The 72,089-nt window shown below is 40.8% G+C and overlaps 1 protein-coding gene and 2 long non-coding RNA genes across 5 annotated transcripts; 2 read left to right on the top strand and 1 right to left on the bottom strand.

Annotated features, from left to right (window-relative positions):
* The first annotated feature begins 1,079 nt into the window (after positions 1–1,079).
* Positions 1,080–19,260, top strand: LOC137200250 (uncharacterized). The gene is made up of 3 exons (XR_010931932.1): positions 1,080–1,281; positions 11,775–11,930; positions 17,085–19,260. It is a non-coding gene; the product is annotated as an uncharacterized lncRNA (long non-coding RNA).
* A 6,217-nt stretch (positions 19,261–25,477) lies between these two features.
* zfp36l1a (zinc finger protein 36, C3H type-like 1a) lies at positions 25,478–30,071 on the top strand. Its single transcript, XM_067613639.1, has 2 exons — positions 25,478–25,998; positions 27,207–30,071. The coding sequence occupies exons 1-2, from the start codon at positions 25,948–25,950 to the stop codon at positions 28,269–28,271; spliced, it is 1,116 nt and encodes a 371-aa protein (XP_067469740.1). The 5' UTR covers positions 25,478–25,947; the 3' UTR covers positions 28,272–30,071.
* A 2,568-nt stretch (positions 30,072–32,639) lies between these two features.
* LOC137199381 (uncharacterized) lies at positions 32,640–56,772 on the bottom strand. 3 transcript variants are annotated; one of them, XR_010931777.1, is made up of 4 exons: positions 54,321–56,772; positions 54,007–54,075; positions 51,656–51,803; positions 32,640–35,241 (listed from the first exon to the last, which is right to left on the bottom strand). It is a non-coding gene; the product is annotated as an uncharacterized lncRNA (long non-coding RNA). The 3 variants fall into 3 exon arrangements; XR_010931778.1 differs by lacking the exon at positions 32,640–35,241 and adding an exon at positions 49,929–50,868; XR_010931776.1 differs by lacking the exon at positions 32,640–35,241 and having other exon boundaries at positions 51,362–51,803.
* Positions 56,773–72,089: the final 15,317 nt, after the last annotated feature.

Here is a 72,089-nt window from a genome sequence, read left to right on the forward strand (position 1 = left end):
ACACACACACACACACACAAGCACACACACCTACAGCCAAGCCAAACACACTCAGTCTTCCGACCAGACTTGAGGAGTGACAAAACACAACGGCCTTCCATCAGCAGCCCTTGGTCTCACTCCCCCCTCCCCAGTTTGACCTCTGACCCTGATGACAACAGACTGTCATCACTGTCACTCCTGCTAGGTAAACACACAGTCCTACTAAAACTAGCAGAAAGACAGAATGGTGTTCTTACGCTGTGTGTGTGTGTGTGTCTTTGTGTTAATGTATGCTCACTTTTATGAGTTGCGAGTGAGTTTTGTGTGTCTGTGTGGGCTCTGTCCTCTTTAAACATTTGGTTTGTTTTTGGTTTGTCCTTAACCCTGCTTTTTATTAAATTGTCATGGGCTCTGGCTTTATCTTCTCTGCCCTTTAAATAACTAATTCCTAAATCCAACCCACCTGCAGCCATGACCAACGCTCAGCTTGAGCCAGCGCTCTTCGATTTTTCTGCTGAACGTTCAGAAAAAACTAAGGTTTTGAGTACACAACTGTTGCCAAAAAGAGAAATATTTACCCAGTGTGACGCAAGCAGTGCCCTACTATTGAACCACTCTCAGCTATATTTAGAAGTTCCTCACCACCAGACCAAAGTGCTGCACTCATCAAGATAACATGAAAGACATAAAAATGAGTCTTCTTAAGTACATACCCCCCCCCCACAGCCCAATTTAAGTTAACCCTCTCAGCAGATTCTCAGTCACAGCCAAGTCAGCCACACTGATGACAAAAAAAGAAAGACTACTTCACAATAACTACACTAACATCACATGCTCTTGCCTCTTTACCTCATAACCTCACCTTATCATTAAAGACCCTGGACAAATGTTACATGTGGGCTACAAATACAAACACAAACGCTGCTCTCCTACTTGCACACTCCCATCAGTCACTTTCCACAAATCATACACAAATGTTTATGGGTTTTTCCACAAATTAAACAAATAAAGAGGGGGGTGTGGTTGGGTCAGGGGAGTAAGAGGGGGTGGTGGGGGTGGAGGGGGTTGAGCAAGGCTCTTGGACGGTGTGCGAGTCAGAGTTTGGAGCCAGCTGAGTGCTCCTCCTCTCCCAGGAGAACCGCCACGCCACGGCCAGCTGGAAACCATTGACAGGAGTTTGGGGTTGGTGAGCAAGAGAGAGGAGAGGGGCTTGGCAGAGGAGATCACGGGGCCTGCCTGTCTTTATGAATCTGCTTTCGGCACCAAAGTCAGAGCAGGAACCGAGGAGGAGAAGAACAAGTATGTGTCATATGTCTGTGTCATATATTTTCATGATGGGAGTGAGAAAGAAAGAGTGTGCTGTTTAAAAATCATGAATCATCAGCTGAGTTTTCCCAAAAGAGGCCTAAAGAATAACTAAAAGAGAAAAAACAACATTTTTCAAAGTGAGATGTATTGGTCATTCATGAAAATCTAATATTTACACGGCTTTATGGGTTCCTGTCATGTGAAAACCAGAAATCTGCTTAAGTGTTTATGACATTTTTCATGAAACTTCTTAAGCACAAAAACAACTTCTGCAGATGTGTAGGATGAAGACATTATACTGATGTGAGTCAACCAGCATCATCACTTCAGCACTTGACAATGGCGAAATGTTTGAGCAAATCAAGCCTGTGTTGATTATGGCCATTTTTGAGAAAAAAAAAAAAAGGAAGTGGTTTTGAAACTTTCTTAATACTCAATTCTTGATGGCTGTAAGACGTGCGTGGGTGTACCCTGGTGTTTTGAGTTTATCTCTGACATTTTTAAGGATGGAATCAAGAACCACTCGTTCTTGCATTTTGTCTCAATGTCTGTAGAAGAGGTGTGGGAAAATAAAGTAAGCCATGAGAAAGGACATAAAAAAAAGAATGACACAGTCAGACCACCAGTCATTAAAAATCCCAACTATGTGGACACAAAACATGACACAAACATCCTCCATCTGTGCTACCTCAGACTAACAACACAACAGGACAGAACACAGCAGCATGCAGCTTTATCCAGTCAACTCTGTGATTACAACATAAACAGAAGAAAACAACACATCATCAGGCCTTTGCCTGACAATTTTCACTCCCAAGATGTTCAAGAAAACAAAAACAGTCCTAATAGTAGATGTTTACTTGACATAAACACAATCGCCAAACAAGAAAGACAATTAAATTCCATTTAAAGGGACAGAAGTTCCTCTGCAAGAATCACCCTTTATATCCTAAAAAGTATAGACATGAATAAGTAAACCATGGTGAAACTTTTACTATACTGAATCCTAAATTCAAGCATGCAGTATTTCATCTTCTCCTTAATCTCTGTTTCTCTGGACTCTCTGTGTGCACATGTGGATTGTCTATTTTTAGTGGTTTACCTGCACCTGAGCTATGTGGACAGCTGGTTTCCATTTCTATTGGCCAAAAGGAAAAGAAGAGCACCCTACTAAAAGTTAAACTCTGAACTGTGTTTTTTAAATATAAACAGCAGAGCAAGTTTGGAATTTGTGGGCGATATGGGTTAATGTAGCATAATCATGGTGTGTACCTTTAAAGATAGACTAAAGACTGAACACAGTTTTGTTTTGCATACATTACATGTTTATAACCCTAAAATATCTCTAAAACAGGGCAAGTTTGTGGCATAGGCCAGATAGGCGGTCGCCTAGGGCACCAAATAAGGGAGGGGGTGCCAAATGAATGGAAAGTGGGTTTTTTGGGGGGCCACCAAACACTCATTGAATGGCACCTTGACCCCCACTTGCCATTTTGTCTGTCTTTGTCTCTTTGTCTGGGCTGGAGATTGATTTTAGTGTGAATTCATATCTGGACTGGAGGTGGCACTTTTTTGGGGGGGGGGCTCCAGTGTAAATCTGTTGGGGCTTCAATCTAAACTCTCGCCTAGGGCACCAACATAGTCAGGGCCTTCCCTGCTCAGTCAGTGGCAGTTCAGTCATATGAAGCAATAATTTGACATTTAGAAGAGAAGTTGGTTTCAACTCACATGTCTGTACAGTAAATATGAATCTGGATCCAGCAGATAGTTATCTTAGCACAAAGGGTGGAAGCCTTACCGAAATCTTCCCACCACCAATTTAACATTTTTACACTTTGTTTTTTGTGCAAATAAAACAAACAAGATGTTAATTAGTGAGCTTTACCATCATACCTTCATCAGAGCAAGGCTAAATGTTTCCCCCTGTTTCCAGTCTTTGTGCTAAGCTAAGCTAACTATCTCCTGGGTCCAGTCCCCTATTTCATTTGATGTGACGGATAGTGGTATCAATCTTCTGATCTAACTCTTGGCAAGAAAGGGAAGCAGTATATTACAAAAAATGTTAAACTATTTCTATAAATGACAATGTAATGAAGTAAATGTTAGCAGTGTTTTATGTTGCAGTCACTAACTGGGCCTTTGTCTAACTACAAATTCCATGTGTATGGCAGCTGTGCATACTATAAGTATAAATTATGTGATACATAAACTGTCTTTGGTAAAGCTCGACATGCTTGACATTTCTCCTTAAGCTGGTGGCTGAAAGTCAAAGATTGCATCATTATTTGAAACTGATTTCATATTTTCTTGGCAGAATTATAACTGCATCTCTAACTGAGACCAACCTATTTTAAAATATGTCTGTTCAGTAAACGCACATTGTTTGTTTCCTTTCAGTCTTGGTTTTGTTCAAGAAGATATTTAATTTAGCTCTCAACACACGCTAATCCCAAAGAACAGCACATGGAGTGAACAAATGATTACAAGAATATGATCACAGTGTTTCGGTTTCCTACAGTCATGCCCCTGGGACAGTGGTCACAGCTTGGTGGGAGTCTACTCATGTTTTAATTCCAGTTGGCTTCCACCCTCTTCGATGATTAGAAAGTTGTCCAATACAGATGTTTTTTTTAGGAGGCACACAAAATGGATTCTCTGACTGACTATTTTGGTTTGCAAATAACTGCAGAGTGAGACACAAAAATAAAAATCATCTCTTCATGTCATGCTACAATGTAGGTGCACGTGTACAGTTGCATGTGCACCTGAAACTGGATATAGTTTTACTTCTGTGAGTGGAAAAATACTCAACAGCAATGGCAACAAAAGGAAGTGCATGAGGAAGCTTGTCATAGGTTTTTTTTTAGAGTTATTGCCCGAGAACTCAACCTGCTTAATCACTAATGTTCGTTCAGAGCAGTGGCGCCCGTTTTGTAACAGTAGACTTTCGCTACACTCACCTTCATGACATCATTGCTTATTACGAAAGTTCAGGGGAAATTTGCTGCTGTTTGCTAGGGATCATAGATGCCCTGAGTGACCTCCTCCGTGTAAGCAGATGATGAAGCTGGGAAGTTTCCTCTTGGCCTATTCTCTTGGACACAAAGACCTGCTCCACCAGCAGCTTTATTTGACTTTCAGTGGGATAAAGACGACCAACACACCTCAGCAGAGAGGAAAACATCTGGGCCAGAGTTTCAGCGCTGTCAGGGGTCCTGCCTTCCTTCCAAAAATGCCCTCATTCCTTTCTTCTAATCATTGAAATCGCTGACTGATGTGAGAGAATAGCAGCAGAGGGTGAGGAAAGAGGAGAGAGCAAGAACAACACAGAAATAGGAATAAACGGGAGGGTGCAAAGTGTTTTTCTGGCATCTCTGTAGTGTAATACGTCAGTAAGCACAGGTCTGACCAGGAGATAATGACATGAGGTCTTATAAAAGGCAGATGTTGATGTAATATCACAAATATGCTCTGTTATGCCATGTGTCTCCATGTGTTTATGCTTCATAATTAAAACATTTACACACTGTGAGAGTTGTGCTTCTAATTCAGCATTATACCTTCCAAAAATTATTCATCTAGCACTTGTTGAGTGCATGACAAAAACATTTTAACACTCAGAGTTTTGCTTATCTCAGACTGTTGGTAATGTTTTTGAAAAGGCCAACATGAGTTACGTTTTTTTCCTCACAGTCAAGTATTCTGAGATTAATTAATTTGCTGAGGTAAGGAAACCATATTCTAGGTGTTATTTTTATCACCACAAGCACATCATCAAATCTGATCACACCAGATGAAAAATACTGTTTCAGTTTGATGCTGGTTTGGCAGAATTACCTACGCACCATTTGAAAAAAATAGCAGCTTCTTTAGTATAAACGATATCATAATTCCTCTTGAAGGATATGAGGTTATTTAAGTCCTCAGCAAAATCACAGGCTGGGTTGTTTTTAATGTAGTGATAAATTAACTTTTTTCTCCAATCTGTTTTGACAAGAAAAACAATGCACTTTTTATGAGACTAATATTCACTTTCCTGTGTAGTCCCTGAACTCAGTCCATTGTCTCGAGTCTATCTCTAGATGTTGTGACACGGTTTCCTTTGCTGAGGCAATTCAGCCCTTTTAAACTTGAGCGAGTGGCGAGCTGCGTCCACAGGCGTGCAGCCTGTCGCTAGAACCTGAAGTGCAGCACGTATGGAGGAAACTGCTCCAGTTGGAGAAATCGGATCCATCTATGGGGAATATCCCAAAATAAACCCCTCTGTTCTCCCATATCAGGCCTTGTATAAATAAGATAGCACTGCAGGCACACTGCACCATGGGAATTAGCCAATCCAGTCCTGTAAACATCAGCCAATGACTTCTGGCAGGCTGGCCGGCTCTCAGGAGGGGAGGTTCTGCACTGGAATTCATAAATAAATCACTTTTCTGGGAGGATTATGTGTCCACAGTCCCCGTCCTCCCCACCCCCCCCCACCCCCAAAATAAACAGGGCCAAGCAGAAATAGCGGAGTTTAAGCACCACTACAGGAAATTATCTAGGCTTGTTTCTATAATTTGTGGACATTATTTTCATAGCATTTGCATTTTAGTAAAAACCCAAAACTTTTTTCAGACCATGTTACACAATCCCCTCCACTCCACTCCTCTCTTTGATGTGTGACTGTAACATAAACATTAAATAAAGGAGCCTCTGTAACATCTTGATGAATTATGTTTTGTTAAGAGCCACACTCACTTTCTCCAATTCTTCAAATAGTTTCAAACACAAAACTGAGGTCAAGTAGCATTTAGCTGTATTGCCTCTTTTCCTTATCCAGCAGTTGTTTTCGGGGAATGTTTACACCACTGACAGGCTCCCAGAGGAAGTAATGCGGTGCTATTTAAACCTACTTAGCCTGGTCCTGCCCTGGCCTTTGCATAATCACCTCCCTAGAAAAACACAAGGGCCAAGTGACAGACACTGACGGGGTGAGAAGGATGACAGAATGGTGTGATGGAAATATTTAGAATTCAGCTGTAATTTCACCCTTTTTGATAATATACAGGATGTGTATAGAGAATAAGAATCAACAACCTCTCTGGGTATGAGGTAGATACTGATTTGGTGAAAAGACGTGGGCGTAGGTTGAAACTGGGCCACCTTTCGTTGAAAGTTTTTTTTTCTACATATTACTAATGTTTCCACAGTCTTTCCAATAACTATATTTCAACCAGTCCAGCATCCCTTGGAATTACATCTGTATCGTATGATTTCCTACCACACGATTTATGTCCGATACCAATGTTTAGTGCCAATGCGGAGATTAGCCTGTCCTATATGTAGCATGCAGGAGACGGGAATAGACATATGTGCCTTTTTATTAACCATAACCATAATATTTCCCCACCATAACAGAGTGTTTTAGTTGCCTAAACCATAGTTTATTTGTCATAACCACAATCTTACCTAACCGTACCACAGTTGCCTCACACAAATATGGTAGTAGGTGCCAATTCTAAAAATATTGGTATTGGAATCCCAGATTGAACACAATCATCAAATATCAACTTTTTTTCACTGGCAATAAAGTTAATTTATGACCTGCTTCACATTTGAATATAATCACTAAAATGCTCAACCAGTTATTTATAACCAAGACGTCAAAAAACAGACATTTCAACAAAAATTAGCCCGGTTTTAACTTTGCCACCAAGTCTTCTTCTGATCTGTGAATCACCAAATTACGCTTATTGGGCAGGTGAGCATGGTAAAACCAATGGTTTGTTTGGTTTCAAGTACTGGGTTGTTTTAGTGGTCGGAATATTGTCTTATAGATAATATAGGAAACACAAGATATCATTACAGCCGCCATTGCCATGACATCTTGCATAACAACAAGCTCTCTGACCCAAATAACTTGGATTTTAATGAGGACACATGGACATCACGGAAATTATCTTGAAGCATATAAAATAAAAGTTCTTAAGTAAATGACAGGCAACAGTGGGGGAATTTTCCGAATGGAGGAGGTCGTTGTTTGTGTTCTTTCATGCTACTAACTTATTCTTATGTGGGCAATGAATGGGTTAAACAGCTGAGCGGATAGACGCTTCATGCCCTCAAATGTACACAGAGACATCAAAGAGTGGAGCGCTCCTCGCCTCCTCTGCATGTTCCATACAGTCTGCAGCGACAACTTTTACTCATACAGTACGAGGCACAGAAAAGCCTGGTGGGCGGGCAAATGGCAGCAAAAAGAGACACAAAAAAGCAAACCCTGAACATCCTGTTCGATGGTGTCTGCACACAGGTGCTTCAACTCCACAACACACCCAAAACACGACCTGACACATGTGTTTTATGAGACAGTAATGAGTCAGGAAATGAAATACATCTTAACATCAAGTTCAAATTTTAGGTTATTTTAGCTCTGATAAAGAATGACCACAGGTTTTGTGGTCCCATGATAAGTGGGTCTGGGGAAAGTAAGGGGGCTTCCTCTTTCCACATCAATAAGATAACACAGGAAGTGACATAACTTCCTTCAGCACTCCATGCAGCAGTGGCACGAGGCTGATTGCGTGCGCTGCTTGTTATGTTCACAGAAACTGCACACAAACGCTTGGCTGACGTGAACCAGTTCAAATCTGCAAGTGATCTCTAATCCTCATTTTTATCAGCCATTTATCATCATCTATCCTAATGTTCTTTCCTGATGTTTGGCTGGTGATTTCTTTGTGCTGGTGTTAATTCTTGGCCCTTGTAGTGAAATTTGTCCGCTGAACTGAGTAAGAATATAAACCAGATTGTGTGAAAGCAGTCATGTCAAAGCTTTTAGTCATAACCCGCTGATTCCTGATAAGAAAACGCCCTGCAGTCACCTCTGTTAACCTTAACTATGGGACTAACCCATTTTGGAAAAATTTAGCTTCTTGAGTTGAGAAAGTTAGTTAATATTTCTACAGTTTAACACAAGGACAAGCACAGAGTGAATCCTAACATTAATAGTAACTTGATAATGTGCTTCATCATTATTCATTTTGATAGCACTGCTGTGATGTTTCACAGTGACTTTTATTATGATCATGCCAGAACATAAATTCATATGAATATAGCCTGAGGAGATTTACAACAGTGACTCAGGGAGGCAAACAACAGACATATAAAGCGATCTCTTTAGAGTCAGATGTCGAGAAGCACATCAGGTAGACAAGTGTGACCGTGGCCAGAGAGTACACATTGTGCAACATTGTTTGTAAACTGAACCCTGAACTAGCGTCTGCTGGGTTCACAGCGTGAGTCACAGCCTGTGGTCGGTGTCGCCAGGATTTAGCAGCTCAGTAAACAAGGCTACAGATTGCCAAACTGGAGAAAGTGCCCTGGAAAGTACCCAAGAAGCTGCGCTGTACAGAAAATCATCTTCAGCCTCAATCAATTGATAAGTGGGGACACTCTCAGCTAGGACTTAATCTCTATATACCGAGGAAGAAACTAGAGATCAAAAGTCAAGACAAAAGCTCTCGCGCAGGCAAAGGGTGTTTTTGACTTGATGTGTCAGAGAGAGAACGTGAAAGTGAAGCAGAAAGTGAGAGGCATTTATAGATTCCGAAAATACAGCCCTATTTTCACTAAAAAGATCCATTTTGTGAATCTGTCTTACATCACTATGCAACAAAACGACCATTAATTCAGCATGACCCTTCACCATCTGAGGGGGTTTTTTAGAAACCATCCAGCCCAGACATGGTCTCACCTTTTGTTCTGTGGGCGATGGAGTAATGACTCATAGTAGACACGGCACTTTCCCAAAATCAGGGTTGGCAAGGGTCAGCGTGCCCCTCTGGTTCTGATAATGGACCAGTCGGGCCACATGAAGACAGAGTCGACACACTGTCAAAGTCAAAAGTCCAGAATTTGAACCCGTTACACTTTGGACTTGGCTGGAACTCAGAGAGGCTACAGGCCACTCGCTGCCGTTCTGATAAACAACTCCTGAGCACAGAAATAGGCCAACTGAGAGTGAGCTGAGCTGAATGCAATACAGCTTATACAGAAAAAGTTCCATTAGTATGAAATGGTGTAGTACATATCGGCAAAATAAATGCTCCGTTTGTTCAACTGAAGTATGTTTAACTGGAAACTTGTAGGCCTGACAGACGAAGCTAGTGTTGTTTCCTCACTGAGCATATTTCAACAACGTAGTGCATTCAAAAAATTAAGTTACTCCACAATGTCATATGGGATACTACATTTGCTTGACTTTGAGGGTATGTTTGATGGATATTATTGTCCCACAAAGCAATGCACAAAGTAAACAGAGATGCTCACAGCTCCAGAAAATCAACAAATTGTAAATAGTAGCAAAACAGCTCCAGTAACATATGAGAGATCAAAATATAAAGTATCTTTGGAAAATCATTTTGTTTTTCTATTTGCAAAGTTTAATTTGAGTTGGCATCTCATGTTCAAAGTTTAATTCATGTTTGTTAGTGCCAACTGTCCCATAAGGCTTTACATTAGCTCCAGGAATAAGGTACGGTGATATAAATGATCATTCAGTGAAACTGCCCCTGCATTCAACCTGTAAAAGGTTGTGATGTCACAGTTCTAACCTCGGTAACAAAAAAAATATTGAGCAGAGTATGAGAAGGTATATCCGCTTTATTTGTTTATCTTGGAGAGGGTCCGTATGTCAAACTTTGGTTATAAAAGACCTTCAGTTTTTGAGCTTACATGTTGCATAATCCTTGATTCATTTTTGTTTATTAGATTTGCCACACAGCAAACCCATGGCCAGGTATTCCAGCAACGAGTAAGTGGAAACATTGAACAGAAAGTAGGAGGTCTGGGGTAGCTGCTTACTTTTATCCAAAGCAGGTTAATCCAGACTCGGTTGGCACACATCTTGTATCACTTCCTGTATATTTGATTTCTGTTATACTAACTACAGAAATAGTATGCTGAATTAAAATGTTCTGCATACAGTTGGTATTTATTATGGAACTGGGGCACAGCGCTCATTTTTGTTCAGTTTTCTTGCCAAGAACATGCCGTGAAGACTCACCGAAGGTGGTCTACCGGGGAGAGAAATAACATTTTCACCTGAATACTTGAAGTAAAAGTGACCACAGTGCACCTCATTACCATGGGATTTTTTTATTGCTCATCATTTCACCCGCATCTTTTAGATTGTGGGCATTAAAAACTTTTAAGGGCATTTTTGCCCCGAGCTCATGTTGATTTTGGAGCCTATTTTGTATGCACAACCACACATTACATCAAGGCCCGAGCACAGGAAGTGGGCAGAAAGGGGAGTTCTGTTAGAGACAAAACAGACACCAAGATTTCTAATGTTTTCTGCCTGGGTGCATCCTCTATCGTGCTTCAGCAACAACTCTTTCCACCAATATGAAGGGCAGATATTTTTAAAAACAAAAACAGGTGAGGAGGCCTCTGCACTGAAGAAAGCCAGTTACTCCAAGAAAGCTGTAACTTACTTTCCAACTTGTGCCTTATGCAACTGACAAGGTAATTTATTTTAACTCACATAGGAAAGAAAGAGATCTGTGTAGTGGCTGCAAAGTTCATTAGCCAGTGACACTGTTTCTTGGAAGTCTCAAGGGTACTTTCTGTGTCAGAGGCGTGAGGGGTTGACGTGAAAGTCAGTACTCCAACTTCGAGGAGGTCACCTCTTTAGTAGCCATGAATCACCCAAAAATCAACAAGCCAACCCGTTCCCACTAGAGCCTTTTTCCACCAAACTACCGAGGGTCATATAAAGTACGTGGCACTGTCAATGTATGCTGCATAAGGGAGTGCAGGCTAAGAGATAGGTCATAAAAATATCTCACCGCAGTATATGAACCTTTACACCGACTTTTTATAAATTTTATACCTTACTGACTTCAGGAAACGTCTATGCAGTATTTCACCTCAGATTTACTTTTTTATCGTACTCATACTGTTCAGAAGGCGTTTTATGACTAAAACTATCATGTTATCATGAGAATTTCATCTCTTTTCATGATTCATCAAACAAGGTGCGACAAGTTTGTGAATTTGACCTACAATTGGTGTTGACACATTCCAGGACTGAGAGTGAACACACTTGTCACGAGACAAAACATAGCAGAACCTTGCATGTAGTGGAAGGAAGATGTACCGTACGACATCAGACTAAACATAAACACGCCGGGAGTTTACATTCAGAGCTGAGGGACTGTAACAGCACTGGCATGGTTGGCAGCGGCATTAACACAGCCGCAGATGTGCAAAGTACAACCACCGCACTGTAAGTTGATAGTCAGTAAAAAGACGCAGCTGTTCCTCATTTGCGATAATACCCTGAAAATCAGAAAATTACAAGTCCTAATATTATTTCATTACTTTTCTTTACGTCTTTGCTCTTTATATCCCTGTTCCATATATACACAAGGGATTTAATAGACAGTACATAGAGTGTCTAAAAATCTTCTGCTTTGTCATTCTTTACTGCATAGGTGCGGGCCAAGTCCCAGGAGCAGCAGGAAAGCAGGAAGCTCCACCCTGGCCCCCCTACATCCTCCTTTAACCTGGCTCAGACTGCAGCCTGGCCGAGTCAAGGCCACAGCCTGATCCACTCCTCTCCTTTTGACTATTATCATGCATGCACAAAGGTACCTTTGCACAAACACACTGACTTTTTACACAGGAGCCTTTACAGACACTTTTCTTTTACAGAACTTTGAAGTCCGTGATACATGGGATGAAAATAAATTAACATCACGAAAACCTGATCTCTAGCAATGTCTTCTTATTCCCTGCCGTTCCCCCTCCTTTCTCTCCTTCTAACTTCTTCCAAAAACCCTGTACTCCCACTCCTTCCCTCCCCTCCCTATCCCTCGTCCTCCCCCCTGTCTTCCATCCTCCTATACTCCCCCCCCCCCTCCGCCCCAACACCCCCTCATCTTGTGGGCCCTCTCACTGACAGCTGGCTCTGATTATGGCTGTGAAAAATGGGGCAGTCACGCCAGCAATCCCCCCCTCCCCAGCATTCCTACAGCATGACTCCGCACTTTCTCTCTACTGGTGCTAGGCCTGTGTCTGCCTCCCTCCTTCTCCATCCCCCTGCTTCTCTCTGTCTTTCTTCAGCTGTCTCTCTTTCTTTCTTTCTCTTTTGTTGTTTTGCTGTTTAGCTGATGTACAAGATACAAGTAGAGAAGGAGGTGAAGTTTATGCAAGCAGCTGATTGTTTTAGGGTGTTTGTGTCCAGCGGTACTAGACATTTGAAACGGAGCTCAAGCAAGGGGTGTATGGGAAGAAAAAACCTGAATGGGAGATTATGTTTTAGTTAGTCATATGACAGAGACAGATGGATTAGATATTGAGGTAGCAGTCCACGGCTTCTTCACATATGGAGCGCAATTTAACAGCACAGCAAGCCCGCACAAGAGCAAACACACTCCATCACTGCCTCGTGCTATGACATTTATGGTGCATTACATGACTATGTAATGATTACAGCATGTTCGAGAGCACATTGTTTTGGCAGATTTTTCCATACATACTTATTTATTTGTCTAATCTGAGAAAGAGAAAAACCGCTTTGTTGGCATAAGCATAAACAGTGCATGCTGGTTGGGTTTTGTTACATGATTTGGCTCCGTCTGAGCAAAATCAGACCATAAAAGTTGCCGTTCTAGCACATCTATCCACACCTGTGCTAGTTTGCCAAACTTTCCACCTTGGTTGTGTCCAGCCTCTCCTGCCTGATACACTGGAAAATAGGAGACTTGCCCAGAATTCATAAAAAGAATCTCACAGCCATAAAACTTAAAATAGTTGGCTGGGAATTTATTTTCTTCATCAAGAAAAATGATCAGGGGATTAATACACAGGATTTCACATTCTGAACAATGAACCCAAATGCTACAGTTGAATAACAGAGTACACAATATCAACTAATGAAACATTTTACTACGCCCACAATACCTTTGCCAGCAGGATATGGAGATGTGGCTACATGACAGATTTCTCTGTGGTTGTGCAAGATACTTCATGACTAAAATTGTTATGTCTTTTAGTGAGGTGTTTATTTGTTCAAACATGTGATATAAAGGCAGAAATTAAATTCAGATGAAATTTTAGATTAAGTTCTATTTGTACTGTAATTGTAAGATTAAATATGAGCTTCTTAATTTTAGCCAAGCATTAGATTAAAGCTAGGTGTTGCTCAAAGATGATAATGTTTCCAAAAAGACTGAATGAACAAAATGCAGGAGTCTGGAAACTGGTTATGTTTAGGAAACAAAAGATTTTTGGTTAAGATCAGTGAAAGATTAAATGTTAATTAACATGTTATGCTTCAAGTCACTGAAGACCTTTTTCTGTATTAAACCAAGACCATGATCTTTCCTTAAGCTTAACCAAGTGCCTAAACATAACCATTAAAGTTAATAATTCTATGGCTTCTGCTAGCGGATATTATCCTGCCAGATATAATATTTTGGTGAGAAAAAAAAACAAACTAGGTAGGTCGTCTCTGAACATTTCACTCATACGTTCAGTATCAACATTTTTGCAACTTGCCAAATACATTAATTAACCGCATGTTCTCATTATGTTGAAAGAACATGAAATCCAGCCGGAATTACATCTCTAGCAAAACGTGTTTGCTGTTGCAGTTTAGTCGTACATGAATGTAATTTCTAGAAGATTGGTGAGCTAGCAGTAATTTTTCTATACCCTCTACTGTATGGCTTGCATTTGAAATACCTTGATCAAGTTTCACTGACTAATAAGTAGTGGAGGGTTTATTTGCTAACAAGACTACAGCCATGCTAGTGGCTCTATGAGGCTGTTCTTCAGGCTGTATTCAGCTAAATGCTAACCTCTGTATGCTAACATGCAATTGCAATGCTAACATGCATGTTTAACAGGTGTAACCTCCACCGTCTTAGTTTAGTGTATTAGCATGCTAATATTTTCTGATTAGCACTAAACACAAAGTACAGCTGAGACTAATGGGAATGGCAGCAAGTATTTTATCATAACCAAAGTATTAGACAAATTAAACAATTATTTCAATAGTTGTCCAGACATTTCACTCATAATCAATGTCAACCTCAGGATGGCGCTAGATGAAAAGTCAGGTGATCACCAAAATCATTAGGATTCATCATCTGAGAACATAAAAGAACAAAAAAGATCAAATAATTGTAATGTCCTTGAGCTAGCAGTAATTTTCCTACACCCTCCACTGTATCTCCTGCATCTGAAATACCATGATAATCTCTGTTTCGCTGTCTAATAGGGAGTGGAGAGGGCTGTTACAGCATGATCTGAGTGCTCCAGAGGCCAGCAGATGCCTTGTGTCAGGTTGCATAAACAAGATGGAACACTTTCATCCATCATGTTGCTGAACTGGGAGCTTTAGGCCCTCTTATCCGGCTCAAGGCATCTTGTTGAAGCAAAGACATTTTCAGGGCGCCGACCTTGATATTACCTCGACAGGGATAAATCATGACTGAATACTGAGCTCTACAAATACCCACTCTATGCCTCTCTCTCTCTCTCTGACCTCAGGAACAGGTTTCAACATCATTATTTCACAACTCGTCATCCTCTAATTGTGTCAAAGTATTCAACCCATACTTATACTGAAAATTCTTACAATAGCGCAGAGTTTTTAACTCACATGACAGCAATGTGATTGAAGCTGTTGATTCATGGGCTTGTCAAATAGAACAGACTCATATCCTGTGTGTGGGGACCGTCAGACAAAAACATAACAGCCTCTGGCTCGAAGCGATTAAGGCACTTATTCAACATCAGACAGAAGACGTAATCATAAAAAGTCAAGTTTTTTTAGTTTCACCCCCGGGAGTTATATTAGTCTGATCTCACAGTTCCTAATGTAAGCCCCCAATGTGCAAAATTTACGTCAATACTGATGTCATTGTTAAATATGAGAGTTTGTAGGTTTCAGCATGTTTATGGGGAGATCGTGACAGTTTTCGGTGGTATTTCATTTGTGCATCTATCTCATGTGGTGAGTCATGCAGTGAAAAAGTTACCCACAGTGGAAGCTCCATTACTGTACTCAAAGTCGCACCTACACATCAGCGCCTCTTCTGCACAGCTGCACACTTGTCTGCATCCTTTACCTGTAAACTCTGTTCCATGCTGCCTCTCCTTTGTCTACATAGTCTACCTAGTAGACTTTACAGACTACATCACTGCTTGATTGTTTATAATTTTAGCCAATGTGGACGATCAAAGCAGGTCAAGGTGAACTCCCAAGGTACCTGGAAACAGCTGTGCAGGCCAAGTCCGAGTCAAGTAAATGATTGAGGTCGCCATATTAAACATATTAATAGGTTTCCCCCATAGGGATGTTGCTCATGTGGAACTAATTTTACCCTCCTCTTCATAATATCTTTGATTTTACTGGATTGCGCCGACTGCGTGTTGGTGTTGTCAGAAGATCTGAATGAATCTCTTACCAAGAAATTGACCGGATCCTTCTCAAAGCGTACGTGTGAACACAAGCCAGCATAAAAACAAACACTCAAAATGACTTTTTTTAAAAAAAGTTTTAATAGCAGCAGCTTAAAACAGCATAATTTGAATCAAAGCTCTTTTTGTGACTCACTTATTACAAACCCATGGCTGCAAAGTCTGAAGTGATTTTTATTGACCTTGGATCAAACTACTGTAGCTGGTGCAACACGGTTCTTAGTCAAACAGTAAAAAGACTGTCGTTTGATGCTTGTATACGCCTGGTAAAGTACTTATTTTGATAACGCAAGTTAAAAATGAAGATTGGAGTTTTAGGGTGTAGTGGGTTCATGTACAGTTCCCACAAACAGCATTTGGACTGTTCTGTCCTCTGAAAGTTGAGTTGGAGGGCTTTAACGGAGTAAACACTGTTAACAGACAGTTGGAAGGTTTCAATGAGAAGAAAGGGGGTTTGTTTGGGTGTACTTTGGCAGCGGTTTTGGCGTAGTGGCACTGGTAATGGTATGAAGGTGGGGGCTGGAGGCATGGGATTTTTGGTAAATGTGCCATTATTTACGAGTAGGGTGGGCTGAGGGGGACAATAAACTTTCATTTCTGGGAAAGCCATTCGATTTTATTGGACTTTGTAGAACCTATAAGAGTACAAGGCAAGAAAAAAAGGGCAAACCAGAGAGTATTTAACAAGCACAAAAAGTGTTTCCATATTCAGCTGTCACACAACACAGCAATAATGCGAGTACTCCCCTGGGTCGACAGAGTCACATGGGCTGCCATTTGGTCCTTATGTGACACTAATAGTGCTTACTGGAAACATACACTAGCAGTGCTGTATATGTTTCTGAGGGCATGCTAATAACATTAACCACTCGCAAAAGCTAAAAACCGAACTCAATGCATAATTCATGCCAGTCCAGTTAAAGCTTCGTAACGCAAACAGGAAAAACTTGCTGACACACATGTTGCTGGTCAAATTACAATAAACATGCTGCTTTGACAAGTCACTTACACTCATATTCAGCTTTCAGAACTCCTTGTTCTTTGATCAAGAGAAAAGCTACGCCAATGGGGTGAAGTAATCCCACTTGTTCCCAAAAAGTGGCTTTTGTTAGAACAATTCTTCTAGAAATGAGTGTCAGTACCTTGAAATGAGACATAATCCTGCAGTAGCGAGAACAAAATGACATTTGGTTTTCATAACACTTGAAACAAGTAGCTTTGTGTTAGAAACAAGTAGACCAAGCAAATTTTAGGGCTCAAAAGTGGACTAATTGTCTTGTTATTTAACAGTGCACATGTGTCTGGACCCGTAGGTACTTCCACATTTTGGCACACCAGGCCATTGGACCCCTGTGTAGTATATGGCTGTGGGACAATCTCCATTGTCCTGTTGGATACAAGTGGCTGGAGCCCAGGAACTGCTCTGGACTGGATGTTACGCCCTGGCAGCAGAAAATTATAACATTGGCCAGGAAAGTCAACCAAATGGGCTGATTCTTCTCATTCAGTCCAAAGGACTCCACACAGCTGCACTTTCTTTCACTGCCAGGGAAGAAGACAGTCTGAAAGAGGGAGAGGAGAAAGAGAGGCAAAGTGGGGGACAGTTGGGGGCAGTTGGGCTGGACCAGACTCAAAGACCCAGAGGGTTATTTTCTTTAAAAGAAAAGGAGAAGAAGAAAAAAGAAGCAGCTTAGGCTCATCTTGGACATCAAACTCTATTTTGGGCTGTAAGCAATCATACAAAATCCCTCAGAGTTTTTTTCTTTGAGTGATTGAGAACGCTTTTGTAAAATTACAATCAAAGAGGTAAGATGGTGATGTATTCCGGCCCCTTTGTGAACATAAAATGCTGTTTGAGCCTTTGTCTATATTCCTCCAAGGAAATCTTTCTTCCATAGGCTCCTTGATCTTTATCCACATAGCTTGAGTTTTGCTCATTTCCTAGTCATTTTCCATTAGAAGACGGATATACTTCACAAGCTCATGTGACTCTCTGGGAGTCACGGCAGGTCACGGAGAAGAAAAAAGCAGACATTATGAGGACTTTTCATCTCAGGAGGACCGTCAAAGGTGCAGTTTAACAGATGAATAATCTACTGAAGCTCAGACACCTGTAACTCTACAGATAACAAACTTTTTAGCAGCAGAGAGTTACACCCACATACAGCTTTTTTTTTTTTGAAGTACACTTCCCATTGTCTCCTCATAAACAGCAAGCTACAGCGGCCCCGAGGGCTCGCAAAACACATGAGAACTGATGAAACGCAGACAAAAGACAAAAACGTTGATTGATTGACTGGCTAATTGAATTAGATGGAAGTCGGTTTGCAGTGTGGGCACAAAATTGAACATACACAGTAAAAACAGACAAATATATAATCCACTCATTGCAGACACCCAGTGCCAGTGACAACCTATACAATGGCATACCATACAGGCAGGAGGAAAAAAATAAACAGTACACAACAGCACCAACCTGCAGTACTTAAATACGTGAATTTAATATAAGAAACTGATGTTAGCATAAATGCAAAATATATGCGGCATAAGAAAACATGCAGCCAAATATAGAAAATACAAGCAAGTAAAGCAGTGCAGGTGCAGGTTGCACAGAACAAAACAGAACTAAGTTACAAAACAAAAAAAGTTTCTAGGCTGTTTGTGGGTTGTGGCTGTTTTTGGCTCATAGAGTAAGTTCACTGACTCAGACGGATACAGGTTATGTTAACATGTATCTCACTTAAACTTGTTAATTGTGTGTATTTTGTCAGTTTATTTGACTTCATGTTTGAGAGGACGTATCATGCACATTGCCAGGTTTATATTTATATTATGTAGCTCTACTGGAATATCTCTGCATGATTCACAATTCAAGTATCTCATTATTTAACTTATACTGGCTCTGCATACAGCCCCTCAGTTCAGCCTCTGTCTGAAACAGGCCGATTTAGCTTCTGTCTCTTTAAGGCCCGCTTCCCGATGAGCCCACTTTGTTCTGATTGGCTTAAAGTTGCCTGAGGCTATGTAAACAAACAGTAGTAGTCAGATTTCACTTCTTTTTCTTGTTCTTTACTCAAAATATACACTTCTCCAATACATCCATACATTATTGACAATGCCAACAACCCATTGAATAACCTTAAGGCTACAGAACAGACGATTTGTGGACATGCATAAACAATCTGACATCAGTGTGATGGGCAAGTAGAGGTTACTTTGCAAACAAAGTGTGGCTTTTGACTTTCAGACAGCATTTTTACATGCGTTCACCACAAGTTTTGGACGTTTAATTATATTTAACATAGACATCCAACATTATAAGAGTATATAAATGACAGAAAAACACAAAAAGCATGATATGTCCCCTTTAAGTTAGCAAGACTTGGTATATAGCAAATATCTGCAATAATACATGAATCATGCAATGAGAATGTTAAAACTGAAATAAACTTCAAAACTTTGACATAAATAATCATTTGTGTCTCTCAATTTGCCTGTGTTTTATTCCTTTGCAACGTTTTTGTTGTCAAATTGGTGAAAATGTTCTCTTCATTTGCTTGTGTTTTATGTAATTGCCTCTGTTTTCTTAAGTTGCTCTCTGGGCCACCGTAATAAGCACAACCAGAGGATTATCTACATGGAGAGCAATGATGGAAAAAAGTCTTGCAGTGGTGTGTTCATCAAGTACCCTGGGGAGCTGTAATTTGCAGTACTCCACCGGCAATAAAGACCCAAATAGGCCCCAAAAAGGTTTAAATTAGAGCTGCAATTTTTCACAATAAATCATTACGCCTACAACAAGAGGGAATTTGACATCACCATATGGCCCAGGTCGACTGAGGACGCCTCACAAACAACAGCTTGACATCATCTAATCAAAAACACGCTACCATCAATTCACACATCATCAAAAGCTAATTTCCAAAATGTCATTTACGATGGACGAGCTGTTGTCAAACACAAAATGCGACCATGCCAGAAGTGCGTCCTCGTCAAAAGCATCTGGAGGAGTATCAATAACTGTAGAGAAGTCGTGTCCAATTCAATAAATCTGCAGGGATGAAGTGTGAGAAAAGTGGGAAGGGTCATCACACGGGCGGTTGGCTTTGTGTATTGTCCAGAGCTGGACACATGGACTGTGTAATTCTAGTCCAGGACTGACCACACAGGGCTGGTTGTGAGGTCTGGGAGAGCTAGAGAATGGAGACAGATGGGACAGGGCAGGATTTTTTTTGGTGAGAGAATGCTTTCCACTGTTCCTATGCTATACAAAGCCCATTGATTTTTGCCTGTGTTGAGTGAGGAGCTGAGGAATATCTCATTTCAGCGTCCGCCGCATGGTCATGACACCTGGACCAGGGTCAGGTCTGTCCGGTCCCCAGCGGAGGCACGCTGAGCCCGAGGGGAACTGGACACAACCAGATTCCTCTCTGCGTCACTAACCCTTTCTTCCCTAAGTGTGTCTGCACATATCATCTGCCGTCAAGTGTGCGGCACCGTGTATCATATAGCTGTGGTGATCATCTCATTTCTATAGCTTGATGACTTTGACCTGTGCTTCTTCCTTCGCAACCCCTAATGTGTGAGTGGAAAACCAAAACTCTCTCTTCCCATGAGTCCTCTGGACAGTCAGAAAGATTGCTCCTCAGGAAACACGGGTCAGGAAGTTAGAGGAGGAAGCTGGCCTTTCGTTCTAAATACAACTCTCCTCAAGAGACCGGCGTGTCAGCAGAGAATTGGACTGTAAATCTCCTTTAAATGCTGACCCCTCACTCGCTTGTTTTGTAGCTATTTTTGTGAGCCCACATTTAACCAAAACATCATTATTCCTCTTCTATTCCTCTGCAAATTGACACTGACAAGGCCAAAGACATTCATTTCCAAGATGGTGTTTGTTTTGAACTCTGGTCATGATTGTAATGCTGTGATGTGTTGAGGCTATCCAAATGAGCCAAGGCTCGCATTGATGCTGCATCCCACCCAGTATGAAATGGAGGGCAGTGGAAGTGAGTGGATGAGCATGTTGGAGCGATTCATGGGAACAACATCAGCAAGAGCAGTTGGCGGTTCACCACTAACAATGCTGTGGCTACTCTTATGGACAATTAATCGCTGCTAGTTCTTATTTTCCTCCCTCTTTCTCTCTCCCTGACTCTCTTCCTCTGAGGCGAGGTTCACCCTGCAGCAAAAACATGGCAAGATGACCACAGTCCTCCCTTATGAATTTGGCAAACACACCGAGAAACATGAAAGGAGGCGATCATGGTGTCCTGGCTGTCAGAGCCTATACAGACAAGAACTGGATCACACAAATTGGGATGTGGGGAAGAAAATGTATACAGAAAGTAAACCCATGCATGCAGTGTCACAGCGAATCCAGGCCGAAATATGACAACATATTCAAGAAATCAAACTCTTTTTGAGCTCGAATTTCTATCTTCTAGCCTGCTGATTGCTCAACAATCAGCAGGGCCCTGTCCTGTCAGTATTTCGAAAGATGCACTCTGCCGGGATTCACATGCTGGGAATCAGCAGACCCTTGTCCTGTCAGTATTTCGAAAGATGTGGTCTGCCAAGATTCACATGCTAAGAAGAAAATAAGAAGTTATAGAAATGTGTAATAATTTATGACTTCTTTTTTTTAAAAAAAAAAAGTTGAATCACAGTTTTCTGGAATATATCATGCTTCCATGTAATTGACGTGAATAATTGCTTTGCCGCAAAACACGCAAAAGGAATTTCAAGAGAAGAGGTGATGTTCCGCTCACACTTACTTGTAATGACACCCCTCAATGCTGAGAATTGAAAATGCAAGTGGTTGTCTGTGTGTGGGAAACTTCTTTCTCCCAAAATATATACTTTAACATATTTATTTACATATTTTACATATCAGAGATCTCTGGAAATGAAAAACAGCTGATTGATTAGTAATAACCAACAACCATATTAATCACTAGAATATATATTATGTTCCACAAGGCGGTAACATTACAACTTATTTCTCCTTTAATGACGTAGTTTAATGAGTCTGTGGTTGCCCTAAGTGGGATGTGGTACAGCACAGTTAGAGATTACTGCGCTACTGGTGTGTGAGCATTTGTGTTTGGAGCTGATAAGACCCTTTGCTTCATGCAAGGCCAGTAAGTTAGTATGTCAGGGGAAAGGCTCATTACACAATACACAGGCTTGTGCTGAGTCCTAATTCACCTCAAGGCCACACACTGAAAGAGCTGTGTTCGACTGTGCTGACCTCCTTGTCTAATGTTAGAAATTCTCACACACTCTTACAGTCTAAATTTATGCTTTAGGCAAACACTGAGACACTTGAAACACAGTGAAACTGTAAAGGAAAGGGAGTAAATAGGAAATGCTGAAACAAAAGAACATAGAAAAGGAAGAAACCTGCCCTCTGTTGGCAGTAAGGAGGAACTATAGTAAACTGTTGCTGCTACAGTCACCACAGACATGATTTCTTTCAACTCCTGTTCAGATAGATAAAAAATGTAACATCCTGTCATCCCACTTAAGCATTATCAGTGACCTCGAGCCTCACCACCCCCGCCCCCCCATCCTCCCTTCTTAGGAGGGGTCATCAAAGATGACAGCGCAGGAGGCAGAAATCAAACCATCCAGCACAGGCTGTGAGGAGTGACTGACTGCAGCCTCTACTGAGACTGATAAGGCCTTACGCGGCAAAGGAGGACAGCCTTGACCTCTAGAAGCACAAATCCTCAGAAATCAGCGCTTCCATAGGGAAAACTCGACTCCGTCAAGAGTGAGTGGAAAATACTGCCTGAGGAGTTGAGATCTGTTAAAGTCCCTTCACTACAGAAGTCAATGGGCTGATTAGACAGAAAAATATTCCACCAGCACACTTTTACACGTTGTGATGGGAAGGTGGTGATACATATGTATTTTTCTTACAATAAATCTTCAGTCTAATCTCACCCATGGGTAAAAAACTGTGTATCCCATTATGTAAGTAGTCCAACTAACACCATCAAATCCCATGAAGCAACCTAGACTTTTTGGAAAGAAAAACAAGTTCTTGTTTTGTTTACTAAATGGAGAAACAGCTTCACATTTGCTAAATATAGCTTAAATATGACAAAAGTAAGAAAAATTGAGGAAGTAAGAATACTGAATAGCCTCTTTAGGTTAATTTTACATTGCAATAGGGCTTCAACTAACAATCTTTTTCACTAATTTATATTATTTTTTATTATTAATTGATCTGTTATTCATTTGATCTATAAAATGTCAAAAAAAATGTGAAAAATGCCCATCACAAGTTCTGAAATAATATTTTTAAAAAGTATTTGATTGAATATTTTTTTCCTTTTATTATATAAAACACAGAAAAGCAGTAAATCCTCATGTCTGAGAAGCTCAAACTGGAGAAAATTTACTATTTTTGCTTGACTAAACAATTGTAATGGTTAATCAATAATCAAAATTGTTGCCTAATTTCCTGTCAAAGTGATTAATGGTGTCAGCTCAACAGTGACACACATATTAATTTTGGCACTAAAAGGATAGTGGGATTTGCATAGAGGCGACAGATGTATAAATGCATTTAACGTCACTAACAAGCAAAAGGAAATGTGAAAAAGTGTGTGTGAACATTTCTGCAAGAGTGCGTCAAAGTTGCGTCTGTAGTCGTTCTTTCTGCATCTTTAAAACAGGAACACATCTGACATTATCCCCTGAGAGGAGAGAGCAGTCTGGGTTTTTTTGTGTGTTTTTTTTTTTCATTTTTGGCAGGAAACAGGTGCCTCCTCCTAAACCTGGAAGACAAACTGAGTAGCAAAATATCAAGCAAGCACGATACATCTGAGAGTATTAAAGTAAACAACCACAGTGTATGAGGCCTCCGAAGGCCGAGGTCCGGTGAAGAAGACATTTCCATCGAAGTCAGTGGCTTGTTGTTGTGTGTTTGAGCCCCGCTGACCTTGAAGAGTTCACAACTAAATCTGTGCTAAGTTATCCACAGCGAAATTCCCTGCTCCGACATCACAGCCCCTGTGCATTATTAGTCATTAGTACAGTACTTAAATAAACCTTGGCTCTGATTCAGCTTATTGTGTGACAAATTAAGAGTCCTTTAGGTCATACCACACCAACTAGAGGTTTTTGTAATAAGAAAATTAAAAAAAAACAACTGCTGTGATTCCCCTCCGACTTCCCCGCTGCAGTTATTCACTCAGAGGGAGGCAATCGATCGGATCCACTTAATCAATCAGTGACAAGGCCTTTGAACTGCAGACGTGATTTCCAGCAAGTCTGTCATCCCACCCTGTCGTCTGTGAAAGCACTCCAGGGGGAGATTACTCCACACAACCCCAGCTCGTAAAACTCTTTTTTTATGTTAAGACACACACACACACCCTCGTTCTTCGCTGACTGGCTGAGTCCAGAATAACTCTGTGAAGTTATATCTACTTTTATTTGCTTAATGCGCGGTGAAGATAACATTATAGCTCTCAAAAGGTCAGCTCATTAAAATAGATGAAGAAATGAGAAGTCATACTGTATGCAGATTAGTCTTTTCTATCTAACTTTTTTTTTTTTTTTCAACTAAATTCAACATTTCAGTGCAAAAACAACTTCCCCAGCCTCCTCCACGGCTGCTAGCAAAGAGACAAAGCTCTCCACCCCCAAGAAGAGGAAGGGGAAAGGGAATGTTTTGCCTCTCTTTTCCCCACCCCTCTTCCCTCACCTCCCTGGGGCAGTGCTGTGTAGTAATAAACGTCCCCCATAAATCTCCCCCCTCACGCCATCCCCTCCTCCAACTCCAACCTTTTTTTTTGTGTGTGTGTATATGTGTGTGTGTGTGTTAACAGCTTCTTTTCTTCTCCCCCAGCCCTGCCTTTTCTTTTCCCTCTTCTCTTCTATTGCAACCCAACCCTGACATTGACTCTGCACATGGCCGATGGCTGCTCTGTCATGGATTCAGAGAGGGCGATAAAGGAGGGAGGGAGGGAGGGAGGGAGGGAGAGAGAGAGAGGAAGAAGATGGGCCACAATAGATTTGTATAGGTTTCACTCTCTGCAGCCTGGCTCTTTTATATGTGGCTGCAAGCGTCATTGTGACTGACTGTGGTTGAACCTGGTGAGATCACTCATGTATCAGGTTATCTGCCACCTGATGGAATGACACATACAACTGTATACATATTCAGCTTGGGAGAGCGGCAGTTTATAGAGAGAGAGAGACAGACAGACAGAGAGAGAGAGAGAGAGAGAGAGAAAAAAAAAAAAAGAATTCAATGAGGAAATTACTGTGTGGTGGTAAAGAGTTAAAAGCTCCGGCTGCTTGAATTCACCGGAAAGTCCCACAAGTGACGTTACAGTCCAGCAATTAAGAGTAAATTAATTACAGAGTAGTGGATGGTAGCTGAAACCCTGAGGATAGTACAGCGCCTCCCAGTAAACAACTCCAGACTGTTTAAGCACCAAACTTACATAAGAAAAAGTAGAAAATAAAGTTGTAGCTACTGTCAGTCACTGGGCTTTAAAATGATCTGATAGTAATCTGGTTTTATTTATAATATATTTATACTATTTACATGTAAATTCAAAGTAAGACAGTAGAAGCTGTAAAAAAGTTAATCAACTATCATGTACAGTGTCCTGAGTGTATTAACTAACTTTAATAAGTCACTTTTTAAGTACACTCCAAGGTCTCTATACTCTCAATGTTAAACTATCAAATTGGCTCACTATAAAACAGATAAAGACTGAGTTATTTTTACTGTATATCGCTAAGAATAAAGAGTCTACAACTGTTTAGTATTTGTGCTGCGTGCAGCAGTGTAGTGGTTCAAACAAACTGACAAACCAATGCAAGTTTGTCCCTTCACCCGCAGAAGAGGAAGGAAAAAAAAAAAAAAAAAAAAAAAAAAAAGTTAAAGTTAACGCCCAGCGCCGGAGGCTCCTCCTGCAGAGGATTATAAAGCAAATGTCGGGGCTGGTTCAGGGCAGAGGGGGAGTTCTGCAGGGTCAAAAATACACAGGAGCTGCAAATCAGAAAACTCAGCAGACCTGCGCAACTTTCCAACAAGCACAGTTTGGGGTTCTTTTTTTTTTTTTTTTTTTTTTTTTTTACTTTTTTTTTTTTTTTTTTTTATACTACTTTTGATTTGATTGTGTGGTCGCTGCTGCTGCTGCTGCAAAGATGACCACAGCCGTGGTGTCGCCTTTCTTCGACTTCGAAGTAATGAACAAGGTAGCTTCAAAAACTTACTTTTTTTTTTTTCCTTCCTCTTTTTGCTTTTCTAACTAATGTACGAAGTGTTGTTAGCCTGTTAGCCGCTGGTGCTGTGGAGGAATGAGGAGCTGCATGCCCGCGGCCCTCCGCCGTGACGCGCTGTGTTGTTTTGCTGTGTTGGTTTGTGTTTTTTCGCTTCGCTGTGAACCGACTGTTTGTTTATATTTTTTTGTTGTTGTTGCCTGTTATTTCCTGTCAAAGCGTCGTCGCGGACTCTTATTTTATTGAGTGTCTCTGTAAAAAAAAAAAAGTGTGCTCAAAGTGTATCTGGCGGTAACTTAACAGTTGTTGAAATGGTAAAAGTTAAACTCATTTTGATATTCAAACATGTGCCACATCAGCTCGGTTATAAATACGTGTTTTGCTTGCCGGTTACGTTGCAGTTTCGTGTTGGGGACGTTAGCAAATGGTTATTTCTTCATTCTTTAAAATGAGGAGCAGTTTTGCGCCACTTTTAATACTCCTCACAAAGCAGCCACATGCTCGCTAATCATTGACCAGATTTGTCCGGCTTTAACCTACTCTTGCTCCTGTAAAAAAAAAGCTGTTTCTGTGTTAACTCTTTCAGTCGTTAATATTTGTGGGCATATAACTTTTTCTTTTTTTTTTTTAAAGCCACTGCGCTGTTGTCGTTTGCATTACATTTTCAAGTTTCACCGTCAGATTTCTGATTTAAAGCTGCACTTTCTCCTTCTTGTATGATCTTTATTCTCTGTTAGATTTATGTAAATCGGTGATTAACACAAGTCTCCGCTCGTTTTTTTTTTTTTTTGTTTTTTTTTTTGAAAGTGTATTGAAAAAGCAGATCAGTGTTCCCTTGTAATTCAGCAGGATGCCACTTTCATTATCTTTCAAATGATGCAGCCTCTTTGTAGCCACTAGCAGCCCACTGGCCTCTCTCATGTGCTCCTGCTCCATTTACTAAACAGGCACACATTCCTAACCAGGGCAACTTGCCAAACCAGCTGCTGTTCTATAGGCCTGTATCCGCTCATGTTGTCAGAGCCAAAAAGGACACAGTCATGCAAGAGGAGGCTGTGGATTTTTTTCCCCCTCTCCAGCCCACCAGATCTTTTAGAAATCAGGACCACACTGACTGTCGCTCTTCTGTAGAATAAGTCCTAATAACATCTATTTTTTTTGTGTGTGTGTGTGTGTCTCTTCAGAACAACAAACTGCTCAGCTACAACAACAACCTGGGTGCCCCCCATCCCATGTCTGTCCCTTGCACTGGCACCAATGTGCCCATCTCCAGCCCCACCGGAGCCCTGCTGGACAGGAAGGCGGTGGGATCTCCCTCAGTGGGAGGCGTGTACCAGCGGCGGCACTCTGTCAGCAGCACAAAGTTCAGCCAGAACCAGTTTCTGAACAGCCTGAAGGCAGCGGACCACTCCTCACTCATCTCAGGGGTTGGCAATGCCAGCAACAACAAGGAGAACCGCCTGCGAGACCGCTCCTTCTCTGAGACGGGCGAGAGGCTCCTCAACAAGTGCCTGGGCCCTGCCAGTCCCACCAGCGGCAGCCAAGTGAACTCCAGCCGTTACAAGACGGAGCTTTGCAGGCCCTTCGAGGAGAACGGTTCCTGCAAGTATGGCGACAAATGCCAGTTTGCTCACGGAATCCACGAACTGCGCAGCCTGAGCCGCCATCCCAAATACAAAACTGAGCTGTGCCGCACCTTCCACACCATCGGGTTCTGTCCTTACGGGCCTCGCTGCCATTTCATCCACAATGCTGAGGAGCGCCGTGGACCTCCCCAGCAGTCCTCCCCTCTCAACTCCTCCAACAAGATGGACAGGCCCCGACTGCAGCACAGCTACAGCTTCGCAGGCTTCTCCAGCTCAGCCGGGCTGAGAGACAGCCCCACCTCTGTCACCCCTCCACCCATGTTCTTCCCTGATGAGGTCCCGGACTGGCCCAGCAGTAACCCCTTCACCTACTCCAGCCAGGAGCTGGCCAACCTGTTTGGGCCCAGCCTCGGTGCCGGTCCTGTAGGCACAGAGCCCAACACCCCTGCACCTCCCTCTCCAACAAGCACGCCTTACTATTTCAGACCCATGTTGGAGTCCCCTCAGATGTTCGAGTCTCCAGCCAGCCCTCCAGACTCTCTGTCAGACCAAGAGGGCTACCAGAGCAGCTCTGGAGGCAGCCTGAGTGGCTCCGAGTCCCCCACGCTGGACACCACCCGCCGCCTTCCCATCTTCAGCCGCCTCTCCATCTCTGACGATTAGACTGCAGGCATCCACCAGAGACTTTAAAGTTTGATGACACAAAGAGAACACGGCACTCCCCTCTACCTCTGACCCGTTCCTTAGCTTCCATGTCTTCCCTTACACAAGACACCTTTTTGTTAATTGCTTGTTAGCATTGTAAGGATGTAGTCAATTAAGGGAACTATCGAATCAGATGATCATTTCATCCCTGTTAATCCGCACAGCAAGTTTTATAAAAGTTCCCCCCGCCATGTGTCATAGTGCCAAAAAGGAGAGGAAATTGAACAATGAAAATCATGAGAACAAGAATTGACTGTTTCGCCAGGTGCCACTTGTTTTTTCTTTCTTCTTCATTTGTTCTTGAATGTGTAGCAGCACAAGTGGCCTTGGAAAGGGGAGTGCATTGCACTAGCCCCCAACCCCCCCCCCACCCCACTCTCCCCCCTCCTTTCCTCTCTCCTCACCCCCTTGATGATACCACTTCCCCTGAGCTAGCTAGAGGGTGCTCACTAATGTAACTGTAGATCTACCGCAGCCGTTTTTACAGACTGAGTTGAGAGAAAAGGAAAAAAAAAAAAAATACAGACCCTGAAATGATATGAAATAGTTTTTAAAAAAAAAAAAGAGGAAAAAAAAAGTGCCTGGGGCGGTTTCTGCATGTGTTTAGGGTGAATGGACTACTGTGTTTTTTTCGGTTCTTTCTCATTTACCCCCCCCCCCCCCCCTTGCCCCCCCCCCTCCCCTCTTCACCCTCCCCCCGTCACGGTTCTTCTCAAGCCCTGTCTTATGTAATTGTGGACTGGGTGAGTCTGCAGGAAGGACTTTGAACTGGAAGTTGGTTGTGTTCTCCCTCCTGAGTGTTTCTCCTCCTGTTGCTGGTCACTGGCTCTTTTTTTTTTTTTTTTTTTGTTTGGGAAGGAAGTCTTGATATCAAACTGATCATTAAACCTGTAAGACTTTGTCCCGCCTCTCAACGCTACCCTCCCCCGCCTCCTCTTAATCCTCACCGATCTGGGGAATTCCAGCATTCCCATGGTGCAGTTGAACATCCTGCGACTTGACAAGATCGGATCTCCAAGCTATTTTACTTTACTTCTCCCCCCACTTTAGTACCTGCTCCATGGAGCGTTCCGTACTCATTACATCCCTTTTTTTTTTTTTTTTTGCTTTCTTTATTTGATAATTATTTTTTATTAATGTTATTATTACGGTTATTATTATTGTTTGAAAACTTTCCAGACAGAAGGTTTTGCTTGTCACTGCTTATTTAACTTATCAGAACATATTTATTGGTGATCATATGCATTTTTTGTTAATTTTGTTTTGTATTTATCTGGATAATGAACAATAGAATATATTTTCTTTTATGTTAAATTATGATCTTCCATATTAATCTAAAGATTGTGAAGACATTTTTTTGTCAGTTTTCCTTTTTTCACAGTTTAATATATTGTACTTCAATGACTTGTTCTGCAACTACACTTTGTCAAAATGAAACTTAATTTAAAGCAAAAAAAAATGCAAAAAAAGATGTTTTGCGTTTTGATTATTTATTGTACTTTTTTTTTCTTACTCCCACTTATTGGACTGCAATTCCATCAAAACTAGATTTGCTTGTATTCATTCCTGATGTTTTTTCCCCCCTCCACACCTTTTTTACAATAATCTGACAGTAACAGTAGCTAACTGTTATCACGTTGATTCAACTCCTTTTTTTTTTTGGTTTGATTTCTATTTTGTCCCAATTATAAAGAGGAGTATTTTCACAGTACTTGGGTTGACGGTAGAAGTAAAGGGGTGCTTTTTTTTTTTTTTAAAGACCTCTCACATCACTGGTTTAGGAGAAGTTAGAAGACTGGTAATTTTGAGATGTCTTCATCAGTAATGTTCTTATACCCAGTCTGTTCTTACAAGCAATAGCTGTGACCAAATGGGTTGAGGAAAGTTTATTTTTCTGCTCCTTTTTTCTTTTCTTTTTTTTTTTTTAAATTTTTGATTTGGATGCTTGACGCACTTGCTTGGCCCCCCCTCTTGACCATCGGAAGTGCCTCGTTGAATACATTCCAGGTAGCTAAGGCTTCTCCGCCTTTTATATTTGATAATGGAGGACAATGAATTTTTTTTTTTTTTTTTTTAAAGTCACTTGTTCTGTGTTGCCTTCACGTTGTTGGTAAGAGGTGAGCAGATTTTGACACAAAGAAAGTAAAACTGTTGAATGTATTTTTTCAGCCATGTTTTTTTTTTTTTTTTTTTTCACTACAGTAATTTCTGTGAGTTTATATGAAAACCTGTTTTTTCCCTCTTTTTTGTAAGTATTGATTGCAGTTAAGTCAATAAACCCCGTATTTTTGGAAAAGTTAAAATGTGTAATGAGTCGTTTTCAAGGGTTCTTACGGGAAGTCGGGTAGATGTAGACACCCCTACGCTTTACGCAGTTACAGTCTGGTAAACGACATTTGTGATGAATGATACTGAAAGGTGTGTTAAATGTTAAGCTGGAAACCACATATAAAAAAAAAAAATCTTTACATGCAGATTAAGTTTCAAAAGCCTATTATATGTATTCTATCACGTTACATAGTCCAACCTTGAATTGAGCTTCTCATATGACCTTATTAGTCTAGCATTAGAGATTTCCCATAAGGTATAAGGGAAGTGCATTGTTTTGGAAGACCATTGTGTCAAATATTTCTTTACTGTATACATAAATGGGGACAAAATATGTTATCAAACATAAGTAGAATCAATTAAGTAGGAAATAAGCAATACAAGAGGCCTACTGGCTGTGTTTCTCTGTGCACAATGCAGAAGTAAAGGGTGTTTCACTGTGGTGGAAGTTGATTGGTGAGCTGCACAGAGAGCAGTCAGGGGTATTGACCTGGGGATGATCAAACTTTGAGCAGGTTTTGTTACGCAAAGACACCACACTCCTGGTTTCAGCAGAAATATTGATCAGTAGGGGACCGTAACTGTAAGGTTTCCAAGAATTTAAAAAAAAAAAAAAATTGATTTGTTGAGGTTATAACCTCATCAGTTATCCTGAGGTTACATGTAAGGTGATCGATAAGGTAGTTACTTCTGGTAAGCGTGGGACAAACATCTGAGTCACAGATTGTTATAGTGATAGGATTATCAAGATATCTAGCTCAGCGCCGCATGTGGTCAATTTTTTTTTATATATTTTCACATATAAATCTAGATAACAATCTCTAACCTTACAAAGACAAACTGAATGGTGTTTGATTTCAGTAAAAACATGCTGCAGCTTCCCCTTCAATACACTCCACTCAACAACATCCACACTGTTTCTGCCTTCCCTCGGTTTCTGGACACTTCCGTCTGTCCATGTTTATGTTCTCTCAGATTGCAAAAAGGAGCCGGAACAGGAACTCCCTTCACTCCATACAATGGTGGGTGCTGACCCGTCACAGCTGACCCGTGGAGGCCTCCTTGTTGCTTTATTCCAGAGAACCGGGCCGGGTAGATTGTCTTGTTCCTTTTGCTCCCTCCCCACCAGCCCCTATCCCATCACTGAACAAGCTGCCTGCCTGCTGAGAACCTGATTTCACTTCACGGCCCAGTGTAACTTCACCTACCTCTCCGCATTCCAGTAAATTAAACCCAGGAAACAGCCTTCAAAACATTGCTTTTTCTTGATACACACAGGTGCTCGTGTTGAGTTGATTACTCACTACTTCATATTGTTTCATTTTGTTGGCGCGCATTCATTTATAGGCAGAGAAAGTAAAAAAAAAAAAAAAAAAATCCCACAGCAACTTGCACAGACAACATGTGGACAAGAAGCTGAACACTAATGATTGAGTGATTCATGACATGCTGCAAATAAAATCCTCATTACATTTCAAAGCAATGATCGAACTTGGCAACAGAAACCATACAGCAAGAGTATGTTTTTATATGTGGATTACATAAATGTTCTTTTTAAGGAATCACTTTAATAGAATATGCAACTTTTTTTTAATGCTAAAGTAATTATTAATAGAACAACATAATAAAACAAGCTTTTATGGTTCATATTCCACATTACAAAACATCATAGATGGACGTCAGCATCCTCTCTCAACCAGACATGCTCTAAAAGTTAAATTTAGCTCAACCCTAATGTTCTGTTAATGGTTCTGGAGACCACAGACCCTCTTTAACAGCAAAAAAACATACTCCACATTGTTTTATCACCTTGATACTTTATGACCTTCTTAGTTTTTTATAATTATTGCTTATAAAGATGATTTCGAACTGATGACATGTCTCAAAACTCCATTACTTCTTGTTGGCGCTCACAGGCTCCAGCTGTTAAATATATTTAGTTATATTCAATGGATTTTTATATGCTTTACATCTGTGAGTGGTGTTGACAGTACTTTTTACGCAGCGCTAGCCCTCCCAAATCCCCGAAAAGTTTATTTGGATTTTTGTTATTTTTGTTTTATATGTTCATAAGAGGTTTAACAGGGAGTTCGGCCTTTCTGGGGTCTAACTGGCCATCACTGTATAGGATAAACTACTGTACATTTCTATGTTTGTGGATGACTTTTTGGCAAACGAATGAAATGTATGTTTGTTCATGCATAGGTCACATAAAATGAAACATGAAATATTTCTTTATTAGGTGTAATATCAAAGATTTATGCTTATTTTCATTTTTTGTCCCCCTCATCACGTGTAAACTCAGTTTGTGGCAAAGGGAAGGGTTCCTACTTCAAAACTTTACTACATATTGGGTTTTAATAAGGGCAGAAAAAAAAAGGAAAAATAGTTAAAAGAAAGGTTTCCATATTAGGTGAAAATGACTCGTGTGCACCATCCATGGTTTTTTTTGCTGTGCTCTTTTAGAAGAGCTAAAGTGTTTGCAGAGTCTGAGGGATATGAAAGAGGGCTGCTTCCTGTTTGTGCGGTTTGTGTATAGAGACACCTTGAGACGAAGTACCAGGAAGTGGGTTTGTGACTCTTCAGCAGAAGAAAGGTGGCGGAGGGAGGGGGTCGCCTGCTCTTTGATATGTGTCAAAAAAAAGAAAAAAAAACTTCCATTACTTACTCACATTTGACAGCAAATTACTTTCCAACATGGAAACTGTACTGTGACACAGATCAAGTTTGTGGTTCATTCATTGCTTGCTGCACGACACGATAACGCAGGTGTGTAGTTTTACTCTCAGTGCTCAATCTCCATTCAACTTTAACCCACAGGGTTGAGCAACCAAATGTCGCAGCATGTACACTTTGTAATTGTGGTATCAGAGGCAGGTTTACTTTTTGTTTGAGAAAGAGGTGAGCAAACAGAGCTGGTTGTGCTAACTGTGCTATTTCCCTTATCTACGCTCACAGCTGAGAGCGGGGTGGCTGCAAAACTGCGTGCATGCATGTGTTCATGTGTCTGTGTCGCTCTAGTGTGACAGGTGATGTGCGATGGATAATTAATCACCAAACAAGGGCTGAGGTCAACATTTGAGTGATGAGGTTAGGTTAGGGGCGTATTCAGAGGCTGCTTTGTCTGTAGAAAACAGAGAGACACGATTGACCTCCTTCAGACACACATACCAGAGCTCAAACCTGCATTAAAAACAGCACTTTTAACATCAGTGAAGGGATTATATGTTCCTCTATGGAGTGAAAAACATCAACCCAGGGTGAGATCATAAGCACACATGGAACAAAAGCATTCAGCGGTCAAGCTTAAAGCGAGACCTTTTATATCTTTTGGAAATTTGATACTGGAAACAAAGTTTTTACGCAACAACTGGAACAAATCTTTGTTTTGATTTTTGTAGACTATAGAGAAACTACAAAAAACTTTTCTGTCTGCACAATCTTTATTGTTTGTTCCAGATCAGACAAACAGTTGTGTGTGTGGTAATAATAATTTCTGTGATGACTCATCTTATGATGTGACAAACAAACCACAATAATGTGAAATTTCTAGTCACATTACACAAACACGATCACTATGAAGATACTGCATGTCTTGCTACAACACACTTTAATGACATATTTGTCTGGCTCAGTGATCAAACCTTTGACCTCACTGTTAGATGACAGACCTCTAAACCCCCCTTGCTTACGTACAGCGAAAGTGTACCTTTATCATCTCTGTCTGTACTCACTTTTATCTCTACTACTCGGTGGTTGATTTGTCTGTGGCCACATGAAGGGGGGGATTGTGGGGAGTTAGACTCTTGTTTTTCCCAAATATTGAAATTCTTAACTTAATTATGGTGATGTGTTTCATAATTTGTGTTAACAAGGGGCCTTCTCATCCCATCTCTAATCCCTTCCTGACTATTATCAGCCTGTGGTGTGTATAATTCACTGTTTGGGAAGTTTACCTTCTGAATACAAAACAATGCAGATTACTGAGTGTATGCTTAGAACTGAAGTTAGTAACAGAGAAAGTTGGATGCTCAAATTTACTAAACAATCTGACCACTTTCATGTACTTTTAGATATGTTTGCCTCCAAAACAGAATGGAATTAAAGATGGCATTTAAATATATTGAATTGCAATTTATAGACCGTGATGTACAATAACTTTCTAATGTCAACAACATTAGCAACGCCCCATTTTCAACCTCACAGTTTCCTCTGTATGGTGTTTCCAGGTAAACACATATTTCACAAAATGTCTTATCTGGTTATCATGCTTTAACTGTAACTCAACTTACTTGTAACTTGTTCTAATTTCAGGAGGGCCGACACTTTACTTCCTTTCTCTTCTGCAAGCAGCAAATGGTAGACTTTATCTTTGTAGGTTCATGGCTATATATGTCACAGTGAGACTGATTGCAGATCAACAAAGACAACAGTCACAACCACTCCCTGATCCTGTGGGTTTAACCCAGGCACTCCGCAGCCCTATTATCTAGGCCACTGAGACTATGACACACTGCTTACCGAGAAATGACCATTAGCCCTGCCAGGATCCAGTGTCACATGTGCTTTTCTTCCCCCTGGCTAAGTGGCAACCCTTGACCTGTAAAAGAAAGGAAGAGAAAACACATATGTGTCGAGCAGAAGAGCGGAGAGGTGAGGAGGCTTCAGAGGAGAGCACTGGAGATGGCCGTCTGACAGGTTGTGGAAACACACCCTTCCACTCCTTAGTGTGACAGAAAAACAAACACAGAGCCACTAAACTCTCGCCGAGCCCCACGCTAATGGACAAGCGATGACTTTTTCCTAATGAGACGTGCTGGCCTGGTGGAAACGGGAGATGAGCGCTGGCCAATGGCACAGCCTGTCCCAAACCTGACACTGTTGTGCTTTGGGTTTCTGGACCACTGGGCCGAGTGAGTCACTCCTTCAACTCTCCTGAGTGCTGAGCCACTTAACCCTTCCTGTCTCATGACTCCCAACATCATGGCCCGATGGGAGGAAAGTGGCTTCCATTAGCAGCAACACCTGCTCTGCTTTTACCTTACTTGTGCTTTAATTGAGGAGAATTCTGCTAATTTGGGTGTTATTTTATCATCGGTTGTGATAACACAGTACTCACCTCATTGCTGAGATTTGACAAAACAATAGCTGACCAGCAAAACATCAAACTGTTTATAAAAAAGCCTGCGGTTGAGCCAGATGATCTAAACCAGTGGTTCCAAACCTTTTTTGCAACTACTTCATACAAAGCAATGCTGACTTGCAACCCCTTGTCACGGCATGCATGTCTATCAGTTGTGTGATCAAAGACTGATTTTCTCAGATTTTTAGAGGCCCGAAGAGCTATACAGTATTTCGAAAGTCAAACAATCATTCCCCACTGAACCACTGATCTAAACCACTTTATTGGGAGGTAAAGCCAAAGGTAAGTGCTGCTGAGATTATGGTAACAGTCCTTCATTGCACAGGAAAATGATGCGTGCACAACTACAGTAAGTACAGAAGGTCAAAGTTCAATCGGAAAAACCCTCTGTTATCTGTGATAAATGTTTACAGGACAGTTTGGGTGATAATTTTTCACCATCCGCCTTTGTTGTCTCTTCCAAATAAGTTTGAAGGTGTGTTTAAAACCCGTATGATCGTTTGACTGCTCATGTTTCTGGCCTCATGTGACTTCTTTTTAGTAGTGCTGCTGTGTTACCACATCTCAGCTCTTAACTTGGTGAGTGGAATATCATTATTTTCCATGTTATTCTTTGACAAAACATAAGGTGCAATTGCAGTAAATGGAGGAGAGAGTCTGCACAGCTTCCTACTCTTTGCATCTGTCCTTTTTGTCTGTGTGTGATGCACGGAATTAGCTTAACGTCACTGAACCATGCTAAAGCTAAAAACAGCACGTTTCCTCACACATCTTTCTCAGTTTTGTTTTGCAGCATCTGTTTCCTCTGGTTGTGGCGCATTAGAAAACAACCTCATTTTCACTACTCAAACACAGTTTTCAGTTTCTCACTGGTTCAATACCGATTTATATGACCTCAGTGCACACACAGATACACACACTCCCAGAAATAAACATACTCCTACACCTTAACCCGCCTACAGATACGCATTGGACCATGACAGACCTGTAGAGATGACTAACCAGCCCCTCTGAGTCACTCAGGCCCTTTAGAGGTAAAAGCAGACAAGATGACATCAGTGATACTTTAACAGGAAGTCCTTGCTCTGTCTTGTACCGAGGCCAAGTCTGCGCCATGCACAGATGATCATCTGGGATAATACACAACACTGTCACATGATGTTGAAAATAAAATTACGAAATGGTGAAAACATGATAAGATAGAAGCTACATCACGGCCACAAAAGTTTAAAAAAAGGGGGTGATGCTGGGAGCTTGAAAGACAGAAAGACAAAGAGAGCTGAGAGATAAAGAGACAGAGAGGATGGCTGGACTTAAGTCATGCCGCCTGCAAATATAACCATGGCTGTATCATTTTTTTGTTTGAGTTGTAAACAAGCCCCAGATATCTGGCCTTGGGAGGTTAGTGAATAGTTAATGAACTCTGTATCTCTGTCTCTCTCTCTTTCTGTGTGTGTGTGTGTGTGTAAGTGTGTATATGTGTGTGTGTGTGTGTGTGTGTGTGTGTGAGTATTTCACAATGATCTGCTGGCTGGAGCTCTGAGAGACGAAGATAAGAACTGACTGTGAGAAACCGCAGATCTCACACCCACTCACTAGGAAAGAACACACAGACACACACACACAGACATACACACAGAATGCACACACAGGAACATGCACGTACACACACACACACACACACACACACACACACACACACACAAGGCGTACATGCATGCATGCTCCAGCTCACGTGTAAGTCTGAACATACAAAGGAAAGGCGCATTTAACAGTTGACATTGGGTTCCCTCAGGGACGTATGTGGGGCTCCTCATGATTGTGGAATTTAGCTGTAAAAACACAACAGAGATTGTTTGGAAGTGTCTGACTGCTCAGATTTCTCAAGGCAAGTCTTCCATCGAGATAAGGCTCGGTCTGAAACCTGTCAAGCTCGCTCCTGTCCTACACTCACCCTCGAGCCTCACCTGCTAACCTGCTACGACATGCTAAACTGCTCTCACACAGGTAGGCAGGAAAAAAGGATTAGAGCGCAACTTCACACAAAGGCCTTGAGTAATGGTGGTGTCAGGATATTACTAAATCAACAATCACAAACTGAGTGTGCCCACAGTATACAGTATCTTGCCGAGACTTTTTGTAAACTTTATCAGAGGGTGACAGACTGTTGACTCAGATGCAGATTATTCCTATTAGATCTGAGTTGCGAATTGGGTCCAGAGCTGTAGATTTGAGAGTCGAAACACAGACTTGAATCACACTTCAGCCACAAAAGAGACAACTAGACTTAACAGTTTTGACACTTGACTAAAAAAAACTTGACACTTATGCTCAATTCAGTACGCTCAGGGGTTTCACTACAGTTTCACTTGGTTGCTGTCAGTCCGGTTGCCTGATGAAGACATATAATGACACTGAAATAAAATACAAAGTTTCAATTTCATGTCCATCTGTTAACTCATTTCTTGGTTTCTGTCAAATAAATGTCAAAAAGATACATTTTGAGTATCTGTGCAGGTTGTCAAAATCCCTCTCATTTCTCTTCCTGTAAGACATTGTTATGACGCATCTAGATCTCGGGTCCCTATGCATAAATTTATCGAATGAAATGTGATTCGGGGCAACTAACAAACCCCATTCATCACATAAAATTATCTTTGACCATTACTCTGTGTACAAGTTATGTAGTCTTGCTTTAGATCAAGTCCTGTCCAACTTATTTATAGAGCACATTTAAAAACAACAGGAGAAGTGCTTTGCAAAGAAAGTTAAATAAACATAAAAATAGAAGTTAAAGCAAATTTATCATGATATTAAAAATGAAGGTGAATCATCGACTTAAAAAGACATCATGAGACATGCCTCGAGTATTTAATCACTAAGCCGACCTTAAGGACTTAGTGTCAGCTACAGTATGTAAAAAACATTTTTAAAACGACTGAGAAAGGAAAATGTTCAAATCCATTTTTAATGCTCATTTTATTGGTCTGTCTTTATTTCTGAAAGACTATTTGGAATTTGCTTGTCTTGAGCTTGCTCCAAAAGACTTAAAAACAGCTCTGCTTGTCGCTGCTCAAACCCAAGAAAAAACCTAAGTCACCTATACACAATAGCTCTATGCAGGGAAACAATAAACTTGTTCTCAGAGGGGAACTCATCTGGGTTTTCCACTCCGCGTTTCAGGCATCATTGTTATCAGAAACACGGAATAACAGGCGAGAGAGGGAACATGATGTGTGAGAGCAGGCTGAGGCCCAGAGGAAGGCCCAGCACAATGCGAGGCAACGGAGATCTCTATAAATCACAGGCCTAACCGATTCCCCACCTGTGTCCGCTGTCTTCCCAGAAACCCAGAGTCACACAAACAGCTGCCCCGGCTTTGGAAAACCTTCAAGACCACAGACACAAAATCACATGTGCAATCAAGAGTTTGGGATATCAAACGCCAGCAATGTGTAGAACAAACTATCCCTTTAAGGCAGAAATTGTTGTTTTGGCGTAGGGTTTTGGTATGACGTTCTACAGTGGCGCACACACAGCTGTTTAAATTCATGCTTTGCACACACGTGATCAAACAACATAGCCATTAATTTGATTAGAAGGCCCTCAACAGTTTCCAGTTTTCAGTCTTAAAAGCGCATTGTGGTCTCTGCCAAACCAAAAGCCTGAAATAAATTAACGTCATGATATTAACAGTAAGACAGTGCCATCCGGATTTATGGTATTTCCCAGTAAAAGGTCGTCAGTGTTTCTGGAGGTGACGCATCAAATGTCTGTGTGTGCGTGTGTGTGAGTATATGTACAAGTCTGCCGCGTATGTAAACACATCCGAATGTGTATGAGCATACAAACACATACGAATGTGTATGAGCATGTGTGCTGAAGGGGGAGGGTTGTTTACTTGGGCAGCCTCTCAGAGAGTGTCTCCTGGCCAGCTCCCACTTCCTGCCCCTGCGCCTGGAGCAGCAGCCTGTCTAGTCAGCCACCTCGGGCTGACAGGGAGACCACATGCTAAAAGACTTATTGGCCTACTTTAGAAGACCTATGGGTTTAAAGGGGACTGTAGGCCTGCTTTGGGTGCGGCTGGAACTGTTTTGAAGGGAGATTGGGGGGTCTAGGGGGTGTCTGATTTTTTTAATAAAGCACTCAGCCTCCCTCCCCTCTCTCCCTGCTTTCCTCTGAGTGCTTACAGCTGCAGGGATGGAGAAGGGGGGCATAGCGGAACAGAGTGAACAGGCTCCGCATAGAGAGGGCCCTTCATGAAGTCACATCTGGACCTTTCCCAGAGAACTCAATGGAGCGGAGAGGCTAATGAAAGTCTTAAGTTATGTAATTGAGCTCTTCCATGTGCACCAGACGGTAATGTTGGCTTGATCCGCAGCACAGGATGTTAGCAAAATCCTATGGACATTTATGTCCCTCACAAAAGGCCTGACGAACTCAGCCACTCTAATGTTGCTACTGTCATGTCTGTAGCAGCTTGCTAACCCCAGAACCTGGACATACTAGAGCTGCAGGCCCATACATGGAATCACAGCAGTGAGAGACTTGGCCTGTGAGGCATAACAAACAGGGTTTGGCATTTACTGCTACTAACAGGCCTACTTAGGTTGATTGGCCCATGTTGCTTTGCTGCAGTTAGGCTTCCACTGTCCGGCAGCAGTGGAAAATCACAAGAGAATTATGAACATTAAGTACAGCGGATGATTAAATGTGGCGTACAATGATTCTTTTTGAACCTTGTTCAAAGTGTAAATGATTGTAATGTAATTTTGAGCCTTGCAGTTTATGACAAACACATGTCTGCTGGTGTATTGTTTTGCTTAACAGTGACTTAGCGGAGAGGCTGTAAAACAAGCTGCCTGGCTGGTTATGAGTGGGAGAAGGAAAGAAAGACCTGCAATGTAGGGTAACGTGGTGAGAGGTGGAGTGATGAATGGTACATATACAGTACGCGCATCTGTGCTTGCTTTTCTGGTGTGTGTGTGGATGCAAACAAGCACGTAGTCGTGTGTATGTGTGTGTGTGTGTGTGTGTCCATATGTACAGGACAACTGTGGGATGGGTGTATGTTGTAACCACAATCAGATTGAATAAGGTCTCCAGTATCAGCCCCCAGCTTTGATTTACCTTCCACGGCCGAAGGGAGAAGAAAGGGAAGCAGCCGAGGCAGAGGAGACGCTCCTGAAATGAACACCTTGGTAAAACCTGCCGGTGTATAAAGTGTCAGCATTGGGGCCTCTCCGTGGCGCGGTGCCAAGCCTAGAGCCACTATCACCTTCACCACCATCACCACCACACCACTGTGCCTTCCATTAATAAAAGAGAAGAATAACAGTGACGGAGGGGAAGATAGGCCAGGGCAACGATACATTACCTGCCAATTAGACGCAGGGCGGCGGCAGCGAGGGGAAATGCAGACCATATGGGAGGCTATGTGAGAGGCCACCTGACCCAAGGGGCCCACAACTCTCACATCAACACTCCTCGCCAGACTGGACCTGTTTGAAGTCTTACATAATGCCCCGAATACCACCCTCTTCTCCATCTCTCTCCCCGGTCTTTCCAGCCACCCCTTCCTCCTCCCCCTCCTCCTCCTCCTCCTCTCTTGCCCTCCACTTTCCACTTTGAGACCACAACCACAAAGACAGGCCCCAGCCAAGACAAACACAGCCCAGAATCAAATCAATTTTTGAGAAGTTATGGTGCAACTATTACAGCTTAACACGCTGCTGACAAGCCGCATGAGATGGTCCCCTCATGAGTGTGTGTGAAGAATGAAGGCCGTTACGCTGCTACGTAAATTAAGTGATCAGACACACAAGAGACATAACAGTGGTTGCCACTGACAAAGTCCTTCTTCATGCATCCTTTATATAACATGCTTTAGTAATCCTGATGATTATTTCTTGGAAGTTGCTCAGTGGAATCGAGCATACCGTGACACAAATCTCTTGCACCGACTCATTACAGTGCCTTTCCTATGTGTTCTGATGCTTAAAAAGAGGCCAAAGCTTTTTTAATTTTCCAAACATTTCCACTTGGTAATGGGACTTCAAGTGTAGCATTATTTCAACAAGTGTGCAAAAGCTTCAAAAGTTTTGCTAGTTCAAACATTTTGACATTTTATTGCACAGAGTTAGACGATAGATAGATACCGCTCTCATATTGGTTTGTTAAATATGATGCTACAGCCAGCCATCAGTTAGCTTAGCTTAGCTTAGCATAGTCAAAGGTAGCAAACTGCCTACCAGCACCCCTAGAGCTTACTGATCATGTTATGTTGCTTATTTACATACAAAAACGAAAGCGTATGAACAAAAGGTGGTTTACCCGGAGGTTATGTGCTGGACTATTTGTTGCCTGGCAACCTCACAGTTACAGCCAGACTCAGGTAAAACCACAACCTTTCAGCATGAAACAAACAACATAAACCGTGTTAATTAGTAAGCATTAGAGGTGCTGTTAGGTGGAGTTTGTTACCTTTAGACAGAGCCACACTAGCTGTTTCCCACTGTTTTCAGTTTTTATGCTAAGCTAAGCTAACTGGCTGCTGGTTAGCTTAGCATTCAAACATCTAACTCTCTGTAAACAAAAAAAAGTGAACAAGAGCATTTCCTAAATTGTCAAATTCTTTCTTTGATGTGTATACACACAAACTGACAGTGTGCAGTCACTCTTCTGCTGCCTCAGTCTGGCTAGAGTGTATGAGGGGCTCATGGCCAGGTCTAGTCAGGACCAGAAGGGCCAGCAGCAGCTCTTTGGAAACACTGACTCACCAGCCAGGAGCCTTAACTCCACTCTGCCTCTGTACAGCTGGCTGACGGAAAAAAAGATTTATATTTCTAAAACACCTTTATTGTTACAACACAAAACATAACAGAGCTAAAACAAGCTCACAAGAAAACCATACCGCAGTCCAGAGGAATAAATCTCACACCTTGCACAAACAAGCCCCAGAGACATGCTCACATTAAGAATGAAGGAGCTCCACGGCTCCTAATCCACCATAAAAGAGGAAAGGAGGAAGAGAAAGAGAGACAGAAAGCTGTATCATTAACATGGTTGGACCCCTGGGAGACTGCTGGCCCATCATAACCACAAGTTCTCTGACTCTCCTCAGAGAACTTGTGGTCTAATCTAAAACTTTGAACACCCGCTCCCTGCACTGGCTGATTAGTCACAGTTCTGTTTTTGGAGCTCCAGTGTGGTGGACTTGTTATACTTCAGGCTCACTTGAAATGCCGCTTTGACAGAGTCCCTTCTGAATTATGGTGGAAAAGCACAGGGCGAAGAGGTGTTGAGGCGTCGTTAGAGTGACACAGGTTTTTTCACACTGTTCTTTGCTGTTGCTGAAAGCTGAATCTTTCATCAGCCCACCTTGCTTGAAACTTAAGTCATATGTGCAGGGCCCAGCCTATATGCCATAGTACTTAAAATGAACTCATACTTACCCAACATAGAGTCTAACACATCACACAAATATGTGCGTAGCTTCTGTGGTATCACGCTATTTGTGTATTTAGTAATAGGTTAGAGGTTTCAGGTGGGCCAAGACATTTACAGGTTCTTATTTTAACCTGGTAATTTTACCTTCATCCAGATAAAAGGATTTAATGACTGAAGCATCATCATGGTTGTTGAACAAAAATTTTGCCCAACCATAATGGAAACAGGAAACAGCAGTGATAAAGGAAGTCAGAGAATAACAACAACAGCAATAGCTGCGGTGAAAGAGGCAGCTCAGAAAATATGAGCATTTAACGGTCTGATTGCTTGAAAGGTTTCAGGTCCTCCGGCAGTAGCAAACAAACGATTTGAAAGTGCTGATGTTAGCATCAAGAGGTAAACAAAGGCAGAGAAGGAAATGAGACTGTGTCCCTCTAATCATGTGATATTTTAGACCATATGCAGACAGTTTGAACTGCGGTATATGAGAATGAAGGCAGTGCAATATCATTTGGTTCAGCAAAAGGACTGTTTTGTCTTGAAGTATTCGATGTACAGACTTCAGCCTGTAAATCACCATAAACTTCAACCATAGTCTCATATTTACCTGGTCTAGTATTCAACTTGTTTAAGTCATAGTTCCACTGGTATGATCGATAGACAGTAAAATTCACACAGTGTCAGCAGTAATAGGAATTATTTGTCTGGTAGAAAGTAGTTCTAGTAAAACAATCCTTGTATTGAGGCCTGTGGATTATCTGGACTGAGTTTCTGGAAAAACATGTTGTATAACTTTGAAAATGTTTCAATGATGTGAGCACCAAAGGTGATATAAGAGACAGATATCTTAAAACTTGGGTAAAGGAAACTAACTAAGTATCTTCATGGCTGGATGGTGAGAAATATGTTTTGTTTTTTAAATTCAAATGAAACCCACCCTATGGGCTTTAGACCAAACTTTAGTTCAAACTGAAAAACAAATCATTAAACTCTTGAGTAAAAACTCCAGCACCACCTACATCCCCTGTGTTCATTCTTCAGTCCAGGATTTGGTGTGAAACTGAGTTGCAGCAGCTGTGTCCAGGGCTGTAGAGACCTCTTGGTCTCCAGGCCAAGTTCCATGTCCGCTGTGATTATAGCACTAGAACAATGCGAGCCATTGTGGCGCAGCGAGCGTGGAGTCCCTGCAGTTTTCTCCATCATCTCCCTCAAACGCTCTCATTCAGCACACACACACATGCACACACAAAAGTGCTGTAATGGACTATCGAGTTAGGCGAACCACATAAAGGTAAAAATGTATGGTGGGTTTTTTTTTTTTTTTGAGTGAGCATGAAATATGGTTGACTGGGTCCCTGGTGCTCAGGCAGCCTGCCAAGACTTGAAGCAGGCAGTTGAAATTCATCACAGTTAGACACACACACACACACACACACATGCAGACACGCACACACACACACACATTCTCGCTGCTGGAGACCTCAGGCCACAGGGGGAGAACAATCTGACATGCCACACAGCAAGGCTCTCTGCAATTAGACAGTCACTTTATCACACTACAAACTTCTCTTTTTCCATCTTTCTCTGTCTCTCTCACACACACACACACACACACACAGAGAGAGACACACACCCAAACAAACACATAAAGGTGTAATCACTCACAAACACACTGCCAAAGTCAAAACTGCTATTATCTGTCATTAGGGACACACACAAGCAAACACAGTCGGCCTCATGCTGCTAGCCAGCGAGTTGCAGAGAAGTGCAGTGAGTAAGTTAGTAAGTAAGAAAAATTTATTTATATAGCATCTTTCACGGACATATGTCAGAAAGTGCTTCACAGTCGAATAAATAAAACAAGTATAAACAACAGATAAAACACACAAGGGGAAACGGACATAAAACACACGTTAAAACATAAAACACCACATGCTACCTAAATACCTGCCTGAACAGATGGGTTTTTAACTGCTTTTTAAAAGAGTCCACAGAGTCCAGAGACCTCAGACTTACTGTGAGACTATTCCAAAGCTTAGGTGCTGCCGACTGGAAAGCACATCTCCCCCGAGGTGTCGTCGAAGTGTCCCTCGGACACTTAGACGACCCAGGTTAGAGGACCTAAGAGCTCGGCTCGTGGTGTGAGGGTACGGAGAGTCCATGATATAATGTGGAGTCTGGCCACGTAGGGCTCTATAAGTGAGCACCAAGATTTTAAAATTAATTCAGAACTAACAGGAAGCCAGTGCAGAGAGGTTAAAATACTGTGGGCGTAAAGTGTGAATAAGTGTAAAGCACAAGACCTTTGCAAAGAGTTATAAATAGAGACGTGTTATGTTGTGGTTGTCCCTCCGGGGGACGACTGGAAGGATAAGTCATAACCTCTGCGACCCATGACCTTTAACCCCTTGCCCTAGGGGTTCAGTGGACGTGCTGTGAGTCAATGATGTCCAGAGGGGTACACAGGAGTATTAGCTTTTATATGATCTGTGCTCATGTCCCCCCTTCACCCCAACTTCCTGGAACACATCTTGAGTTCCACTATTCTGCGTGTGTACCCATTTGAACATGCAAACTGATACACATGAGTAGATTTTAACACATGCTCACAGGCGTACAGTGTGTGCATAAACACAAGCATGAGCCCTTGTGGTGTAACCTTACGTTTGCAGCCTGAATACATGTGTGTCATAAACATACAGGGATAAAATCTTACAAAAGATATTTTGAGATTGGTTGCATCAATCGTTGGGGTTGATCATAAATTCTGATGTAATATTACAGATTTGTTTTTGTGGGTTTGTTTGCCTTTATTTGACAGCAGAGGTAGAGAGGAAGGGGGGAGAGGAGGGAGCAAGAGGGTCTCTGGTTAGAATCATAACAGGACGTTAAAGTTATTTATTTATTCTTCATCGATGCTACCTAATTAGCATGTGCTACAAGCTCAATGCCACTCTCATGAGAGAGGTATCAGTGTTCTCATCTGACTCACAGGAAGTGAATAAGCATATTCCTTGTTTGCCTTTTCTTTGTTTGTTTGTCTGTCTATAAGATATGATTTTTATATCATCAAAATACCCACCAATGTGTTTCCAGCTGCAATGAGATGCTAATCACTGTTGTTTATAGCAAATAAGGTCCTCTTGTGACCAACACAGCTACAAATATGCTTCCACTAATATATTTACGTAACATTTTCATCAGGGGTTTTTGTATTATAGATTTTTTTTCAATCCAATATTCATTTGTCACAAGACTGATAAATTCCTAAATTTCTTTATGAGAAAATTACCCCAAGTAATGCACCTGACTACTCACACGACATAATGTTAGGTACCAGAGTAGCAAAAATAACCCAATTTCCCTGTTGAAGACTATGAAGCTCCACAATTGCGAAACTGGAGCCTCTCGTCACACATCTACATGTGGTCATAACAGAGCAAACCATCAACCCAGGAGGTTCACAGTGTGAACGCAGGGTCAGAGGTCATGCAGTGATTGGCCAGTAAAGGGAATGCAATACGGAGGGCAAAGCTTCACAGAAGATTTGTCACCCATCATTTCACTGTATCACATATCCCAACTCTGCAGTATATGTTTGGCTTAAAAGGAGTTAAACTCCATGCCTTAGAGGGTGATTATTATTACACTGACGCAACAGGTGTGGAAGAGGTGTGGCAGGGCAGGACACCCTGAGCTGGCATGGAATAAATACAACAAAATTAACTGACACTGTGGAAGTGAATGAGGATGTTAGGAGATTATTAAGGATTAGTCACACAATATGTCAATATGCCAAAATGAGAAAACATAACATTTATTTATTGGAAGCAATGAGGGACATTTGAAGCATGTTGTAGTGGATTAACCCTCCTTATAGTGAGTCAGTTTTTTGCATCTGAAATAAATTCATACCTCAACTCATAGTATCATAGATAATCACACTGTAGGTATAGTATAGGTCAGTGGTTCCCAAACTGGGGATCATCTGTATAAGAAAGAAAACTGTATCAATATTATTATATTTTTTCTGGCTTTTCTCAAATGTTTGGTTTATTTATTGCAAAATACTCAATACTTTTTCCTCTTTATGCCTCTATAAATCATCTAAATGAAACAATCTGAGAGGAAAAAAATCACTCTTTGTTTAGACCGCTCATAATTCATGTCAACTCTAAGGCCGTATCTTTGATGAGGGCTCTAACATCAACATTGCTTCATTTTAAAGGGTCACAAGCCAAAAAGTGTGACGTCAACAACACTACAACTACTGCTATGTTGAAACTAGTTAGTAGAGTAAACTCACTACTTGCTTTAGTTGCACCATCTCTACTGGCACTAGCTAAGTCAGTCATAATCAAATATTGGTGCTGTAAGTGACATTTTACCAGGTGCATCATTTAGGCAAGACAGAAGAGAAAGCCACTACTTTACATTAGGAGATCTATAATAGACTGTATTATTAGAAAAAGAGAGCATGCTGTGTGCTATCATGTGCATAACTAGCTAAAATATGACACAACCCATCTTACGTCACCTCTTAAATAATTGTTAATTGATTACTTCTGTGGCACTTTTTTCATTATGGTGAGGATGTCTGTATCACATCTGAATATAGTCATAAATAAGAAAAACATCACCACAAATCTCTGAAAAACTTCCGGTCTTTGCAAAAATATTCTGCAAAAGTTAACACCTTAACAGTCACAACTTCCTGTTGCAACTAAGGTGGTCATGCCAGTGGCGATCCCCATCTCAAGTGAATGCAGCATAAAATCACAGTTGTGCCCGTGTCTAATTTAGCTAATTTAACTTTACAGCACAACACTGACTGTGCATTTCAGTGTCATCATGAATGTAAAGGGTGTTTGTCTGTCACAGGAAATATCCCCCTATAAATATCAAATAAACATTTTTCTGGCTGTTTTGACATTTTAGTCTCTAATAAGGAACAACTTGCATATGCTTGCTCAGGGGAGGTTATTGTAACAACCTTGCACGGTGCAATGGTGGTTATAGCATAACTCCCACACTACATTCAAAGCAGGTTACATTTGATCTTACAAGTTGCTGATGCAACAGGCTGCAGTGGTATAGGTGATATACTGTAGGAAAGTATTAGTCCTTTGACATTCAAATTCACATTTGAAAACAATTTCTTATTATAGCTGGAAGAAATTAATCATAACTGAATAAATACAGTTCTCAAAATGTTCTCCAGTAAAGTCTGCAGATGTTTTACTCATCTGTTTCTTTGCCACTAAACCTCCTGTCTCAAAACAAACTCTCTCAGTAGAATGTAAGCAAAGCAGAGAGAGTAAAGTTAAAAGAAGACGCCAGAAAAGATAAACAAATGCAATTCAACTTGACATCAGTTCTTATGTAGTGGGAGGTGTAAACATGCAAGCGCAAACAGCCCGAAGACATGATGAATTGACTTGCAGAGAAGGCTAAAACAAGGTGTGAACGCCCTCCATGTAAGATTTAAGAGTGTGTGTCTGTATACCGTATGTGTGTGTGTGTGTGTGTGTGTGTGTGTGTGTGTAAGCTACCAAGAAGAACATTGTGTCCAGGACTTGCAGCCAGGCAGTGAGTCAAGGCTGCAATAAGTGTGTGTGTGTGTGTGTGTGTGTGTGTGTGTGTGTGTGTGTGTGTGTGTTTGTTTATGTTTCAAACCTTGACACTACTGATGCTGCTGTGTGCTTTTCCTTAAATTCCTCTACACAGTGTTTTCTACATAAACTCCCCAATCTTCTCTGTTCTGAAATAGCATAAAAGGAAGTGGCTGGGGGTTGAACCTGCCTGTGGGGTGTTCTCCTCAACAACACCTCAGATCAGTGTCTCCTTTCACTCTTCTGATCTGTGTAGCTGCCATCAAAGACACCAGAGCTGTTTGGCTGAGGTTGAGATGGGCCCAGCCCTGCCTGCAGTGCATACACCCTGAGCTATTTCTCTTGCCCTGGAAAGGTGGTTTGGTTTCAGACAGGCTGCTACAGGCCTGCATCTGGGATCAGGATGGGGAGACATACAGCAACTCCTACCTGTGTGCTTTTCTATGTGTGTCATTGTATGTTTGCAGAGAGTGAAACAGATTTGCTGGAAAGGCCAGACGGGTTTCTGCTTGCTGCTGGGATCTGCTGCGTTCTGTTCAGTGTGAGTGTGTAATACCATAAAATGTATGGAGGACCAAAACTGCAAAAACTGAAATCTTTAAATTGATTTATTTATGTATTTATTTCTGTATTATTTTCCCTTTGCATTTTCACCCTATTTATTTCCCCAAACTTATTTATTTCTGTATTTTCTTTTTATATTTCTTTGTGCATTTCTTCATTATGCAAACGAGGGGGCTGTCATTCATGGGGTCAACTTTTCATCTATTGGTTGATCACATCAGAGTGCATAGATCAACTAGGCATGTCATTAGCTTGCTCTTTCCTAACTGTATGTTCAGTGGGTGTCTGGTGTTGAGTAATGTTTGTGTCAAGCATAGAGGCTGTATTATGTGTAGCTTGCAAAATAATGATATTTTCTGAATTTTTTGTTTGTTTTTTGAACATTTATTTATTTATTTTTGATTTTGGCAGTTTCGGTCCTCCGGAAAACTGATCTTTATGTAACAACTATTGAAATAGAAAATCACTTAACATGGGAAACAAATACATTTATAGGAATAAAAAAAGTAAAGATACAAATATAATAATATGATACAGATACATTTATGATCAAATTAAACCAAAAGAAAAGGCCACAAGAAAATGTCACATCCATAAACCATCTCCATTAAAGCACCAATTGTAACTTACATAGAAAATATGTTGGCCCTGACAGCAAAAATATGATCACCCTTAAGGCACTAGTGTACTTCATTAGGACTGCTGCCCTCCAATGTTGGATTTTGGGGAGCTGCGTCTGACAATTTCTGTAACTTTCTGAAACCAAAAATCCGACATTCACACCCACTTCACGCAGTGATTGGCCAGGTGTTCGGAGGTCATAAAATAAGCAGGGTTTTATATGTTTTCTCTCAAGCCTTCAAGGGGATAAAAGCTCTCAGGCTAACCAGCTAGCTTGTTAGCTCAGTCACTAATAGTTTGCACCGTTTATTCAAAACATATTTATAAGATCTATAAGATTTATAAGATGCTATAAACAAGCTAGCTACAAGCTTTCTCAATTTTGGACTCTCCGGCTCTCTGTTTCTTCAAAGGTTGGCATCAACATGGCTTGTTGTTGGTAAATGGTGCAAATTGGTGGGTCAAAGATGAACTCAGAGCCATAAATTGGCACAGATTTACTTCGGCCCCACGAGGGAATCCACTGATTGCTGCAATTGGATTGGCATGAATTGATTTCACCATAACAATTTGCCATTTGAAATACTGGTGTGACCAGGCCTTCAAGGACTTAGAACTGGACCTACATGTTAAGTCCTCAGCTCATAAGGGGTTAAAAGGTCAGAAATAGCCCTAGACATGCTTTAAATATAATCAGTAAAACTGGTATAAAGATATTAAAATTGATGTTACATGGGGATTGTTTTTGCACTAACTGAAGTCTAGAGACGTCTTCTTGGCTCAGACAGGAATTCAGTAAGTTACAGCAGTCAAGATGAGATGATTTACGTCTGGGACTCTGGTGAAATTGGGTCAAAAGATTCAAAGGATACAGGGGTGTGTTTTCTTGTACATTTCTTATCAGTAAAAAGATTTAAAGAATTCCTGACAATTAACCTTCAAAGGAATGACTTACTGGTGTGACACAAAATAACTTCTGCTACTGACAAAGAAAAGCGCCATTCACACCACATGATGCATTTAATATCTGTTCTGCAGTTTTCAATCATATCACACAATCCTCAACAGATGGAGTTCAATTGTCATGGATTTTTTTCCTCAGCACTTTAAGGACTTCTCATCTATGTTGGATTTAAAGTTGAGACTGAAAGATCACTGTTTCAAACCTTGGAAACAGTTGACACAACAATCTCACCATAAGGTTCATTTAGTTGCTGTGTGAAGTGTGAACTGTGTGAACTAATTTCTTTAACAAGCAAACAATAACAAATTTGAAGAATTTTTTAAAGTTTTATTTTTGAAACCATTATAATTTTGAGTCTCCAAGATGAATTATCTCAAAAACCCTGAGTAAATCAAGGAAGTGTAAATCTGGTCCAAGGCCAAAACATTTTTAAACATCCTTATCCTACAAGGAGCAACTTGATCAAGTATATTTGTCGTCAGAAAACCCCAATATCAATCAACATAACACATTTTTGTGGTAATCCATGAGTGAAAAGAAGATCCGATATATGTGGGGCCAAGACAAGTTATGAGATTCACTCAAAATTTCAGAAGCCAATGATGTATCTCTTTCAATAACCTAACAATAATAATATGCTGTCAAGGTTAAACCTTCCTACCTCAGCTGTACTCATCTGTCAGGCAGTGATTGTGCAAGGCAGCCTTACATCAGACATCCTGATAAGAGTTGATGGACATGACTGCTCTTCACGCCTCAGGTGCTTTCAATATGGTAGGATTAGTCAGGCAGGACCAGACACGCTGAACCTTATGAAAAAGAACACGATGATTACTTTTTTGGCCATTACACACACAGGCTAGGATTAGTAAAAATATACATTAGAGCTATTAAATTGCATTTTTTCAGAGGTTAGAAAAAAAGGGTCATCTAACACTGCAAGAGCACACCAGCAGCGTTCAACATATAACTCTCAGGTGCTTTGCCTCGAAGGCTAATGAATATAATTATAGATACCGTGCATCAAGTTCAACACTGTTACTTGTAGAATGTATAAATTAGAGTACAAAAGAACGTCACGCGCAGTTGGGTGTGTCTGTTTTTTCTCAAACATTTCTAACAATGAGAGATACAATCAATGTCAAGGTATCTACTTTTGTTGCCAAGTTTGTGACTCCAGCCAAAACTTGACATGTAAGATTTTAAATAAGATGAACACTGAAATTTAAAACAAATGATGGCCCTGAAAGGCTAGTAGATAACTGATGAGTGGCCCCTCTTTGGAGAGATTTGTTTTATACTTGATTATTGTCTTTACTAGCAAAATCATCATTCATAAACCCAAATTCATCATGTTTTAACATTTATAGGAAGAATAGTGAAAACTCTAATCATAAAGAGACAATAATTGATCATTTGCTAAGCCCAGCTACTTACTTACCAGTTATAGTTAGTTGCTAGTCTGTTAAACTGTTGCTAGCAGATTTTACCTGCTGTAACTAGCAAGAGGCCACTTGCTCACCAAGCTGCACCTCACCAACCCGCTCTGACCTGGGTTAACTTGTGGATAGTCTGAACCGGTTTGTCTCCTTCTTCCACCACCGGGCTCTGGTGAAATTCAGCTGAAGGCAGCAAAGAGGATGAGAGAATACGGACACAGCAATCTTCAGCTCCTCAGCAAGTATTCTGTTCTGTTGTTGTTTTAGCAATGGACGCAAATATATCTTCTGAAAAGTGGATTACAAATAAGCATTTATGGATTATACTGCTGTTTTAGCAACGGATGGACCACTGAAAGTGGGTAGCCAAAGCACTATATAGCTAACTAGCCTAACTAGGCACTCTGCAACCTTGCGCTAACTAACTAGCTAGCAAACCATTTGTTGCTAGTTGTTTTTTAGCTCGCAAAATGTTGGACAGTTCACCCACTGTTGTTATGGGCTCTCTAGCCTTTCCAACTGGATCGGAGAGGGAAAAGCAAATATGGAAATGTGAGCTCTACAACATATTTCTAGTAGTCAATGAGGAGCTATCTATCAGTGTTTTTATTTGTGTATGTGTGTTTTGTGTGTCTATGTTGTGTTAAGTAATCAAGCTTCATGAACAAATAAAAAAGTTGCTGTCTCAACACAAGGCTTGTCTAAAAGATTACTACTGGACACAGGGAAACATATCAATATATCTGGCCCACTCCCCACCCACCAGAGGGGCATGGAGAGGTGGTCAAGACTGATTGGCCTCCACTCCTGGCTAGGGGGCTACTGTAAGTCCATCGGGGTCCCCTATGTCAACAACTTTGACCTTTTCTGGGCAAGGCCTTCCCTTCTCAAGCGAGATGGTCTCTACCCAACCAGGATGGTGGCCCAGTTGCTGTCAGGCAACATGAACACCTGCCTCAGACATTGATGTTTTTATACAGTATGAAATAATTCCTCTGGACTACTGCCTCCTACTGTTTATTCTGTTGGTACTATCATCTCCTGCCATAATAATACAATGGATAGCAGTAAACCACATCTGGGATCTAATAGGAACAACTTAATATCAGTCTCAAAGTAATAGCCCAGAGACATTGGCACTTTTTAATGTACATTCACTTTCTAATAAGACATTTCTTATTAATGACCTTATTATGGAGCACAAACTGGACTTTATGTTTTTAACCGAAACTTGGCTCAGTACTGACGGACCAGCTGCTCTTATTGAGGCCTTTCCCCGAACTATAGTTCCTCCCACTCTTGTAGACAAGGGAAAAAGGGCAGTGGGACTGCAACTAAACTCTCAGCTGTTCTTGCCAGCAGGGACATATCTTTGGAGGACTTTTGTTCATTTGGCCATCATGCCGTTATACTTAGGTGTCAACCTCTTGTGCTGGAAGTAACTTTATACATGTATACCTACATGTGGATAATAAGTCAGATTCCAAAGCCATGGAATTTATAAATATTCTGTATTAGCCTATATGGATTATACTCAGTACACCTTAGATCTGGTGATAACACATGGACTTACTGTTGATGTACCCTCCATTGTTGATATCTCAAGGTCTGATCATTATTGTGTATTCTTTTTGGTTATAGCCTGCACAGCACAGAAAAATACAGAATGCCTTGTTAAAAAGTGGTGTCTTACCCCTGAGGTTCCTGCAAATTTCATGACCTGTTTAGAAAGTATACCAGCAGTTATTCTACCCTCCTCATGTGATGATCTTGTAAATCACATAATTACCAAACTAAGGACATCTATTGACACTGTTGCCCCTGTCAAATATAAAAAAGGACAACCCCAAACAGACTACTTGTCTAACATGGTTTTAAGTTATGTACCTCTGGTGATCGCCTCTTGGTTGTTCCTAGGGTCCACAGCAGCCACTATGGCCCCAGCATGTTGAATGGCATGCCGGAGGAACTGAGGGTGGCAAAGAGTGTGGATATCTTTAAAAGAAAACTTACAACACACCTATTTAGCCTGGATTTTATCTAGTGTGTGTTTATTTCGACTTGCGCTTTTATTATTAGTTTTGTCATACTATATTTTATTTATTCATTTTCATGTTTTTCTTATTTAAACTCATGTTCTTTTGAACTTAGGCTACTCTTACTTCCTCTTTTTATGTTCAGCACTTGAAAGTTGCATTTGATGTATGACTTGTGCTATATAAATAAAGTTTGACTGGTTGATTGAAGATAATTAACATTAGCTTCACGAGTTATTTGAAGTAATAACTGTTGCTAGCAGATTTTATCTACTGTGCCTCTCAATCTGGGGACTAGGGTTCAAAAATCTGCCAAAAGCCAGTTTCTCATGCTTTCAAAATCTCCAATATCTATGAATCAGAAGTTATCTTAACTTTTAAAACTGCCATACTGGCTGAAAATCAACATATTTTTCAACTATTATTTAGTAGTTCTTAGTAATTTGATAGTATCCTAGTGTTGAAACTCAGTAGTATTTAAACTCAGATTCAAAACCTGGTTGGAGCCATTTAATTTTGACACATTTTAAGCAAGGGGCATTTGTAACATTTCAAACTGCACCAATCAGAAATGAGACAGAACCATGAAACTCTTCACATGCTCTGTGGTGATGCCTCTCTGCCTGCCAACGGACAAACTGATGTCTTGTCAAAGTTTTACTGCCAAGGCTTTTTTTTTTGAGGTATGAAAGTAATTCTTTTCAACCACAGTATTTTCCTCATACTGTCTAAACCTTTAATGTCTATGAATTTAAATCTGTCTAGTTTTGATGACCATTCCTGCTGACTAACATTTGATATCTTTAGCTAGCTTTGTTGTTTTGTAGCTAGCAGATTAGCTTGTGTCATGGGTGGTACGGTTAGTTGACAACATCAAAATGGTTTCTGGCTTGATTGTTTTTCTCTACAAATGTCAGAAAAGTGTTTTGTGTTCAATTTAAATACTTATACGAATTAACTATAGCCTATTATACTATGTATAGGCCTACTGTGTTATCAATATACTTAGTGGCCTAACTGATACACTTGTCCAAAACTCTGCAGCTGGAGAGGGACAGAGCCGTTGGATCAAAGTGCACGAGGAAGAAGAATTTCACTAAATCCAAACCCAAACCAAAGAAGAAGAATGTAAGTAACAGAAGAGAAGATGATTAGGAAAGTGAAGAGGAGGTATTCTGCATTGTCTGCCTGGAGAGCAGCTCCAGATCAAGTGAGGTTTGGATTTCCTGTGTATCATGCCACTCTTGGGCCTATGAAGAATGCACAGATGGAAGCAAATACTGTTTGTGCCATAACTGTGGAAGCAACTGTGACGTGCTTCACTTCAGAAAATGATGAGAATAAGCATTTGTTTTAACTCCCATGTAATTGTGTTCCCATTTTGTCAGTTGTCAGTTTTCCAGTTGTTGGGTTTTTTTTTTTTTTTCTTTTTATAACTGTTGGTTACAGTTTTTTCTGTTCTCTTTTCTTGAGAAAAATTTAGCAGGTTGGGAGCATTTGGCACTTCTATAAATGATCAAGTTGAGATGTTTTTGGTGAAATGGTTTGTGACTCACTTCATTTTGTTGTCAGTTATGCTGACTTTTTAATGTTGATGAGGGGGAAACTTTTTTGTGTGATGCTGTTTCTGTTGCTTATTCATTAGACATGTTTAAATTGTTTTAACTATATCTTTATATCTATATTCATGGGGGTTTATTGTGGTCCTTGGTATTTATATGGAGGTTTTACATGTGTTGTTACAATTGTCTCTGCATGCGGAGCCAGATGTAACATTTGACATCTAGTATTTCAGTCAATGTTTTGACACTAACATTGCTTGTAAAAACATTTGATGACTGTTAACAAGTAGAACACAGACACAAGTTACCTACAGTACATAAAAAATGTATCCAAATAGTTCAAGAGGTTTTTGATTAATGACATCATAACCAAAAACTGTTACAGTTGCCCCCGGTTACCCCTACACGGCATAGCAATTTAACCTTAACTTGTTGCAAACAGTCAATATTGCCAAGGAGAGATTTTCATTGATGAACTTGATGCTTACTTCTTGTGAAAATACATGTAGTATGTTAACCTTAAAGTATCACTATGAGGCAAAAACCATGGAATAATAGCATAACAAAGTGTCACAGCAAAAAAAAAAAAAAAGGGTGATAGTGAAATGAACAGATAAATGATTCAGTCTGCTATGTTACAGTATTGCGCCAAGGTGGTAAGTCATCTTTATTTCATGTTTATTCTTGAGAGGGCGTTGCACTTTTCAAAGCAAAGATAACTCAATTCATTATAAAGTTGGTTCGGGGCAGAAACATGCCTGTGTACGCTTCCTTTACTTTGACATAATAGAAATATCAATCAACAGGTGAAGGCCAGCAGGTTTTTAGAGGGAGGAGGAGCCTGCGAGGGTTTCTCCCAGGGAACGTGTTTCAACTAGGAGATTTTATAGGCTTGTCACATATGACCTGATTGCTAAACAAAATAACAGTTTCCACGCCCAAGGGCTCCCATTGTACCAGGTGTGAGTGTGCTATATCTGGTAGGTAGTGTGTGTTGTGTATCTGTCTGATGTCTGAATAACATAAAGGGGTTCTGAGCACAGAAAGAGAGCAGGACCCCCCCTCCACAGCCCTCCATTCCAGTTTCTTACCGTAAATGTGTGGTTAACCAGAAAAAGCTGTTGGTGGGGGCAGAGCAAATCTTGAGGGAAGTACACTTTGACAAATCCCGTTTTTGGTAAAGTTGAGGGCATTGTGGATTTGTTTAGACCGAGCTCATGACTCCCCGCGGACTTGATGATTATTATGATTGAGTTTGTTCATTTGTGCCGGGTAATGCACACATGTTGCCTCTGTGTTACCTCTGGCTACGCACAAGCTCAGATATCCCAGCCAAAAGTCAACCTCTCTGTGTGTTTCAGACTGAAGAAAGCATAAAGAGAGGGGATAGAGAGAGAGAGAGAGAGAGAGAGAGAGGAACAGAAAGAGTGGGAGGAGGAATAGAAGGCCAAGAACGAGGCTGTGAATGAAAGAAACAGATAGCAAGAGGAGAGGAGTGAGAGGAGAGAAGAAAAAAAAGAAAAAGAATGACAGAAACAGCACGAGAGTGAGAGAGCAGAGAGGGAGGGAGGGAGGGAGAGGAGGAGGAGGGAGTGACTGAGCATTGCTTTTCAAGAGCAGCGAGAACAAAGGCTCCTTTGTGTGCAGTGCTGAGAGAGTGAAGTGGAGCCAGGGCTTAGGGAGTGTTTAACAGTGTACACCGACTGCATTCCTGCAATGTGATTACAAGACGCTTTTAATTTATACTCAGGAAATGGACTTAACTCTTACCTCTCCTTGCATTCCCTCACTCTCTACCTGTCTCTGTTTTCCTTCTTGTTGTGCTGCTTTTAGTGTTTTAATGAGTTGTACAGTATGCATGCTCTGTATTTGTTTTCCAGAGTTTGCACAGTTCATTTTGCGTGTGTTGTTCATTTTGTTAGAAAGCTCCCCTCATTACAAACTCATTCACCGCAGCCAAACATAGTTGAAACTCACATAACTGTATGTCAAATTCAAGTGGATATTCCAAAGTTTCCAAAGATTTCTAAATATCAGAGCTGCAGCCATAAACACTTCAAGTCTTGGCATTGGATATTTCACACTGTGTAAACAAGCCGATACAGTATATTTAAGATATTTATAAGATATGATCTTATATTTATAAGATGATTTTAACAACCATAAAACTTCATAAGCAGAAAAAGAGGGAAAACTTTATGTTAAACCATCATTCATTCAGTTTTTTTTGGCCATTTGGGGACAACAGAACCAGCTGTAAACACAACGTTAACATGCTATTGTTCTAGCAAACAGATTTACACAGCTTAAAGACATGCAACATAAACATCCATTTGGAGTTGTGTTTCTGGCCACCTGACAAATCTAAGTCAAATTTTCACATTCCTTTTAGCTCTGTTTTGGTCTTCACCAACTCTTGGGGGGAAATATCTGAATTTTAAGCTGCTCACTGCTCCACTATGTTCACCAGATAGTCACGAACTTTGTCTGTCTACTGTTTGGTGCTGTGCAGGTAGCATACAGTGTAACATAACGTTCCATAAAGCTGAGAGGAACTGCAGAGTTGGATGATACTTATTTGTGGGTCTCTACAAGCAACTACTCTTCCCATTTCATTTTCAACTTTGAGGGACAAAGTAAAGAAATTAAACTGAAGCTACAGCTGATAGAAAGAAACTGTCATCATTGTCAAATCGCCTGAAAAACAACAACTTCTGCTCCTGCCCCAGATACACCACAGCATTGTTTACCAGCCAGAGTGCCATTACATATTGAGGACAGCCTCGATTATCTAATTTAGCAAATAGCATTTGGGCCTCACAGTCTCCTGACTTGGCTTGCCAAGTCAGAAAGGCTTGCTGGAAAGGTGGAGCGAAAGAGGAGGGGGGGGGGAAGCAAGAGAAGGAGAGAGGGAAGGAGGCAGGGGTCAGGGCATGTGGACGTCAACCTCTGGCCTCGCTGCTGAAACAGCCTGGTCTGTGTCTGGAAGTGATCGTCACAGCTGCTTGTTATCAGGAGGAAACATCTGATCTCAGATCATCAGCTTCCCTTCTCCTCCTCCTCCTCCTCTTCTTTCTCTCCTTCTCCGTCTCCTCGGGATGAAGACAAAAGTGCAGTCTCAGTGCGTCCTTCTTACATGAGATTGGCCACTAACTGCTTCTTTTACAACACACTTCCTCTTCTTTTTTTTTTTTTTTTTTTTGTTATTCCACTCCTCACCCTCACCCCCTCCACCCACCACCCACTGTTTTCATACATTCAAATGTAAGATAAAACTCCTCGCATTTCTCTCAGCTCTAAATCCTCCTTCTCGCTGTGTGATTTACTTTTCTCTTCCCCTTTTCTCTCTCGACATCTCTGCTCAGACTTCGTTCCAGTAATGAGGCTTGGCATTGTCCACCTCGCTCTCAATCTTCTATCAAACGCAGTGAAAAAAAAAATAATAATTCACTACGGGTAAAGAAAACCAAGGGTGGGCTGAGAAATAGAATGCATGAAATGAGAAAAGAAAAGTTTTTTGAAAACTCTTTTAAAAGCAGGACAGGCCAGCTCCCACCCACCAGATTAGCTTCTCCTCAGAAAGACGGTATAAAGATTTAATTAGCCAACCGTTTCTGCATGGCCCACTATTCACTCCTTTTTCTTTTATCTGTATTTCAATATGCCCACTCTGCATTTTCCAGACCTTAACTCCATCAGGGTTTTTTTGTGTGTGTGTGTGTGTTCTTTTCTTTTCCCTAATCAGAAATGCAGGTCTGTGGTGAAAGGAAGGGCTAAATGGTGAGATGAGCGAGGAGGGAAAGCATTTTGAATCAAGGAGGCTGAGGGGTGTTACAGTATATTGTCCATCAAAAACAATGCTAGGTTTTATATTCAGCCTGGATTAAAACGCCCAAATAACAAGTCTTGAGTCCATGAGGAACCACATGAGGAGCTTATGTGTGTGTAGTGGTGCGACTAAGTCAATTTATGTGTGTTTGTGGATGCGAATGTACAGCTCGTGTACTTCAACTGTCTTTACAAGGACAAGAAGATGTTTAAAATGAATCTGATTCTCTCCATTTTTGACATATTGTCCACATTAAACTACCATATTTGGCCAGTGAGAGCAGATATTTTCTGTAGGAAACGCTGTTCAAAGTGGATACAATAATCTTGCATTATGGTGTTGAGCTTCCAAAAAACGCTGAGGTATGACTGCCAGTGATCGGCTGTGAAGCTTCTTGATCAAGTAGTGAATGCACACATCCAATTGAGTTTTAAAGGTATCGTTTGACATTTTGGGAAGTGCTCTTATTCCCTTTCTTACCAAGAGTTAGATGAGGAGGTCACTATAGAGTATAGAGTCAAAGCCAGCTTAGCATGCAGACCAGAACCAGGAGAAACAGTCCGTTTTAAAGGGAGTCACAGTCTAAGCTAGTTATTACAAGACTTCAAGTGATGTCTTGTTTTCCAAGAAATAGTTACAGCATATAACTCCATGTAAAAGCATTCATCTGTAAGAGTACAGACTAAGCACATTAGATTCAATGTGTTAATGAGCTTTAGAGGTGTTGGAAATCGCATTTGTGAACCTTGGACAGAGGCTAGGGCTATAGTTTCCCCCTGTTTCCAGTCTTTATGCTAAGCTAAGCTAATTGCATCCTGGCTCCCGCTCCATACTTGACACACAAACATCAGAGTGTTATCAATTTTCTCATCCATCTCTCTGCAAGAAGGCTAATAAACCTAATAATCACAAGTAGACAGCTCTAAGTACATGTGAATGCACCCAAGATGCATTGAGGACACATTGGCCCTGTTCACACTTGTTATTAACATGCGACTTGGGTGATCCGATCACAAGTGGACAGCGTTAAGTACGTCAGTTCACGCCTGGTGCCAGGTGTGAACAGGGCATAAGTGTATTTCCCGAAATGTCACACTATTCTTCAAAGGTTTGGTTAAGTTTAGGCAGCAAATACTAATAGGTTAGGGGAAGATTGTGGTTAAAAGAAGCCATTGTTGACTGTTGGCAGGAAATAGACTGTGTACTGCAATCTCAGCTGTCAAAGTCAGTCATTTTGTACACTCAACCATCCACCCCGACTTCCCTCCTAAGAGATTTTGCAGGGTTATAACAACACTTCATTATGCATGGCCATGAGATGTAAACACGGGTTGTTTTAAGTGACCGATGCTGTCCATTTTATGCTGAGAACAGTCTCTGGATAACATCAGACATACAAAATGGCGTTTTTAATTTGTTTGTATTAATGTGGACTTGGTCTTAGTTTTGTTGCCAACAGGATAGCTCACACCCTTCCAACAAAATCTGAATCGCCTTTGAGGTTAGCGGGGATGGAGGAAAAAAAAAAAGAGTGGAGGAGTGCAAAAACAGTGAAGAGCAAAAAAAAAGAGCTGGACAAGTTTGAAGGAGGCAGCTCTGTGTGCCCGAGGGTCTGTTTTGTCAGTTGAAGAGGGACAGAGAGACAGAGTGAGGGAGAGAGAAGAGAGAAGCAGTGGGGGACTAAAGGCGGGAGGAGGCAGGAGGTGAAGGGGGGGGAGGCATGGTGAAAGTTAGTCTCTATGAAATCCCTCTTTTTTTTCACTTTACATCAAAGCTGAGCCTGGCAAAACAATTCAAAGAGGCAATCTGCATTTCCATAGGCTCCTCCTGACCCTGCCACCCCCCCCCCACCACCACCACCACCACCACCATCACATCTTTTCCACCCCTCCTTCCTTATCCTCCCAAACCACCAACCATGCATCCATCCCACCCACACCTTTCTCCTCCACTAACACAGCAGGACCATTTTCATCTGCTCCCATTAGACCTTAACTGTAACCCCTACCAGACCACGTGCCCTCCACCTCTTTCCCCCCATCTTCACCTCCTCTGACACCCTTCACATGTCTGAGCGTCCAGTAGACGCAACAACTAGGGCCGTTACAGTGTGGTTGTGATGCAAACAATAACAAACAAAACAACAAAAAATAATTTATAGAATCAATAGTTCATGATAAAATGTATGTGTGGAATAACTGTGATGTAATTGTTCATTAATACCTGTGGAAAAGTCTTTTTTTTCCAGTTACAGAACAGCATCCCTGCAGCTGGAGAGGACATTATGTATCCAGGTCATACTATGCTGTAGCGCTATGAGTCTATTTATTGGTGTATGAATGTGAGAAATACTTTTGTTCTGTTTTAAAAGCTCAGACTAATCTGTAACTTTCTGTAAATTACAGAAAGTTGGTGACACACTTCATGCATTTGACCCCATTGGATCACAAACTCATTACAGACCTTACTAAAAACACAGAGGAAGACTAATATCTACCTTTTCATTTTTAAAGTAGTTCTTGGTAAACTTCCTGTCTATCTCTAAGAAGGAGGAATCATTCTTCACTTGAACTGATCACAGCACTTATCATGAGGGATAACAAGTATAAGGATATTACTTTATTTTAGGGGTCCATGAGCTAGAAAGATTGGAAACCACTGATCTAGATGGATAATAATAGTCTGTTCTGAACTTGGCAACACTGTATTATTGTAGTATGCGCCCAGGGTTTTGGATTAATTACAATATAAACCTCATTTGAATACACTGCTTTCACTTCAGGCATTCAAACACCACATTCAAAACATGTTACACCAAGAACGTAACTGTTTTAAACTGTCTCTCTCTTTCATGCTTATCAGGTATTGTGTTATGTATGAATGTATGCTGCCGTTTTGGCCAGATCTCACCTATAAAAGAGATAATGCATCTAAAGAAACTCATAACTTAAATAAAGGTTAAATTAAAGTAATAGAAAATACATCAAAGATAATAAAGTTATATTGTTGACAGTGCTACATGGTGTAAAAAAGTCAACGACTGTTTAGGGTTGTAAATCATGATTATATTGCGGTAATGTGGTTTGATGTCAAACATAACAGGTGCAACCTGACAAACCTGATCGTCATTTCTCAGCAGCAGCAGCAGCAGTTTGTATCCAGTACAAAAACAGATGAATATAATAACAATATACATGTTATTTAAAAAGTCTAAAAATATGACAGATTTCAGCTTCAAGATGCTTTGGGGTTTGTTTTTGAAGGAAATAATATCAGGCTGTTAAATTATATGTTTGCTTGTTTACTAGCAAATATATATATGCTACATTTGTTTGTTTTGAATACTGCTGGATTGTATTGGTTTTTGTTTGTTGTGTTTTTCTCGATACAGTGGTTTATGTGGGTGTGGGGGCGACATTTTGTTCCACTGCTGGCTGTGCAATGCCAACATTTTCTACTGGTTAAGTTGCATGCTCAGTGGTTTCAGATCTGTTCCATTTTTCTGTGTCAGAACACATTTGCCACAAACACACCTATAGAAACCCACAGATTCACCTACGCAGACATCTATGGTGGCCCAAAGGGGACAATAAGTGAATCTGACAATGTAGTAAAAGAGTCCCTCTATATATTTTTAAATTTTATAAACTTTCAGAACTGTTGGCTAAAGCCCCGGATATTTTTTTTGAGATTGTAATGTATACATATGAGCTTTATCATTCAGTTATTATTCACTATTTGAGACATTAATCACTGTTTCTTTGTATAGACATGATATAGTGGGTGATACAAGCACACTGTTTCTATCTTTGTCTATCTATGTTCCAGTGCAGTGGGCCTCCCACACATCATCAATTTTAAGCTCTGGTCTGTCATTCTCTGTGGGTGAAGACGTGTCAGCATATCTGAAAAAGTCAAACCTTAAATGGAGAATATCTCTGAAAGGGTGATGGTCATGGCTAAAACGTAGATTTCCATACACACGACCGGAGCGCCGGACCTTCAAAGAACTTCCTGTGCGAGGCTGAAAGAAGGCCGTGATGTACTGGGTACTGCGCACTGTGGTCGGCTAGTGTTATGTGGTCGGAAAAAAGAGAGAGGAGGTGGCAGATGACACAACAGAAAGTGTGAATGGTAAAAGTGAGATATGGGCAAGACAAATGCAGAGAGAGATGAGATGGAGACACTTCAGTCTGAACCACAATATCACAGTTTACTTTAAGATAAACTTCAAAAGGTCAAAAAATAAGTTTCATATCAACATGCTAAATAATACCTTACTGGATTCCTGCTGCTGATATCAGACATGTCAAGAATGAATTGTTGTAACCGGTATACAATTTTGTGACTTCAGCTACATCTTGCACTCAGGAGGCACTCAAAGCATTACAGTACATCACCTGTGAGAAATGTTGTAGTGTCTGAATGCTTTTTCTGTTTTATCTCTTAAAAATATCAGCATTTTCAAAATGTACCCATCAGAACAGCAGTAGATACTCTGAACAGAACGAAGTGCTACATTATAACAAGCCACATAGGTTATTAAATGTGAAAATCTTACAATTTTACAATACAATGTGAATCTTAATTCATTGATATTTTTGGTATTTTTAGAGTGGTGAGAAGAAACCAAAACATCGAAGTTGTGAGCCAGAAAACTCCCAAAATGACTTTCAAATTACCCACATTTAGTCATTGCTAATATAAAAGTATTAATGATGCCATAACTCAGATGGAAGGGGCCACACACTGACAACAACACTGCAGCAAACTAGCACGGGAGGCTTAGTTGATGTGGACATGTTGCTAGGGAAAAATAGAAACCAACAAGTCCAGTTTAAATGTTTGTTCAGACAGCGGTTGAAGTTTTTATGCTCCTATGAGGCACAATGATTGTACACTGGAATATTAATAATAGTGAAATAAATTTGCCCTCCAACTTGATGCTGGCAAGATATGCAGCTACTATAACTGGCATAATGCTACTGTACAGGGTATTTTACATGGTATGTTAGCACACAGGTATTTAATTAGTCGATGTTGCCAATGCATTACATCAACATAAATGTTTTGGCTTTGCTATGGGCTACTGCGTTGTTGTTGTTGTTTTCCAGAGTTTAAAGCATATCAAACATTGTGGACAATCTATAAAAATAAAAAAGCGGAATATGTACAGGCTGTGAAAACATATCTCCTTCTAAGACAATTATCTATCCATCAATAAAGTAGCTAACTAATTATCATTAGTAATGGAAAGAGAATTTGACCAGCTGAAGTGTCTTTATTTTGTTTTCAGCTCTATTTCTTCATTTAAATCATCTTAAATCTCCTGTGTGCCCATCTTTCAAAATCTGAGAAACACAACACCCCCTGACAACCACCTCTCCCTCTGTTTACACAATAGCAGGATTTGGTAGATACGGGTGCACTCGTCCAGATTTCACGCTCCCTCGGTCACAGCGGAGAAGTGTTGACCCCAGCGGTGCAGCGCTAGGACTCAAGACACTGGGCTCGATTCAACAGGGCCCTAAAATATGAAACACCCAACTGTGTAAAAGACCTCTCTGTCCCCTTCGTCTTTCTTTTCCCTCAGTTCCCTTTCTGTCCTCTCTCTCTCTGTCTTTACAATGTATTCAGTGATCAGCCGTCACTCATGCTAACGACATACTGGAACGTGTTTGTTGGCATCATTTCGACTTTGCTCAGGGGCGAACTCCAGGCAGAACGCTCTATTCAAATGAATCTAGGTGCAGTTTTAATTGCCGCAGATTATATCAGTCAGTTGTTGTAAGTTAGTAGTAAAATGTTGTCAACTGAAAGTTTTTTCTTGTATGTAATAACAAATTAATAATATCTACTCTGTATGTTTCCACCAGAGCAGTTCACCACAGCAATGGGCATAAAGGAGGGTAAAAACATGCACAGAAATCTAGTGTCTTTTTCTTTACTTCAATAAGATCAGTATGGCGATTCAGCAGTTTGAGTCTTTGTTTATTTACCACAACACTGATCACAGCGTTAATGATAAAAGAGATCAAGTGCTGCGGCAATTTTACCAACGGAGCAAAATGGGGTTTGCTAACGCTCGGCCAAAACCAAAAGTCTTTGTAACAAAGACTCAAAGCTTTTGTTTACTTCCTCGTAACTATAGCCCAAAACACAAACTGTCCCCTTCCAAAGAGACAAAAGAGACACATGAATTTTATTTAGGAAAAAGCTGAGCAAAATGAAAATTAATGACGGATCAGTTCTAGCTGTCCTTATGTAACCCTGCTATGGAAAAGAGGATATTTTGACAAAAAAGGAGACTAAACAACACGGATACCTGGAAGTTACCTCAGGTGCTAAACAAACTACTACTAAGAATAGATAACCATCTTAATAAATACTACGAGGCATTCTGGGCGCGGCACGCTTCACCTTGGCGTTGATTCTATTGGCTGAGGTGTGCCGATCCTCTGTATCGTACGAGTCTAGACAAGGGCAGGAAGTCAAAGGTGGGTGGATTCATTGTTCAGATCAAGATAAGGCTGCTCTTGACGTCTAAATCCCTCCTCCCTCGTTGCACCACACTTACCACATATTTATTGTTTTTCTCACTTAATAACAGCGTAATAAAATCCTTCGTGCTTACTTTAATGCTTGTAACCATGGGTGTTATGTTGTAAGAGCAATTTAGTTATGGTAGAGAGAGGGCCAGCAGAGATTATACTTGCTCTAATTAAACTGTTGAACTGAAAAAATATGCTTCCAAGATTTTAAGTTGTTATGTATACTTGCTTGATGCTATGATATTAGATGAATAAAGTATGAAGCTGCAGTAGTGATGTTAAAGTGGTTGCTAGTCATGAACCTACAGTAGGCTATATTACACTGCAGTCCCCTCTCTCCTTTTAGCATCTTTCAAGTCTTTGTTTTGGTTTTATGCCCTGCAACTTTATTTTTCACATTTTGGTTCACTCTCACTGCTGTTATTTGTGTTGTTTCCAGCATCAGGCAGCAGTAAAATCTCTGATAAACCCACTGTACGCTACCTGCACAGCACCAAACAACACATAATCAAAGTTAGCCAGTTAGCTAGCTGGTGAACATTGAGGGGCATTTAGCAGATAAAGATATTTCTCTCAGGAGCTGCTAGAGACCAAAAACAAGGCTAAAAGAAAACTTACATTCATCAGGTGGCGAGAACCATGACTTAAAGTGAATGCTAATGTTGTTCTGTGTCTGCTAGATGTGTAATATATTCAAATACATTCGGGGGTGGATTTTGTAATGTGGGGGCCCCCCAGGCAACCTCTGTCTTGCTTTATTTTCATCCTTTCTCTACTGGGAATATTGGTATTGACAGTGATAGAAGAAGTACTCAAAACTTTTTTCTGAAGTGAAACTATCAATACCACAGTAAAAGTCCTGCATTCAAATATTTACTTCAAAGTGAAGCATGAAAGAGATATTATTAGCACAATGTATTTAAATGTACTTAACTTGTGTTCAAGGTGGAGCTTTTAATTCTTATATAATGCTGGATAGTTTAATCAATAATAATGCATCACATTTTTATATGTTTATTCATTGTTATATTTTGTGAGTAAAATCTGAATCTCCAACATAACCAGTAACATTTATCTGTCAAGTAAATGCAGTGGTACAACTAGACAGCATATAACATGCATTGGGGGGCTTTTGTAAGTTATTTTGGGATACATATCTAAACATCATAATAAATCTATATGCCAGGCAGTTGCCTATCTTGCTTGATAGTAAAGTCTGCGTCTGAATATATTCACATCTAAATGTACATGCTAGTACATTTGTCTAGCTTGTCAATGTTGTGTTCAGCTTGTTGTGCTGACCACAAATGGCCAAAAAAAAAGACTAAGTTTAGCAGCAGTTTCAAGTTCAGTTTTATCAAAAGCCAGTGATCAGATATTCAGTCCCAGAACATTAAGAGAAGGTACTGAAACCACTACTACTCCCACTCTTGGTTTTCACTTTAGCTTTGCCCTTTTTCTATATCTCAGTTTCACTCAGACCTTTAGACCAAAAATACCACATCACGTTTATTGTGTCCAGTAAGAACTAACACAGTAGTATAACCTGCAGTATCAGTATCCCCTCTGATGCTACTAACAGGCACTAAAAAGGACTCAGCTGCCTGCCAACAGTATGACAAATGTATGAGTTCTTATAACTGTTTTTGTAGCTCATCTAAAAGGTTTCATAAACTCAACCCCACCCAGAAGTTTCTCATTCCGGGGAGCCAAAAAAAATCATCAAACTGGAGTGACGTGAGTTTCACTCAACAGCAACATTGTGTAACCCCTTATTCATAACTAACTACTTCAGAGTTTTTGGCCTGATGGCTTGTACAGCAGTGTGTTGATTGCATCCATAAGTAGAGCAATGCTGCTCAGTCGTGTTCTCATCTCCATGCACCGCAATGTCTTCGGCACACCTGGGAGTAATTTCTGAGCAATGTGGGCTCTGATGAATCCGGAACACAGATTTAGATTTAATAATCCAAATTGGAGGGATTACACGAGTGGAAAGACAAGTGCGCCTCCTCGCCTGGCTTCACCCCGTCTTCATTTTACCCCCACCACCACCACTACCACCGCCAGCACCTTCATCAACATCGCTCCGCAACCCCTTTCCTCCCCACACTCTCCGCTGACCCTGTGACCCCTCCCCCACATCACTCACGGGTCATCAGTAAGAAGAAAGGGGGATTTAACGGCCAACTTGGCCCGGGAAGGCCTGTGGAGGTGGGGGCCGAGCATGTCTTTGAGAATTCCAATCTTCAGCTGACTCCCCCCCCCCCCCTTCTTCCCTCCCCACTGCGCTTTTCTGTTCCCACTGAACAGGAGAGAAAAAAAACATCTCCCCTCGTTTTGGGGTTGATTATTGGGCCTGGAGAGCATGTCTTTCAGGAGTCCGCTGATGAGGAACAGGGATGCCAACTCTCCCAACACACAATCTTGAAGACAGATGGAGAATGATCAGTGCAGAAAGAAATAACTGAGCAGTGGCTGGACATTTTTGGGAAATTCTTGCAGAAGAGATTATTGATACTATTGCATCATATACTGTAAATATGATGCTGGAGACAGCGGCTGGTTAGCTTAGCTTAGCATAAAGACTGGAAACCAGCCTTTTAAGCAAAAATACCAAATATTCAGTGGTTGCCATTTCTCAAATGTGAGAATTTGAAGCTTTTCTGTGTCATGATAGTAAACTGAATATCTTTTGATTTATGATAATTGATCTTACAAAACAAGACATTTGCAGATGTTGCCTTGAGCTTTAAGAAATTGTAGCTGGCGTTGTTTTTTCTATTTTCTGACAACAACATTCATTCAACATTCTTGGAAATATGCTTATTCCCTTTACAGCACAGAGTTAGATGAGAAGTTCAACACCACTCTCATATTTGTCCATTAGATATGACGCTACTGCCAGCAGCCAGTTAGCTTAGCTCAGCATAAAGACTGGAAAGAGGGAGAAACAGCTAGCTGGACTCTGTCCAAAGTTACAAAAATCCACCTAACAACACCTCTAAAACTCGCTAACACATTATATCTTGTTTGTTCAATTCGTGTAAAAAAGAAAGTGTAAAAATTATTATTTATGTTTCCTTTTTACAGGGTTTATGTGTCAGTCTATTTCTTGTCCGGGACCAGTTGCTAGGAAACAAGTGGAGACTCTTTTGCACAGATTAAACAAAAAAGACATATGTGTTAATTTGTGATCTTTAGAGGTGCTGGTAGGTGAATTTTTTTACCTTTGGACAGACAAAGGCTAGCTGTTTCCCGGTAACCAGTCTTTATGCTAAGCTAAGCTAACTGGCTGTTGTCTCCAGCTACATTTTTATTTATTTTAGTATCGATCTTCTCAGCAAACTCATGGCAAGAAAGCAAATAAGCGTATTTCCCAAAATATAGAACTTCTCCTTTAACTGCCTAGTTCAGCTGCTTTCTGCAAATCAACAAGTGACTTGACAACTCTCGCTGGGTAAAATAAGGATTTGCGGATTTAAATATTGTTTTGTTGTCTAAGAAAAGGGACTAAAGGATTAAAGGATCAAGCAGGAAATCACAAATGCAATCCCACCTTTTCTAAAAAGAGGCTCATATCACCCATTGAGAGGGAAAGTCATCAGAGGTATTTGTTCCTTCCAGGACTCCTCAACTCCCTGCTTCACTTCTGAAGCAGCGCTGGCGAGGCCGAGGCGGGGGGTTTAGCCTCGAGGCGGGGAAGAATTGAGAGAGGGACTTGTAGAATTATTCTAGCCTGATCAATAACGCTATTAAACACTAATGCATTCAGTGGAGGCAGACTCAATTTGATTGTGAAGCTTTATTTGAACATGGCAGGAAGCAGCAGCAGCAGCAGAATCACATCAAAGAGAGGCTTTGTGAGGAGAAGACCAGATTAGGGCCTCTGACGCAAGGATGGACCCAGCCAAGAGGAGGCCATGAATACACACACACGCACACACACACGCACACACGCACACACACACACACACACAAGGAAAAGTGCTTCAACACACAATCCTCCTCTGCAAAGGCATTCAATCTAATTCCACATTTTCCATTCGCTTTCACTGGATATCTGCACACACAGCTACAGTATGCAGAGGCATGTGTGCACAAAAACACATACTCAACAAGATTCAAGTTTGCTTTTATACTGACTATCTAAAAGATGGGTAATGGTGTTATACATCATTCTGTTAACATCTTCATGCTTTTTAGCCGAGCTAACGCTGTGGCTTTGTGGATGGCAATACTGGTCGGTCAGTCGGTTCACCACTTTGGTCCAAACTGAAATATATATCTTAACAAGTATTGGATGGATTGCCATGAAAATGGATTCAGATGTTCATGTCCCCCTAAGAATGAATTATAATAACTTTGGTGATCCTCCAACTTTGTATCTAGCACCATCATCAGGTAAAAACTTTCATTTGTGTATTACTTTGGTTTATGAAAAAATACCTGCAAAACTAATGGCCTTACCATCAGCCTCAGCTGGACTTAGTGTTTAGAGCTAATTAGCAATTAGCATTAGCCAAATTACAATGGTGAACACAGTAAATATTATACCTGCTAAACATCAGCATGGTAGCATTGTCATTGTGAGCATGTTAGCATGCTGATGCTGGCGAAGCACCACTGGGCCAAAGCACAGCATCACAGTACTGCTAGCATGTTGCTAGCAAATTGTTAATTTCCCGTGTCCTTTCACACAACCCCTTCTCTGTTTTCTAATGTCCATTTCTGATGACCTATTATTCCCTACAGAGTCAGTTCAGGTCATGTCGCCCATGTGTGCAACTGTTATGAAGAGCATCTTGGAATTCTGGGCAAGAAACAAACAGTTTATTCACCAAATATATCATGTGTTTTGGAAAGTGTTTTGGTGGATTTTGACACACAAGCTCATGAGCATGAGCATCTGTAAGTAAAAAAATAAAAAAACACACACACAGACACCACATACTTAAAAGTGTTTCCCAAACTGTTGCTCTTGTGATCCATTAAAACGGAGGAATGTCTACTCAAAACCCTTTGAAAAAGGTTGCATAATGTCTATGACATGTGACTAGTTTAACTAAAGAGCGATGTTCCTTTTGCTTACTGTTTCATGATAGTTAGTAATAGTAATAGTTTTCAGAGGCCTGAGGTGGTAAAAAAGAATATGCAATATTTAATTCAAATATTTAATTTGTATTAGAAAAAAAAATATTTTCTTATTCTTCCTAATCATCCGCAGGTGTCACTGACTTCAAGGATAAGGCTGATAATACTGCATATTTTTCTTATTGTCAACAAATCCCATAAAAAGACCAAAACCAATAATGTCTCTCCATGCTACTTCCCTCCCTATCTGTGGCTCATTGTTGTGAGCAGTAAGAAAAATATAGACTATCACCAGCCTTATCCCTTACGAAGTTCTAGTACACATGGTCGCATAATTCCCTTTATTCCTAGAATCATGACAATACAGCGAATTTAGTGAGAAATACTGTAACAAAAATACATTTAGATACGCAAACTTCTCTGAATTGGGAAATTCCCCTTTGATTGTATTATTTTTAATCAAGTACATTGTTAGTGTGCAGTCTATGAAACCGCATCTATCTTCACTTTGTTAGTAACGTCTGAGAGACTGCCAACGGTTATATCTATGTATAACCAGGCAGATGTTGTCATTTGATTTGCAT

Source organism: Thunnus thynnus, chromosome 16 (genome assembly GCF_963924715.1).
Source record: "Thunnus thynnus chromosome 16, fThuThy2.1, whole genome shotgun sequence".
In the NCBI taxonomy this organism is placed as follows: domain Eukaryota; kingdom Metazoa; phylum Chordata; class Actinopteri; order Scombriformes; family Scombridae; genus Thunnus; species Thunnus thynnus.

Coding starts and splice junctions, on each gene's coding strand:
- zfp36l1a (XM_067613639.1), top strand. CDS start 25,948: ATGACCACAGCCGTGGTGTCGCCTTTCTTCGACTTCGAAGTAATGAAC. Junction 25,999..27,206: donor ACTTCGAAGTAATGAACAAG/GTAGCTTCAAAA, acceptor GTGTCTCTTCAG/AACAACAAACTGCTCAGCTA.